Here is a 72,089-nt window from a genome sequence, read left to right as displayed (position 1 = left end):
TTTTCAATCCAGTTTTTGGTCTAGATTTCGGGTTACAGGTAAAATGTACATCCCTACAGTCGAAGGAACATGTTGCGTAGCCATAACATGAAGTTCTTGGCCCTCCTCCACTGGCCACACCAAGACCAAATTGATTAACAACTCTATGGTCATCAGCAATTGATCGGTTATCAATACTAGCATCCAATTCAGCCCAATCTTGAGGGACCAACAATATATGGACAGCCAATTCGAATTGATTTTCCTCGATTTGAAAATGACAATTTGGATGGTTGGGTTTTTCGCATTGAGTAATATCCACAATTGAATGGACTCTCTAACGATCAGATGATGCAGATGGATGTGATTCACCATATGGGTGATGCTCTTTTGTGATTTCGATGGATGAGTCGCATTGTAGGACCTATGTTTTGGGATCAGTGGATGTGACATTGTTTTGGGTGCTCGCTGACTATGTTGATTGGGTTATCACCAAATAAGGGTCCATGAATCAGATATTTCCAAAATCGTTTTTTAAATCCACGATGGTCATTATGAATTTTTAGTCATGCCCTTCGGTCTTTCTAATGCACCAGCAACTTTCCAAAGCCTTATAAATGATATCTTTCAAGCATATTTGTGTAAGTTCATGCTTGTTTTTTTTATTTTTTATAATATACTTATTTATAGAACTTCTTTGGAAGTAAACGTGCAACATTTATCATTAGTCCATGGTCTTCTACATCAACACAAATTATATGTCAAAATGTCCAAATGCTTATTTGGTCAAAATTCTATTGATTACTTGGGCCACATTACTTCAATTAATGGTGCAGTGATCAATCTAGAAAAAATTGAAGTATGGTTAATTGGCCGACTCCTCGAACGTTAAAAGGACTAAGGGGCTTCTTGGGGTAAACTGGTTATTACCTTAAAATTTTCAAAGATTATGGTAAGATTAGTGCTCTATTAACTAATCTTCTAAAAAAAATTCCTTTTTTTTTGGAATGATGAGGTCGATCGTGTCTTTTCGAGACTAAAAATTACTATGACTATTATCTAGATTCTTGCTTTACCAGATTTTTCTAAGCCACTTTGGCTTGAATGTGATGCCTCAAGTGGGGGAATTGGGGTTGTTTTAATACAAGAAGATGAATCCCTCACTTTCTTAGTAAGGCACTTTCAGGTAAGAATTTGAATTTGTTTATCTATGATAAAAAGATGTTCACTATTGTCTTCGCGGTCAATAAATGGGGACCTTATTTTTTGGGTTGACACTTCAAAATAATGATCGACCATCGTAGTTTGAATATATTTTGGAGCAACACATTACTTGTCTTGAGCAACAAAAATGGGTGACTAAACTACTTGTTTATGACTATGACATCATTTATTGCAAAGGTTATGAAAATTAAGTGGTAAATGCCTTATCTAGACTACATTCAGAGTTTAATGTTCATGTTATTTCTTCGTTGATTTTATCCAGTGTCGATGCCATTGTATGTGAGTGCCATGAAGACCCCAATTTGTCTACCATTATTCAACGCATCCGACATACTTCCACTCCCAAGCCTTTTTACTCGTATGACAATGGCATATTACGTCATAAGAGTTGGATCGTGGTCTTCCCTTCTTCTTCTTGGCGTTCTAAGATATTACATGAGTTTAACACAACCCCTCATAGAGGCCATTAGGATTTTCTACGAATTTACTACTGTGTTTCTCAAAAAATTTATTAGCTCAAACTAAAAAAAGGTTGTTAAATAATTTGTTGCTGCTTGTGATATGTGCCAAAGGAGTAAGCTGAAGCAATGGCTCTACCCAACCTTCTTCAACCCTTACTGATTGTTGATGATGTTTGGATGGATTATCCATGGACTTTATTGACGGGTTGCCTCCTTTTATCCAAAAGACCTCAATTATGTTGTTGGTGGATCAATTAACTAATTATGCGCACTTTAGTTTATTTTCCCATCCATATTCAACAGCCAGTATTGCTAAAATTTTTGTTCGGGATATTGTTCATCTTCATGGCATGCCACCTTTTATTGTTTTTAATCATGACCCCATTTTCCTCAGTTATTTTTGGGAATCATATTTTACTTTGCAAGATACTCAATTATGTTGTAATTATGCTTATCATCCACAATTCGATAGTAAAATAGAGGTCGTGAATTGTACCCTTAAAATTTATCTTCGTTGCTTTGTCAGAGATCAACCATACCATTGGGTTAATTGGCTTCCTTGGGTTGAATGGTGGTACAACCCCTCTTATCACTCTGCTATCAAGATGACATCATTTCAAGTCCTTTATAACAGGACACCACCTTCCATTCCTTCTTATCTACCGGGCACTACTAGTATTTTATGTTGTTGATAGTACTTTGCGTAATCAGAATCACATTTCAAAACTTCTCAAGGAAAGATTGCAAATTGGACAGGTCTGCATGGATTCCTATGCAAACCGCAACCGTACTGAATGTTATTTTCAAATAAACAATTGGATTTTCCTCCTACTTTAGCCCTATAAGAAACTACCCTTGGCTCCCCCAGGCTACAAAAAACTCTCTCCATGATTTTATAGACCTTTTTGTATCATCCAAAAAATTAAATCCGTTTCTTATAAATTGGATCTTCCTCCCGATTGTCAGATTCATCTAATTTTTCATGTGTCACTTTTGAAGAAGAAAATTGTGACGCTCTCGAAATGCGAACACAAATCCTCATGCCAGATCTTGAGATACTAGGTGACACCTCGAGATTTCAACATGGTTTCCTCTATTTATGTTAGCATTTCAAGGTACTCGAAAATTTAATAAACTAATATACAATAAGTCATGTATATATTTAAATATATGTTAAAAATATACAAGCAATGGAAAACTCTAAACTTCGAACAATGTAAAGATAAATTAGAGTACGGAAAGAGTAAAAATATACAAGATTACAAAAATGTCCTCTACTAATATAGTCCTAACTCTTGACCCAAAATCTATATACAACTTGACGAATTGACGCGACTAGGTATAGCCCTAGTGCTCATCAGGTAGTAGACTTTGGTCATCTATATGACCAACCAGATACTCCTCACTTGTCGACCCCATGCTCGCTTCGATAACTACAGGCTCTGAAATTAAAAAAAAAATAAGGAAATGTTGAGTAATAATGGTTATGCAGTAGGTGAATAAATAATTCCTACCAATAACCTCTCCTAGCATAGACGAGTAAGCATACTGAATCATTTCAATACATGCAAAGTTTTACAAAATAAATTACGATTAACTGATATATATAGCCAAGGATGAGCAACTAAACATTTGAAAGATTCATAACACATCAATCAATAATACTCACTATAACATGTTCTTCATATATCAATCTAATTGATAACATTGAAACAGTAAACATGTTTTTCATTTTATAATTCAAAATAGAGAAATATATACATAATACACACTGGTGGAGTAGTGGAATTAGATAATTGAGATTCTACGATTGGATCACTCATAATTGGGACATGATGTTGCAATACTTTACTTGTTATTAGATCCTGATTTTGTGGTCAGTCGATCGCTTGTTATACTTGGTTGACCATTTATCCAGTTCAAGTTGGTCGTTTGACGTGACCATAAGCAATGGGTCTCTTTTTTATATGTCAAAACATTTGACTACTCTAGATTATTAGTAATTACTATTAACCAATCATATTTGTTTATGCCTCTCAAGTGTGCATGTGATTCCTATTATACATCCCCATTCGTGTATGAATACCTTTATATTACAAGTTCGCTGGTAAAGATAGAGAAGAATAAACAGTGATTATAGTTGTAACTCCATTCTTATACGCATCTCATACCATGTATGAGCTTGGTTGTCCCTACCGTACATCCTAAGATAACACGTCACTCTGGATGATATGACGGACTATCCCTTTAGTTATTTACAAGCTCTTTAACAACTCATTATATATATATATATATACATGAAATTCTTATTTTTGAATATCTCTCTCACTTGGGGTTTTGGAGTCACCACCATTCTTTTTATAAAAGGGGTGTGAATGGTCACCTGGGTTGCATTTTTGAAAAACACTTTATTTTAGCATTTAGTGACTATCGTACAGATAAGACTCATTGGTCCACCTTGGATCTAGGTAAGGAAGCCAATAGTAAGAAGTAAAAAAGGTGTTAGGCACCCTACTCCATCCACTGTTGGTGGTAACCTCAGATTCGATCGATTTAAAATAGAAAAAGAAAAATCAAAAAAAATTTATTTGTGCCTTTGAGTGCGAAGGACTTTGATATTAGTTTAAATCGTCAATGGCTCAAACCTTTTATGGTGTGTGCATAAGTGTAGAGAAATTAGAAAAGTAAAAGAGGGAAAGTGGAAAAGAGATAAGGGGGATTATTTGTTTCTTTTCTTCCAAAGACCCACCTTGATCTTGCCTTGAACTTCTTTGACCTTCAAAAATGTGCTTCCTTGTTTTAATCTTAATATGATAAGGAGTTGGACTTTTGATTATTGAGGGTTGTTGGTATAGATATTATGAGAGGAGTTGTGAGTTGAGAGTGATTTTAAAGGGAATTGTGGGTTGAAAAAGTGTTGAGAGATAGTGAGAATAGAGAGAGTTGTGAGTAGAGAAAGTTGTGAATGAGGGGGTATTTTTTTATTGGGTGGAATTGTGTTGAGAAGAGAGGATTTTATAGGAGTTTGGATGTTCTTTTTAAGGGTATAGTTGGGTGAAAAATGAAAATGAGTAGAATGATTTTAGGTTTGTGAGAGGGGGTGTATGTGAATTAAGGGTGGTGGGAGGGTATTTATGAAAAGAAGTTTAAATGAATCATTTATAACCTAAATGGGTTGGATCATTCAACCCATTTGAGTTGTATGTTAGGTGAGGTGAAGAGGAATGGTGTTTGGTTTAAGAGAATGGAGGTGTAAGAGGGTGGTTTGTTGATTGAGTATTAGATAGAGTGAATGAAATAGTGTTTGGTTTAAGAGAATGGAGGTGTAAGAGGGTGGTTTGTTGATTGAGTATTAGGTAGGTTGAATGAAATTAGTTTAAGTTAGAAGAATGGGTTGTGTAAGGGATTAGTTGATTAGATTTTGGGATGGTGAAAGAGGTGATGACATGTGTCAACAAGGTGTGGAGATTATATATTTAGATGAGTTGATTGGAGAGAAGGTGTGTTTAATCGGAGATAAGGGGTATGGGTTTGATTTATGAAGATGGGTTTGTAAAGAATGATGAGGCTAGGTTAGAAAAAAGGTATGGGGTGAGATATGACTAGATGATTTTTTAGAGAAAAGTGATGGGGGTAGGTAATTGGATGAGGAAGGTAAGTTGAGGTAGTGACATGTGTCTCACCTTGATGATCTTGGGTGATTAGTTGTGATTTTAGGGCTTGGGTTGAGAATTGGGTTTGGGTATGTTGTTTGGATAGTCGGTTGAATAGGTATGGTGTTGGGTTTTGAAGTCAATGGGCTTAAGTGGTAGGTTGGGCTTAGGTAAAATGTTTGGGTAGTGAGTTGAATAGTTATGGATTTAGATTAAGGTTGGGATGGGTTGAGCTATGTAGAGAATTGGTAAGGAGTTTTCGATCCATGGGCCACGTGGGAATATTGGGCTTGGGTAGAATGTTTGGGTAATGAGTTGAATAGTTATGAATTTGGATTGGGTTGGGATGGGTTGAGAGATGTAGAGGAGTGGCAAGAAGTCTTCGGCCCATGGGCCACGTGGGAAAGGCCTTAAGAAATACCAGCACCGTGGTATCTTCTATCTCTGCCCAACATATCGATGATCGACATAGTCTAACGTACAAAGTTTCAAATGATGCCATGCCGATACTGGCTTGAAAACTATTATTGTAGGAGAACTCTACCAAGGGTAAGTGGCGCTTCCAACCTCCTCCAAAATCTAAAACACATGCCCATAGCATGTCCTCTAAAATCTAGATCACTCGTTTAGACTGTCCATTTGACTGTGGATGAAAAGTCATACTAAAGTTCAACTAAGTACCCATGGCTTTGTGGTAAATCTGGGATCCCTATCTGATACAATTGAAACTGGCACTCCATGTAGTCGAATTATCTCAATTATGTTTATCTGACTCAGTTTGTCTATGTCGAATGAAATTTGAATTAGAATAAAATGTGCCGACTTCGTCAGTAGATCCATAATCTCCCATATGGCGTCTGACCCATAACTAGCTCTTGGTAACCCAACTATGAAGTCCATGGTCACATACTCTCACTTCCATTCCACTATGGGTAATGGTTGGAGTAAGCCTGCTAGGTTACGGTGTTTGCCTTGACTTGTTGACATGTTAGGCATTTATTCACATATCCTACAATTACATTCTTCATACCTGAAAACTAAAAATTCCTACACAGATCTCTATACATTTTTGTACCTCTTGGGTGAATAGAATATTAAGAACGATGTGCTTTACCAGTATATCAGAACTCAATTATAATTTCTGAGGTATCCACATCATATTTTTGAATCTGAGAACCTCATCTGATCCTTTGGACCAATTTAGGTCTTAGATCCCTGGCTTTCAATTTGTATTCCTTCACATCTTCATCTGTTTTTTGAGCTTTTCTGACTCGTGTTATCAACTTATTTTCGATATTCAATGTAACCAAATAAACGTGCGGGTTATACCTTTCCCTCAGAGTCTCAAACACTATTTCTATGGCCTGCTTAAGGAACTGTCATTCTGTTACCATCATATGAGTTACAATGTTTCTGCTTAATATGTTGGTAATTACATTCACCTTTCCCAGGTGATACTCAAGGGTAAAGTCATAGTCTTTTAGATATTTCATCTAACGTCGTTGTCTCATATTCAATTCTCGCTGCGAGAATATATACTTGAGACTCTTATGGTTGGAGACTACTTCAAACTTCTCTCCATATAAGTAATGTCTCCAAATGCGTAGTGCCACACTATAACGATTAATTCAAGATCATGAACATGATATTTTTTCTCATGATTCTTTAGTTTCCTAGACGCGTACACCACTACCTTCCCAAATTGTATCAATACAGCTCCCAAACCAATCTTGAATGTATCAATAAAGATCATCAAACCCTTATCCAAAACTGAAGCTCTTATTAATATTTTCTTCAACTTCTGAAACGATTTCTCGCAATTGTCATCCCCACTCAAACCAGACATTTTTCTACGTCAGTCTCATCAACGGTGCTGCAAGAGTAGAGAATCCCTTAATAAATCTTCTATAATAGCCTGGCATCCTAAGGAAACTTTTGATATCTGTCATTGTCTTCGATTGTTTTCATGTCAGTACGACTTCAACTTTAGAAGGGTCTACTGTTATCCTTTCCCTGGACACTACGTGCCCTAGGAGTTTCACTTTTTGAAGCCAAAACTCACACTTGCTAACTTGGCATATAACTTATGCTCTCGTAAATTCTGTAGTGTGATTCTAAGGTGCTTCTCGTGATCCCTCCTTGATTTAGAGTAGATTAAGATGTCATCTATGAATACGATGACAAACTTGTCATGGTGCTCCCAAAATACCTAATGCATAAGATCCATAAATGATGTTGATGCGTTTGTCAGACCAAAAGGCATCACTAGATATTCGAAGTGTCCTAGCCTAGTCTGAAATGCAATCTTCGGAATATCCGCCTCCCAGATTCTCAACTGGTGGTATCCAGATCGTAAGTCAATCTTAGAGAAATACTGAGCACCCTGCAATTGGTCAAATAGATCTTCAATTCGCGGAAGGGGGTATTTAATTGTGATGGTCACTTGATTCAACTTTCGACAATCAATGCATAATCAAAGTGATTCATCTTTCCTTTTGATGAACAGAATCGGTGTTCCCCAAGTAAGGAACTCGATCGAATAAATCCCAAGCTCATAAGCTCATCAACCTGCACCTTCAACTATTGGGTTTCTACCGAAGCCATTTAGTATGGTGTAATAGATATAGGCCCTGTGCCTGGCATCAAGTTAATCGAGAATTTTATCTCACTATACGGCGGCAAACTTGATAATTCGTCTGGAAAAACATTCCAAAATTTCTGACTATCTCTACCATAGCCACTCCACTCACTTCCTTCATCACTTTTACTCACTCACTTTATTCACCATTACTTACTATTCTAATCAACAACTACTTGTCATAATACTTACACCCATACATTACTTTTAACAATTACTCACACAAACAAACCCACCACCGTCAATGCACTCTCATTCTCCATAATCCTAACAATAATATCACTAACAGCATTTTACCCTTATAATAATAACTCACTTACTCTCTTACATCATCCATTTCCTTTCAATCATAATTACTATATTATATTTACCTCTTCTTATGCCTTATTATACTAACACTATTTTTCTTTACGGACTCAATATTAAAAATTATCTCTCCATCCTTTATATTTTTCTTTCTAACCTTGGCCTGAGACTCAATCATCTGCCTCATGAATGACTTTAGTTATATTATCGAGTCAGTGGTCTGATTCGAAGCTTGTCTCGTCCCTACTACAGCTCGGTTTCTCCCTTGGCTTTTATCTCGTCCACTCATCTCGTTTTCATTTATCAATACCAAGGCACTGATCAGAATAAGGCCAAAATCATTCTTAAAAATATAAATTACTACATTAACTCTAAATTTAGTAGCAGACAACATTTCTATTACTAATGGAATGAACCTATGATCTTATCCTTCGCTTATTAGGCTCTACAGACTTCTAGACATGGAAGAGCCCGTAATCCCAATATAGAACTACTAATGAGCTCTGATACCACTTTGTGGCACCCCCGAAATGTTAACACAAATTTTCATGCCAGATCTTGAGGTATTAGATGGTGTTATAAGATTTCGACATAGTTTCCTCTGTTTATATTAGCATTCCAAGGCACTCAAAAACCTAATAAACTAATATACAACAAATCCTGTATATATATAAATATATGCCAAAAATATACAAGCAATAGAAGATTGTAAACTTCGAACAATATAAAGATAGATCAGAGTATGGAAGGAGTAAAACTATACAAGATTACAAAATGTCAACTCACTAACATAGTCCTAACTCTCGACCCAAAATCTATATACAATCTAACAAATTGAAGCGACTAGGTATAGTCCCAGTGCTCATCAGGTAGCAGACTCTGATCGTCTATATGACCAACCAGATACTCTTTCCTTACCAGCTCTATGTTCGTCTCGAAAATTACAAGCTCTAAAACTAAAAAATATTAAGGAAATGATGAATAATAATGGTTACCTAGTATGTAAACAAAGAATTCCCACCAATAACCTCTCTTAGCATGAATGAGTAAGCATACAGAATCATTTTAATATATGCAAAGTTTTACAAAATAAACTACGATTAACTGGTACATATAGCTAGGGATGAGTAGTTAAACATTTGAAAGATTTACAATACATCAATCAACAATACCCACTATAACATTTTCTTCATATAGCAATCTAATTGACAACATTGAAACAATAAACATATTTTTCATTTTATAATTCAAAATAGGGTAACATATACATAATAAACAATAGTGGAGTAGTGGAATTAGAGAGTTGGGATTCTACAACTGGATCGCTCTCAGTCAGGAGATGATTTTGCAATACTTTACTGGTTGTTAGTTCCTGATTTATTAGTCGATCGTTTGACTTACCACACTTGGATGACTATTTATCAACTCAGGTTAGCTGTTTGACGTGACCGTAACCAATGGGTTTCTTTTCAATGTGTCAGAATGTTCGACTACTTCAGATTATTAGTGACAGATAACCAATCATCTTCGTCTATGTCTCTCAAACGTGCATGTGATTCCCATTATACATCCCCATTCGTGTACGATCACCTTTACATTACAAGTTCACTAGTAAAGATAGAAATGAACAAACCTTGAGTCCAATTATGACTCCACTCTCATACACATCCTATACCAGATATGAACTTGGTTGTCCCTACCGTACATCCTAGGATAGCACGTCACTCCAAAATATATGACTGACTATCCCTTCAGGTATTCCAAACTCTTTAACAACTCACAAAATAGCTATATATATCATTTTTCTTTAAAAACAAAAGAGAAATTAACATTACAGGGTTGAAAATGGATATTTAATTTATTACCATACAACAGTGGCCACCAACCTAAAATAAATAACAATACGAAAATTAAACCAACAACTTGCGCCAATAGAAAGTAAATAAACATGCATCAGAAAGTAAATTATCCTGGATATCCATCCGTCAACCCACACATAGCACAACCATGTAAAATGTAAATATCACCCCTCAGGTGTGACTTTAACATTTTATAATTTCTCCTATTCTCCATAGTTTTTGATAATTGTATTTTTTGATTTTTTGAACAAATTTCTTTTTCTCAATGTTTGTCAACCCAATCTAATTTCATTCAATATCAAATCATTTATTTTTTTCAATTTTAAAATTCATTTTCATCATTTATATTGAAAAATTACGAGAATTTGATAAAATGGGGTCCTAGAAATGCATGGAAATCAAACGTCTAAAAACAACTTTTGGAGGTAGTTGGTGGCAGTAGAAGCTTGATTTTGGCGGTGGCACCGCCAAATTAGCCTAAGACAAGAGGAGGTGACACCGCCAGCTCCTACCTCCAACACTGAACAATTCCACGAAAACTGGATTTTTCTTCCAATTTTTTAGTCTTTTATCAATTCTTCGACACACCATCCCACCCACGTAGAAATTATTTAAAACACAATTAAAAGCATCAAATACACATAGTTTTCATGAATTTGAAATAACTAAAAAGAAATCTTTGTTTTGAAATATATCATAAGTTTTGATAAATCCTAAATGCAATTTTCGCAATCTACGATTATCAATAGGAATTGAGAGTTCCCTATCGATGTTCTTGGTTGTCGGAAACAATGGACTAGTATGGAACTCAAGGATTGACAGCGTAGAACTTGAGGTTGGACGGACTTGAGCGCGAAACAAATGGTGATTTTCAAAGTTTTCGATAACAACACTCCATTTTTCCTTTTACGATGAAGAACGATTCTTCTTCTAATTAGATGAAACTTCGGGTGGGATGTATCAAAACCCACTCGTTGGTTTTTTATGAGAGACAGAGAGAAAAGAATAAAAATTAGGATCATGGACGGTAGAAACATAGAATTCATCGATACCAACAACTTTTTCTTCTTCGTCGATGATTAACTAGGACTCGTTCGTGATGAATTTTGATGAGAAAGTGGTAGGAAACCCTTGGGTCTCAATTGGCTGGGTTTGGGTCATTTGGAGAGAAAAGAAATAAAATAAAAGAGTAATTTACTCTTTTATATATAAGTTGGAGGAGCATATTTGGTATTTTTAATGTGTTTCTATCGTTGGAGGTATTTTGACTTTTTGAACTGAAAAATCGATGAATTAATACTCCATTTTATATAATTTTTTGTTACGAACGTAATGGTGTGATCGAATTTTACTAATTCTTGTTTTAATGAAAATTTACCTTTTTAGGTCCCATTTGACATGGAATTCGAGGATTTTGTAACTTTTCTATCCGAATTTAAATTCAAGTATGCTTATAGGCTAAAATATATTTTTTAGCCATTTTGAAATCAATTGCAAAGTCAAATTTCATTAAAAATGAACAAAATAAAATCCAAGTATTTTACCCTAAGTCCCTATTTGATTTCCTCGAGATAAGAATTAAAAACTCGAGATATTACAAAAATAGGTGACCAAATCACTCCAGTTGCTCATCTTCCACCTATTTCAGATATTAATTTTTTTTCATGGTATCCTACAAAGATTCTTGATCATGGCATTTTTAAGAAACACAACTGTGTTGTCACTCGTTTGTTGGTTCAATGGGAAAATCATTATGCGGAGGAAGCGACTTGGGAAAAGTATTATGAGTTCCGCACCCATTCTCCAGACTTTTCAATTGGAAGACAAATCAATTTTTATGGGTGGGGGGATGTTAGGAACCCGATTCCTACTAATTATCTATAAAATTTGTTGCTTATTTGAATATTATTTAGTTAAGAGAAGTATTATTTATATTCTTATTAGGAGTGTTTATTTCCAAAGTTCAATAGTATCAGGAGTACTCTTTGCTTAAAGATGATCTATAATAGATTTTCCACCATAATTTTTCAATAACAAATTAGTTTATTACACAAGGACGATTCCCATCTAAGTGGATCGACTCTATAGGGTTTAGGCCCTATCATTATCTTTCTCCCTCTTGGGTGCAATCCCCTTTCTCTTTCTTTTCCTCTTTTTCTCTCTCATAAATGTGATTTCGAACTTGATTAAGGTTTATGTTACCCATATTTCAAAAAAAAATGTATTCATTGAATACAATTGAACTTAAACAAGATACAATCAAACTAACAATAATAAAAGTAGAAAAATGAAACCCATCTCTCACAGAATATCTTCTTTCACTTACATATGTGTTGAGCTTCCTCACAAAGCTAGAGAAGTTGTTATGCTTGAAGTATTTAGACGTCAAATCACTTAAGAATTCAAGCAAAGTCCACATGAATGAAGCCATTGCAGTCGAACTCCAAGATACAATAGAGTTTGTAGACTGATCATCCACCATCTCATATGTCTTAGTAAGAAAAATAAGTGGAGTATTCAAACCACATATCCTAAGATCCATCCATCTTAAATTCAAATCTGTTCTATTTACACTCTCTCAAATCTAATAACAAACCAAACAAAACCATATTGAGCCTCACAATCTAAATTCGATGAAACTAATTACACTCTCTCAAATCCAATAAGAAACCAAACAAAACCATATTGAACCTCACAATCTAAATTTGATGAAACTAATTTGGCTTATTTACATGGACAGTGGCAGATTTACATTGTGGTTTTAAGGGCATCTTCCCCCACAAGAATTCTAAACCTTTTTAAGAACTAGTAAAAATTTTAATATTTTTAAAAAAAAAATATACCCTTAACTGTCCCCACAAAATTCTAAAAATCTTTTTGACCTATTAAAAATTTTTAATAATCTTTTTTTTTTTAATTTACACCATATGTTTTATGTTTTGATCCCCAAATTTGAATTTTAAAAATATTCAGGTCCTATTGAAAACTTCAAAGATTTCTTACAACTATGATTTTGTAAGAAATTTTTTTTAATTTTAAAATCTACCTCTAACTGCCCCCAGAGAATTCTAAAAATCTTTAGGACATATTGAAAAGTTTAAAATTTTTTTTTTAAATCTACACCATAATTTTAGGTTTTGACCCCCAAATTTGAAGTTAAAATATTTGGGGCATATTGAAAACTTCTAAGATTTCTTACAACTGTGATTTTGTAAGAACAAATTTAAAATTATTAATGAGTTCTTAGTTGCCCCCACTTAGAAAGTTTAGGTATAAGGGGCATAGACATTACAAAAAAAAAATGATATTTACATGTAAAAGAAACTTAATGCCTACTCAATTTGAAATGGATTTTCAAATATTTAAAACTTGAACTTTTGAAACAATGAAGTGAGTTTTAGAGAATTAAAAAACTCAATCTAATTAGAAACTTGTAAACAACATCAAAATAAAAGCATATAATCTATGAGGTTCTATGTAACAATCAATATCCTTGAATGTTGCCCTTCCTCAATTGATGAAGACACTTGAGCAAGAAGTGTTCCACATAGTACTTTGGCAAAGGTTGAAAATATTTATATAGATGAAAGTAATTTTTAATTACATTTAAAGGTAGTATGATTGTTTCTAATATGATAAAGGTATTGTGATTGTAAGTATGTTTTTGATAATGCTTTTATATATATTTTTATAATAATTTCTAAAATATTGTTACAGCCATATGAATATTGAGGAAAATTGGGTGATTTGATTAAAGAATGGGATCGAAGGTGTCATATGACTGCACATATGATTTGTCTTGTGGCTGTCTATTTGCTTAAGCATTCTCAAAATATATAGATTATGTGGATCGTTATATTAGGTCAATAACTTAGAAAGAAAGAGAGTGCAACAAGAATTAATGAAGCAACTTAAGACTAATATAGAATGTGGTGATGTAATATGCTTCAAACTTCTAGTCAAATCACTGAGATTCAACAAATGATGATTGAAGAGCAGGTTTCCAACTTCTTTAGATATTTTCATATAATGTAAAAAATCGCACAATTTCATTTTTCTTCCGTAGTTCTAATGAAATTATAAGCCGTCATTTTCATCATAATCTGATAGTCTAATATCATTGGAAGAATGGATCCGAAGTTTCTCAAGAAATACTCGACAATAGTAGATTTTACTATACTTCAAGGTAAATTTCATTTGAATTTTATATTTCACATTTTCTTTACACATTTTCATAAATTACATTTATGTCAATATTATACAGGTATACTTGATGGAGTACATATTCGTGTGAAATATTTTAGTACAAATGCACCAAAATATCGTAGTAGGAAGGATTATTCAACATTAAATGTGTGGGTTGCATATTCTTTTGACTTGAAATTTACATACGTTTTCCCTGGATGGGAAAGAACGCACCGGATTCAAGGATAATTAAAAATGCATTAAATAGAAAAGATAATAAAAAAATCCCTGAAGGTAACATTTTTATCTATTAACATAAATTTATTTTATCTAATTAAAAAACACTCGTAGTAGTACTAACTCTCAATTTTAATAGATAAATATTAACTTGTTGATGTTGCATATATGCTTAAGAGTGGACTTATCACGCCTTACAAATGTGAATGTTATACTTGAAAGAATATTCTACACATGCACCAGAGATTGCTCAGTAGATATTTGATTATTGACACTTGTCCTTGTATAATACAATCGAGAGATATTTTGAAGTATTGAAGAAAAGACTTCATGCTCTAAGAAGCACGACAGAACTAACCTACCCAATTGACACGCAAATAGAGATAATTTTAACATATTTCATTCCCCATAAATTTTCAATGGATGTTGATCCCAATGAGAATCTTATCACTGAAGTAGAATGAGAACATGATCACTTTCATGACAATAATGATAAGGAGGCTAAGCAAACAAAAAATTTAAAGGATAACTAAGCAGTTGCCATATAAAATGACTGTTTATTGAATCAAATATGATTTTAATTTTTTTTCATGACACGCAAAGTTCGAGTCTAATGATTATATTGTGAGACTATACTAAAGTGTGCTTTTAAATTTTGGGAGTTGTCAACTTATTTGATGTTAAATATAATTTTTGGATGCCTTATTATATTTACACAATAAGTATTATAATTCTTTGTTTTTATATATATTAGACATGGGTAGGATCAAGGTAATCACAATAGGTAACATCATATGACATATTTGTTTAATCATGTAAGAAATGCACAAAACAGATAGATGAGGTTCTTGTTGATGCATTTGTACATCAATAAAATATAGAGAACATGGTTAATGGAACTTTCACAATCAAAACATGTGGTAATATCATGAATGAATTGAAAAAAAAAAGATTGGGTGAGAATTCAAAAAGTAACTCATAAATAATGACATGAAAAAAAATTAAATGAGTGTTATGATTTTTTAAAACGTAACATGAGTAGTTTTTCATGGAATCCAGTGACAAAGATGTGGAGTCTTGCATCTAAAGTTTGAAAGATTTTGATTGAGGTTGAATTTTACTATTAACCTAACTTATATGAATTCAATTTGTTTTTTAATAAGCAAGAATATTTTGTGAGTTTTTATTTATTGTTACAGGAAAAATCCGAAATAAATAAATGGATGAGTACATTTTTGCTTTACTATGAAATATATATATAAGAAAAAAAAAAAAGCAATACTATAGATATAAAAAATTTACATTAGCCCTTAAATTCCTTCAAAATTACAAATAATCCATTTTATTCTTTATAAAATATAAAAATAGTCCCTAAGAGCTATTAATGGGCCCTACACCTAAATTAGGCCCGTTTGTTAAAATTTTCTTTTATGACATGGACTTAGATTTTCCTATATAAAATATATATGTCCCTCATTGTCCAAGAGATAGAAATCATGTTGTGGGCCCATACACCCGTAAATCGAGTAAATCCATGATCAAACTATCAAAACCTATTAAATGGGTTTGATAAATTATTAAACAACTTGATCTTGGGCCCTATAATTATAAAAATGGGACAAACCCACTAAAAATTCTTTATTACTACCTGAATTGGGAAAAAACTCTTTTAACCTTTAAAACATTTTACAAAAGTCCTTTTAAGTTGGGGGCAAAATTGAAAAGTCTCATTATCTGATTCTATAAATATGTAAGCATTTAGAAAAGGACCTGGATCACTTTCTTTGAGAATAAAGAAGCTTTCCCTTTAGATAAAAAGAAGAAGCTCTTAAACTCTCCTCCAGAGATAATGTCTTTTCTTTTAATGATTTTGAGTAGGGAAATCAAATTTTATACACGAGTTTTTGGCTTGAGGTTGAAGATGGGAGAAAGATAAAGAAATAGATGGGAGAGAGAAAGAATGATAGGACGCTTATTACTATTAGTTATTTACTTATTTTAGTCATTGGATTGTTTTAAGTGTCTTTTAGATTAATTTTAAATTGGTAAGAGTCCTAAGTTATTTAGAAGTCTTTCTTTATAAATATAAAAATGTAGATCATTATTTTTTTACTAAATAAAATTAAGAATTTAATAATAGAATTGGAAGAATGATTTTTGATCGATTGTAGATCTTGCTAAATAAATGCAGAGATTAAGATGTGAATTAAGACTTTGGGCAAGTCGAATTCGTTCCACAGGGACAATGAAGATTCAAAGATTCATTCGGTTAGAAGTCCAAAACAGAATTGGAAAATAGATTTTTCTTAAAAACAAAACAGATTTGTTGCACAAATGAAATGGAAATTAACTTGTAATTTGAAATAAAAATAGAAAGTAGAGATTGAAGATATAAGAAAGGAGGTTTAGAGAAATCAAATCAGCTTTTGCAAACTATCCATAATGCAGATCAATTCCAAGAATAACTCAATCCATGTAGCAAGTCATTGCTCATGGATCGGAAGGTGGAGCGGTTTAATTATCAAAGGTAACCAAGAGACATTCATGAAAATTCAGATTTAATTAATATTATCCGACTTATGCTTCCATTCATCACAGAGCATGAGTGTTCTTGAACTTATCTAAGTAATACTCATCAAAGCTTGAATTAGAAACATGAGTTAGATGATCTTATCATGAAGAGATTCATAGATTTAACATTAAACACAGAAATATAGAATTGAAATAACATGAGTAGAATGAACTTGCTCCGGCATCCTTGATCTCTCTAAAGAGGATCTAGCCAATCATCGCAAGGATCATATTGCAACAATAATAAAAGTAAGAAGATGATAGATGGAGAAGAGAATGTAGAATAGTGTTGCAACTTAATTCCTTCCTTGATTATTTCCCAAAAGAGTTACAATTAAGCTAATGGATTACTCTTGATGTTCTCACTCCTCTCTCAAAAACTCACCAAAAGGAAAAATTACAGAGAATAAGAAAGAAAAATCAGAAATTAGGAAGAGAGACAGGAGAAGGCTAAGAGGGACCCAAGAGGGGACCCCTTCTTTGAAATCAACCCTCAAATTTATAATGTTCTTATTCGGGTAATCGGGATGATTTAGCGGATAATTCGATTCAAATGACCCAATCAGTTACAACCACCGAAGCTTCTAGAAGCTTCTGTAAAAATCTCGAGGATAAATTCCTCGAAATGACCGCGGCGCGGTCTTGGCTAGCCGCGGCGCGGTGACGTGGCGCCCGAATCGATCGATATTTTTCTAGAAACTTCCTTTCGGCCCGCGTATTGTAACCATAATTGTTATTTCTTTTGTTGGTTTCCGAATGTGCCCTTTTCACCTGAAATTAGTAACAAACTATTGTTAGTCACATTAATTTGGGATTTAATAAAATTTATTATTATTTTAAGGGAACTAGTATTTATATGATGGTAATCTCGGTGAAATTACGGTCCCAAAATAATATTATTGGGACCTTATCACACCCCCAAACCTCAATTTTGCTAGTCCCGAGCAAAACTTAAATCTAAACAACTCCTCTTTCGTGAGGTTCTCGACTGCATTTAGCTTATGCAGTAAGCCCTTAAACCCCTAGGTTACCCCTAGTGGACGAGTTTGACTCGTGAGGGTTTGCAGTGAAAGAATATACCCACAAAATTCTAACTTTTACAAAAATATTAAAATCAAAATCAAAGTATGTAAAGTGAACATAACGACATTTCATAAATCAGTCAAAGGTCATTTATGTTTGAACAAAGTTCTAAGTTTTTATTCCTCATTTTCAGAAAATTTGAAAGATAACTTGAGTGCTTGTGTGATTTTCTGAATTTTTTTTTTTTTTAAAAGCAATATCTTTTTAGGAACAAGATTTCACCTCCTAACTGTTAAGAATGGTCGGTTCTACCTAAGTTCTAACTCGAAACTAAGCATCTTGTCTGGGATTGTGAGAGGTGTGGATATTCACTTTAATACCTCTAAGGGGCTTTATCTGTGATATTCCAGTTTACTCACATTTTTACCATTGACGGCTTTCACCCTACTGCACTATTTGGTCTCATTAGACTCTTTTTTTCATTTTTGCAGCTCTAGCCATCTTTGACATTTTTCTCGTATTTTTTACTTTTTTTAGATTTTATCACACTTCACCATTTTCTGGTATTCTTTTTACAAAAAGCAGGTAGCCCTTTTCAAGGTACCCAGTCTAATCCTATGGTTGCTGTCTAAGTAATACTAACTTCAGTTCTGTTTTTCTTCTAACAAGCCAACCAAGGGACAAAGAAGTCATAGTTCACTAGACTAGGTTTTCCCTAACACTCTAGTCAGAAAAGATGGTCAACTTTTGTTCCATAAAATCTATCTTTCCAAATACTTAATCAGAAGTAAATTTCTAAAGTAATTCTTTCATGATTTTCTTAATGAGGAATAACCAAAAAGAACTTTTGATCAAAAGTTAGAACATGAGCCTGAGATTTGAAATTTATATGTAAAAAATATATACAAAGATTTTGACGAAAATATTTCGAAAGTGTTGAATATTTTTAAATTTTTTTTTTTTTTTTTTTTGAACATGAAATTAAACTAGCAATGAAATAAACCTGAAACTAAACTACCAATGCAATGCAATTGTGAACTAATCTAATACCCCCAAACCTAAATGACATATTGTCCTCAATATGCAATCAGTAAGAAAAATAAAAGGTTAGATCACATCTGAACGGATTGGGCATTCATGTGCAAAGTCTTGTTACAACTTACATAATCTGAAAAGAATGAAAGTTATAATAGGATAATTTCCGAAGCAGTTTTTTTTTTTTTTATTTTTTGCATAAAAGAAATCCTTTCTAAAATAGAAAAAAAACTACCTAATTAAGAAATTAAGAACATCCTAATCTAAAATTTAAACCTATCTTAATCCGAACATTCAGTAGTCTGTGCTTTTTTTCTCCTCAATATAAGTTAACATCTATCTCTGCTACTCAATCAACAATTAGTAACCAGGCTGCAGTCCTAGTGACACTCATTGATTTGGTTTGATAGTGGACTTGAAGATGAAGAGAATGAGAAAGGGATTAAGGCTAGAGGTTTTTTTTTTTTTTTTTTTTTTTTTTTTTTAAGAAAAATTTTATGTCCTAACTACACTACTTATTAAAATAAAAGCACATGGGTGCCTCCCAAGCAGCGCTAAGTTTAACGTCTTCAGCCGGACCTATCAAAAGGTCTGATATATAGGAATTTTCCTAACATTCATCTTGACGGACACAACGATCGACTTCCCACCCCAATTGATAGGTAGACAAATTTTTACCATCGTTAGGACTTGGAAATTATTTTTAAAAATGATCAACAACTCTCGTTTGTCCTCAGTTCTTAGTGTCATCACCTTTTCAAAACAAGTTTCAATCATCATATTCCCAAAGAGAATGGAGGTTGTAAGACATGAAGGGTCTTTACACTTTTGTGAAATGATGGGTTGGATGGGATACGAAATTGAATCAATAATGATCAGAATTGGTGTGACTAACAAAGTAGAATTGGTCGTTGATTCCTCCTGGACAACAGTATCCTCTAATGGCGGATCAATTTGCTTAGCCAAATTTGTACAATCACCTTGCTTATTAGGACTTTGAAACATTGGTTGGCTCTCATGGGTTTATCCATTTGAAAATTGTCCATTCTCTCTTTCTTCTGAGGGTACAATAAGCTGACCTAGTTGGACTTCCATCGTTGCTTCAGTTGGAATTGTAACCTCATTGGTTTGAATTTGAGCTTCAATTGAGACAGAGTTATCAATTGTTGATGGACAATCATCGAAATCTTCAAAAGAGTATAACTGGTCACTAAGGTTATTTTGAAAGAATGGTGGATTTTCTGGGATTGAGATATCCTCATTTTTGAATTTATCAAATTTTCCTTCTTCTAAGGATAACGCTAGGTGACTCAGTTGAGTTCCTATGTTGACTAAGGCTTGACCCATATCCCATTGTTGTTGATGATTTAACAACTGTTGTTGATGATTTACCAACATTTGTTGATGGAGCTGTTGTTGTTGGATTAATTGTTGTTGTTGAATTAAGAAGGCAGACATCATAGACTCTAATGACGACGATTGAGGAGAAGACAAACATGAGTGAGTGGATGTTGGCTCAGGCTCTGTAGCTCTGTAATCGGAGAAATGTCGAGAATCATAGGATTGTTGAGAAATTATGGTTGGATTCATCATCGAAGTGTCATGCAAATAAAAATCCTCATGGTTACCAAAATGACTACCCTGAGTGAACTCGTTCTGACACGGTATGGAATTTTTGTGGAAACAAATTATCTACGTGGTATGGTTGGTCGAACGAACTGGGTGTTGGCATCCAATACGAGTTTTGAGAATGATGCATATTGGCCTGTGTAGCATGAAGCATGGGCTGACTCGGACAATGCTCGGGAGAATGACCATAATTATCACATAAGCCGCACGAGATCAATGATTCTCTCCTAAACTCCATGACGATATAAATCTGCTCGAGGTTCTGTATTTACTGTAACATACACTATTGAATTGCACACAGAAGAGGAAGGAATTCACACGTGAAAACTGGGTTCCTAAGACTAGACAGCTCCTAACTGGTTCAAAGGATTAATCAAAGCCTCCAACCCAAATCTCTGAAATCGGAACAGCCAGTTTAATCTCCAGAGGAGAGGTGGCGCACAATGCTGAGCAAGGGCACTCTTAGATCACCTCTCGTCTTGAATAGACGTAGTCTATCCCCTGAATTCACGTAGAACTACAGGGCAAGATTGCGCTAGGCACTGTTCACGATCAAGAAGTGCAATTGGTGCAACTTTTGATTAGCTTTGCTTAATGAGCTCGATGGAACCTAGAGTCCAGTCTAATCAAATTTTAATTAATTAATTTGCTGTGAATTCAATTTTCCTAAAAGGGCAAGATATCGGTGATGAAATCCGATTCTTATCTTATGGTGCCATCCTCGTAAGGGTGCCCTTGTTACTATGTGCAATCCAATGTGTATAGATTAGTCACTCAAAAGCAATACAGAAACTCACTAGCGAGTGATGCGTGAGTGTTTCGAAATTTACCTCCCGTTCTAGACGGGGGATGATTGAGTTGAGTCGACTCGGGCCACCAACACCAAATTTGGTGTACGAACCCGAGGGGCTGAGATAGTTTCGTCCCACTATCGTCCGTCCCTAAATCTATTACAATCCGAGCCCTCTCAGATGAAATTAAAAATTAATACAAGTTCAAGTTTCTAATACAAGTTGTTTTCTAAGAAATATAAAAATGCAGAGAAAATTTGAATTTGCTGATCTTCTTGGTGATAGAATCAATTCAGTGGATAAAAATTTCACGTGTCGCCTTTCGTCAATTTCCGTTGACTTCCGTCGAGTCTTTCACCTAAACAGAACAAAATTATTCAAATCAGAATACTAAAAAAAAAAAAACCAATATGACCATTACAATGTCCATGATGTCAGAAACTTTTGCAACAAAAATCAGCAGAAAATGTTGCCACGTCACCGCGACTCACCTAGAGGTAACCGCGGCGCGGTAAAATTTTGATGAAAATTGATTTTTCAAATTGGAAATGGTTTCTGATATCCTGAGAATTGTAATGAAATTTTTTTCAATTTTTTTCTATTCGTTTGGCTTCTGTTTCAAGCAAAATACATTCGGTTCTGTTTCGGAAACTGTTTCGGATACTTTCCGAATTGGAAAATGAATCAACTCGCTATCCCCGGCAGCGGCGCCATTTTGATCGGTTGTAGATCTTGCTAAATAAATGCAGAAATAGAGATTAAAACTAAGACTTTGGGTAAGTCGAATTCGTTCCACAGGGACAGTTTGGATTCAAAGATTCAATCGGATAAAAGTCCAAAACAGAATTAGAAACAAATTGATTTTAAAACAGAATTGATTTGTTGCAAATTAGAAAATGAAAATTAACAATAGAAAAGAGAAATTGAAACTAGTGAGAAAGGGTTTAGAGAGCTCAAGCCTACCATTGCAAGTCATCAAAAATGCTAATTAATTCTAAATATGACTCAATCCACGTAGCAAGTCATTGCTCGTGGATCGGAAGATGATTCGATGTATCCATTGATTGGAATTCAAAAGTATCCATGAAGATCTCTGATTTAGGCAAGATTATCCGACTTATGCTTCCATTCATCACAGAGCATGAGTGTTCTTGAACTTATCTAAGTAATACTCATCAAAGCTTGAATTAGAAACATGAGTTAGATGATCTTATCATGAAGAGATTCATAGATTTAACATTAAACACAGAAATATAGAATTGAAATAACATGAGTAGAATGAACTTGCTCCGGCATCCTTGATCTCTCTAAAGAGGATCTAGCCAATCATCGCAAGGATCATATTGCAACAATAATAAAAGTAAGAAGATGATAGATGGAGAAGAGTGTAGACACCTCAATTTGAACGGGCCACTTCTCGAAAGGGCCCAAAAATATCGATTTTCTAAATAAATGGGCCAACGGGCCTTAAAGGCCCAAGTCATTGAAAAGTGACATTTTTACCAATCCGAGGCCCCTAAGACCTCTCAATGGTTTAGGAGGCCACCAAAAGGACTCGGCCAACCTTACGCTTTCCCAACATTCACCGCTCCGCTTCCAAAATAAAAAACGTCAAATTTTCGATAAATTTCACCAACGGGCCTAAAAAGCCCGATTCGCCAACACGTGGCATTTTTGATCAAATTAATGATTGCAAAAATCTAAAAAAATTTTAAAATTAAAAAGGTGAGACTTGAGATGCCTACCCCTCTTCTACTATCACCGCTCCGCCTCCGTATTCGTAAAAACCATTTCTAAAACCCAAGCCCAACACTACAAAGCCCACAAATCATTAACCATATCCAATTCATTATCCAACCCACAACCCTAACCCATAAACCACAACCCACATCAACCAATCACTCTTTTATCATCAAAAGATGACACATGTCATCACCCCATCTCACCTCCCTCACCCAACTACCTACCCCATTAATTTGCTTTAAATCCCATCTACCCACACATCAACCCATCACCTTTTCTCTCAAATCAAACACATCTACCCACACCCCTAACCTATACCTCCCCTAATCTACCCTCATCATTCCCTACAAAACCTACATCTACAACCTAAACCTACACCATCCTCTCAAGTCAAACACTCAACCTCTCCCATCAACCTATCCCAACCCTTCATTTTCACCCACTTTAACACATGGCATCATCTCCTTCATCCTCCCAAAATATCATCAACCACCTCTTTAAATCCTCCATTCTCTTAAACCAAACACCATTTAATCTCAACCACCATCTTAAACTTACCTCACCAAACACTCCACCCAAATGGGTTGGGTAGGATCCAAACCATTTGGGTCAAAACTCACCCATTTAACCCCCCTTCCCTAAATACCCTCCAATCTCCTCTAAATTACACCCACTTCTCTCTTAAACTCATAACCATTCTACCCATTTTCTTCACTTCACCCCATTATATCCCTAAAATAACTCCTAAACATCTATAAATACCCTCATCCTCTTCCCAAAAATGGCCCCCAACTTCTCATTACAAAACTTCTCCCCAACACTCTTTCTACTAACAACCATCACCAATTCTCACCAAGTTTACCAACTCTCTCTCACAAATCCTCTACAAGTCTCACTAAAACAAAAGAAATCCCTACTCTCTCTAATCACCTCTTCCCCTTCTCATACTCCTATATTATACTAAGGACTCAAGAAGACTCAAGCAATAAGAAGAAAAGAAGAAACAAGATACAAGGTGGGTTTGAAGCACACCTCCCTCTCTTTCTCTAACCTTCTACTCTTTCCCTCTTCTAACACCCCCTTCTTCTATTTTATTTTACCCCTTTTGATGATTGGGCCCCAAGGCTAAGGTTCATATGGGTCATTTCCATTAATGAAATGACCCTATGATCAAGCCGAAAATGAATCCCTACTTAGGGAACAAATGCACCCACGTGGCACATTTTTCACCTTCTTTTAAAAATCAAAATGATCGAATTATTTGAGGTTACCGCCACGTGGCGGGGAGGAAAGGGTGCCTAACACCTTCCCTTTTCTTCAACCGAGCCGCTTACCCAAATCTCGAGGTTTGACTACCCCTTTATCCATCGTGAGTCACTAAAATGCCAAAAATCTCATCTTTTGGAAAATGTACCCCGGGTGACCATTCACACCCACTTCCAACTTGAATGGTGGCGACTCCAAATCATTGTAGATGTAGTCATCATAATGACGAAATCACGCGTCTACAAAGAGAATGTAAAATAGTGTTGCAACTTAATTCCTTCCTTGATTATTTCCCAAAAAAGTTACAATTAAGCTAATGGATTACTCTTGATGTTCTCACTCCTCTCAAAAACTCACCAAAAGGAAAAATTACAGAGAATTAAGAAAGAAAAATCAGAAATTATGGAAGAAGAGAGCAAGGAGAAGGCTAAGAGGGACCCAAGAGGGGACCCCTTCTTTGAAATCAACCCTCAAATTTATAATGTTCTTATTCGGGTAATCGGGATGATTTAACGGATAATTCGATTCAAATGACCCAATCAGTTACAACCACCGAAGCTTCTGTAAAAATCTCGAGGATAAATTCCTCGAAATGACCGCGGCGCGGTCTTGGCTAGCCGCGGCGCGGTGACGTGGCACCCGAATCGATCGATATTTTTCTAGAAACTTCCTTTCGGCCCGCGTATTGTAACCATAATTGTTATTTCTTTTGTTGGTTTCCGAATGTGCCCTTTTCACCTGAAATTAGTAACAAACTATTGTTAGTCACATTAATTTGGGATTTAATAAAATTTATTATTATTTTAAGGGAACTAGTATTTATATGATGGTAATCTCGGTGAAATTACGGTCCCAAAATGATATTATTGGGACCTTATCAATTTTCCTCAATGAAAATAGACAACATAGGATCTAAGGATCCTATCATCTGATATCAGAGCAGTCGATCTTGGTACTAAACTCGGTGTCGACAAAAGAGGTCAGTGATTGAGTAGATCTCTTGAAACCCAAACTTAACAAGCTAACTATTGATGTGGGTAACCTACAAACGATCACGCAAAGACTTACTACACAGTTGTAATGATTGTCGAAGCAGTTACAAATACTCTTTCCCAATGAGAATCGTGAAGAACAAGGCTTACCTAGACGTCCTCAACCACTAGTATAACAAGGACTTCCCAAGCCTCATTAACCACTAGTGTATAGTACTCGTGAACTCGTGGGTGGTCACCAAAACAATTTCATAAATAACGGTGTCCTACAAAATCCATTGTTTCATGGTCGAACAATTAGGATAGATTTTCCAAAATTTGACGGCATCAATCCTAGAGGATGGTTAGATTGTAGGGAACAATATCAACATCTTCACGGCATTCACAAAAATCAGTTGGTTGCGATGACTAGTCTTCACTTATCTGGTGATGCTTCATCTTGGTTTTGATGGTTGCGTTGTTTTGCGAGTACTATAAGTTGACAAGAATTTTCACACCGTATATGTGCTCGTTTTGGCTATCGGAATCACATCAAACTAGGAGGATCTCTTTCTAAACTCACACAAACTGACACAATGCAAGAATTTATTACCGAATTCGAGCGATTTTCTAACCTCATCAGCTTACCCATACACGAATCCCATATCATATGCACTTTCATATCGGGATTATGACTAGTTATCAAACTCGATGTTCAAATGTTGCACCCAGAACTATTGATGGATGCCTTCAAGCTTGCTTTACATAGAGAAGAGATTATTACATCGGCTCGGGAGTTTTGGTCATCATCCTCCCCATCGCTCAATCACTCTCAAGTTACAACCATCATGACCTTCTACAGATGTGTTACTCATTTCACAATCCACCATACCCACAATTAAACGATTAATATGGGACAATCAATGAAAACAACGTGCTAAGGGATTATGTTTCAATTGTGATGAAACATACTTCCCAAATCATGTTTGCAAACATAGTCAATTGTTATCTATCGATAGGGGTGAAACTATTGATGACATGACGACAATTGAAAAGTGTAATGGTCTATATCTTAAGATTTTCCTATAGAAAATGCTCCATAAGTTTGAGTATGAAGAGTTTGTTCGTTGTTTGCTTGAATTTCCAATTGAAGTACAAGTTGTGTTTTTATGGTGGGGTGTTAGAAACCCTATTACGTATTAGGTATTTACTTATTTAAGTCTTTGTGTTGTTTTTGGAATCTTTAAATTAAATCTAATTTGGTGACTAGGTTATTTGGAAGTCTTTCTATAAATATCAAAATGGAGATCATTATTTTTTATCAAATAAAATTAAGAATTTAGAATAGAATTGGAGGAATGCTTTTCCTCGAAAAAAATTGGCAACCTAGGATCCAAGGATCCTATAAGAGAGAAAAAGTGGATTACCTGGATCAGTTTACCGGAAAATATCGTCATCGTGATGTTGTCTAGTCTAGAAACTCTTAAGAGAGATGACAATGAAGAGTTAGAGAGATGAGGGTGAAAATTTGAGAAACAAGGTGAAGAGTTGGGGCTTAGTCTTTTTGTTTTCTGTGCAATGTTCAAAAATTCGAAAATCAACTATACTCAAAAGTCCCATTTGCTTGATAACTCAAGTCGATCTTTTTTCTTTTTTTTTTTATGTAATGTTCAAAAACCCATTCAAAAGTTCCATCAGCTTGTTGACTCATGTAAGGAGGTAATCAAATTGGATATTTCCATATCGGATTGGCCAATATTCAAATTTGTATTCAAAATAAATCTAATACTAAATAAACATCCAAATTTGAATCCAGAGTTTTATGATAGTATCCAATTTTTTAAATACAAATTCGAATTTTGACAATCCATTAACTTACCTACTACCACACCCCCAAAATCTAACATGAATCCTCTCGATTTGCTAATAGATATTGATGCATGATAAATATTCTTATATCATGATAGTCATAACTAATTCAATAAACAAATATAACTATAATCCAATGGAAGTACATTGAAGAGGCGTTATTCAAGTTTTATGCTCAATATTACCCTCAACTATTCCCAAACTAACCCTATTGAAAAATCCAATTCAATAGACGTTTTTTTAACTTGAAAAGAATACATTCAATAAGTTTTTTTGAACCATCCAACACTTATGTACGCACCTCTCCTCTTGCCTTATCAACAACAGTCAATCAGGTAAGTTTTTTATTTTTATTCCAAATAATTATTTATTTATTTTTATTTTGAAAAACATTTTCATACTTGACTTACTAAGGGTATTTGAGCTTAAATGGATTATCACACTAGCAATCTAATACGACAACCCTCTAGATTTCATGGAAGAATTTTGATCCCCAAAAACAAAATAGATCAAAAAATAATATTTTTGGAACTTGATCTAATATTTTGAAAATGAACGGCTACCAAATTCCCAATTTTAAAATTAAAATCTAATGCTGAAAAATAATTTCTTTTTTCGACATCCCTATGGCACTAGATCATGTCTTTGGATGCGATAAAGTGAACTCAAAACTTGTCAAATAAGTAAGGATAGCCTTAATGATAGTTTTGATCTTTTTCAAAAACATTATTCATTAAGCTATTTTATTTATTTTTTAGTTAGTTATTTCTTTTTAATTGATAATTAGTTATTATTAAATAAATATCATTATAATATAATATAATATATTACAATATAATATATTCTATATATGATTATATATAAATCTTAAAAGACCAGTTGAGAAACAATTATTTATCAACAGCTAATCTTTTTTTTTTTTTAAATTGATCTAATTGAAAGAATGATTTGAATAAGATCTTTTAAACAGAATTGGAAAAAAAAAGCCACTTAGAAATGCTCTTTTGAAGGTACGTTCAAATGGGTTTCATTTTTTATTCATCTGAAAGAGAATATTCTATGATCCCCAATTAAATTTCTTTTTTAAACCTCTCATTATTTTATTTTACTATGAGGATGCAAACCTTTGAAGCCTGGATTCTATGGTCAAGGATCTTACCATTGATTGTGCTACTAATCACGAGAATAAACTCAATAGAGCACTAGTTTTAGTATTGTTGGGCTTACTAAAAAAATATCCTAAGAGGATAAGAATTTATCAAGATTTGTGTGGGTTCTGGCAGTTGATCAACTATGATGGTCCCCTAATACTATAATAATTATTTCAAGCTTGGTCATTTAGAGAAAGATTGTAGGCTTAGCAAGGAAAAAAGAAAAGGTGATTGAGGTTCAAATATGATGGGTGCTTCAAAAAAGAAAGTATAAAAGAAAAAAAAATGGTTATCAAGGACATGCCTAACCCTAAACCTCGTCTTCAGGCGGTTGAAGGTAAAAGGAAGAAGCTGATGGTGGTATAACCAATTTCGTATGAGACCCCAACGAAGATGATGATATGGATCATCTCTTAACGAGTCATGATTCGATATTCCAAGTTAAATAGCCAATATTGGCCAAGGATCTTGTTGATATGAAAAGTGTGCCAGATGTGGTACTTAAATTTTAAATTTTAAATTCTTGTGATGTAGATCTAACAAAGGATAATGGATAATCTTCTTTAATTGCAAACTTGCCAATTTTGGAATGAATAGAATAATACAAGGAAGCTTCCACATTGACTAAAGAAACAAAAAAAAAATTGAAAAAGGATAAAGATTTTGTAGAATCTTTGTCACTCCAAAGGATTACACCAAAATTTGGGTCTGTGTTTGTATTAATGGATCGTGTTCAAAGCCTACAACTTGAACTATTGTTCTTGCATTGTAAAACCCTGAGTTTTTTATTTGTATCTCGAAAAACAAATAGTAAAATTTTGAGAAAGTTCTGAAAGTGGGATTTAGGGGTAAACCTTTAGGAGGTTTCTGATCATTTTTAATGGAATCTGACCTTATCATTAGATTCAAAATAATAGAAAATATACTTTATCCTGTAAGCATACTCAAATGCGAATTTAAACACAAAAGTTGAAAAATCCTCAATTACTGAGTCGGACCAGGCTAAAATAATAACTTTTTACTAGAATAAGAATTTTTAAGATTCGATCATACCATTGGATTTGTAATGAAAAAATATTAAACATAGACTATTTATTTATCATTTTTGGAGCATAAAAAATCGAATTATCGTCAAAAATGAAAATGACATCAATTTTAGGGTCCCACAAGGCCAAAAATGTAAATTTTTGTTAAAAATAAAAATTTTAGAAATTGATCATACCATTAGATCCAGAATGAAAAATTAAATAAAATAAAATATTTATTTGTCAATTTTGGAGTTCAGATAGTCAAGTTATCATCGATCGAAACAATAAATAAAATACCAATTTCATCCCAAAATTTATATAAAAATTTTTTTTTCCTTTTTTTTTAAATTTATATTCATCGTCTTCCCCAACCAAAGCCGCGACATTTTTAATGAAATATTTTATTTTTTTATCGATCTTCAACCTCAGATTCGCGACAAACGACTCACTGTCGACAATTGACGCAGAAGGGAGAAACGCTAGCAGCCTCGTTCTCTACAAAACCTACTCCATTTTTTTTCGTTTCACTTTCTTTTTCACCCCTTATCGTAAAAAATAAGCTATATTTATATATGGGGATTTCGAAACTTCGACCTTGGATTTCGCCTATTTCGGGGTCAAACCATCATCCGTCACAGAAGGGAGAAAGGATGATGGCATCGATAACTTCAAAACCATCGAGTCAGATTCAAAAATCAGTCCCTTTGAAATCTGATCTGTCTCGATTTTTGCGCATGCGCTTTTATTTTATCACGTAGAGATTGTAAAAAACTCTCAATTTCTATTAGTAATCGTAGATTGTGAAAATTGCATTTAGGATTTTATTAAAAATTTGTGATGTGTTTTTAAAAATATAAAATTCAATTGGTTATTTCAAATTTACGCCAGAACTTGCATATTTGATATGTTTAATTGTATTTTATAACAACTTATATGTAGGTAGGATATTTCACCGGGTTATTTCCGTCAGTTGGGTTTTGTGTACCGTTCGGACCCCGTTTTGATCTAAGTTTGGTACTTTTTCAATGTTATTGATAAAAATAAATTTCATAATTAGAAAAATGATTTAATATTCAATGAACTCATATTGAGTTGATGAATATCAGAAAGTGGATATTTTATTTTAGAAATTGAAAATTGTAAAAATCGAAAAAAAGAAAAAATGGTATGAAACGGTAAAATGTTAGAGTCACACTCGAGGGATGATGTTTGCATTTTACATTGTCGTGTTGTGTATATGTTACTGGTTGCATGTTTATTTATTTTTTGTTAGCACGAGGCGCTGTGTACTTTTCTATTCTGTTATTTATTTTAGGCCGAGTGGCCACACTTGCATAGTAGAAAACTAGATATCCATTCTCAACCTTGTATTATTAATTTCTTTTTTACTTTCAAATAAAAATAATACATATATGTAACTATTTTGTGAGCTGTTAAAGAGTTTGTGAATGCGTGAAGGGATAGTGCGTCATATCATCCAAAGTGGTGATGTACGGTAGAAACCACCAAACTTATACGTGGTATAGGACGCGTATGAGAGTGAAGTCACAATTGGAATTCAGATTTATTCATCTTTATTTTTACCAGTGAACTTGTAATGTAAAGGTGGTCGTATACGAATGGATTGTATATTTGGGAATCACATGCATGTCTGATAGGCATAGACGAAGATAATTAGTCAGTGATCACTAACAATCTATAGTAATCGAACGTTCTGACACATTGAAAAGAGACCCATTGCTTACCGTCATGTCAAACAGTCAGTCTTAGTCAGATAAATGGTCAACCAAGTGTAGTAAGTGCAGCGACCGACCACAAAATCAGGAACCAAAAGTTAATAAAGAATATGAAACATCATGTCCCGACTGAGAGCGATCTAGTCGTAAATCCCAACTTTCTAATTCCAATACTCCACCATAGTGTATTATGTATCTATTTTCTTAATTCGATATATAAAATAAAATACATGTTTAATGTTTCTATTTGATCAATTATATTTGTATATAAAACAAATGCTATAGTGAGTACTATTGATTGATGTAATGTCAGTTTAAAAATGTTTAGTTGCTCATCCCTAGCTATATGTATCAGTTAATTGTAGTTTATTATGTAAAACTTTACATATGTTAAAATGATTTAGTATGTTTATTCGTTCATGCTAGAAGAGGTTATTGGCAAAAATTATTTGTTTCCCTACTGGATAACCATTGTTACTCACTCGTTCCTTCCTATTTTTTTTAGCTTCAGAGCCTGCAGTTGGCGAGGTGGGCGTAGAACCAGCGAGTGGGGGCCATCTGGTAAGTCAGATAGACGATCAAAGTCCATTACCTGGTGAGTACTGGGGTTATTACCCCTAATAGTATCAGTTATACCAAAAGTATTATAGATTTTGTTCTGAGTGTTAGGAATTTTGTTAGTGTGAGGAATTTCTGTATAATCCTGTATATAAATTTCTTCCACACTCTGATCTATCGTATGTTATTAGATGTATATAAGCTTTCGCTAGTATTCTATTTTGTATGTATATATGCAGGATTGTATGTCATTTATCAGGTGCGGGTTGAACACCTTGGAATGTTAACATGAACAAAAAAGATCATGCCGAAATTTTTAGGTGCCACCTAGTGCCTTGAGATCTGACATGGGGCTTTGTGTTAGCGTTTGGCAGGGCGTCACATGCATAATAGGTTTTAGTTATCAATCTTTCACAAAAGAAAGGAAATGACTATTCTTTCTCAATCTTTAATCCAAAAGAGTCGAATTAGAACTCCAATGTGGGTAGTGCAAGAATGAAGAAGCAAAAAGTCATCTACAAAAGGTCATGGTCAAATCTTGGGTCCTCTAAGAAGACCCAATCGAAGTAAAAACTCTAAATTTTGTTTCTCCATATCAAGATTCATTTGAATTTCTTTTCTCAATTAAGATTGAAAATATTCAAAAGGGGTTAAATCCTTCATTGTTGGCCATTCTAAAACCTATGTCGAGAAATTCTTCAATTTTTTGAAAAATCTACAACAAGTTTCATTCAAAAACTAAGTGAGATTCTCCTTTCTTTAATTTTTCTTGAACAATAAGCTTTTGTCAATGGGAGAAATATTTATGAAAATGTTATATTAACTTATGAAATCATAGATGACATAAACTTAAAAGCTAGAGAAAATAACATTGCTTTGAAGGTAGATATAAAAAAATCTTACGATACACAAGATTGGTCTTTCTTATTGGCAGTCACAAGAAATTGGATTTTTGAATTTCTAAAATTGATCAAAAGTTGTATTTAAGACGCATCCTATTCATTGTTGGTTAATAGATCTTCTCAGATTTTTTTTGTCGATTCATAGGGATTGAGATAAGAGGACCGTCTCTCCTTCTTTCTTAATCTATTTATCATTATAGAAAAGACTTTGAGTTTGGGCTTAAACTCTCTTATAAACTTGGGAAAAATGGAGAAGTTTGCACTTTCAAGAAAAAGAAAGGCTCTGAATCATTTACTGCTTGCACCAAGACTACCAAGAAGTCTTTGCAAGCAATCAAAGATTTTATCTTTGTTTATGAAAAAAAATATGTAAGCATGTTAGCGTGAAGAATAACTTTTTTTCCTTGCCAACCATATGGACAATAAAATAATCACGATTGTCAAAAACGTTTTAAGCTTCACTCATGGATCTCTTCCAAAAAACTACCTCGGTGTCCCTTTATTTTAAGTAGAGTGACTAGAGATATGTGTAGTAGCTTGTTCTAAAAAATATCAAGGAATATGAATAGGTAGAAGGAAAAAAATGATCTCGAAAGAAGGAAGACTAACTATGCTATCTCATTTCTTAAGTTCTATTCTGAGTTATTTGCTCTACATACTTCATTTTTTTTAAAGTAGTCACTTTGACGTTGGAATCCTATTTTGCTAAATTTTTTAGGGTGAAGAAGAAGGTAAAAAGAAATATCACCTAGTCTCTCATAGACAAGGTAAAATGAGAACAAACATTAAAAATCAAAATTATTGAAATTATGTGCTTGTGTATGATAGTGTATTATATGCATATGAGATTAATAATTCCCAAGATTTTAATGAATTTGCTTGATCCTTTTTTTCAGACAAGAATGGATTGGCTTGAGTAGTGCTTCTCGATCTCTAATTTGCAAGAACCTTGTTTGCAGGGCTTGGATCAATTGGATTCACATTTTCTTAGATTCAGCTTGTTGGAGTCACATTTTTTTGACTTAAACCAACTTAAACTTCCTTTCTTAAGTTCAAACTTTGTTGGAGTTTTATTTCTCATATATAACTTTTCTTGAGCTCAGATTTTTTAAATTGTGTCTCTTAGACTTCAACCAGTCTAAACCTTATTTCTCAAGCTTGATTTTGCTAAAACAATATTTTTAGATTTAACATCGTTTCTCAAACTCAAATTTATGAAGCCAATTTCTCAGACTTAAACTAGCTTGAATTTTCTTTCTTGTGTATGTGGCAATATATATTCAAGCAGCCAAGTATATTGTTCTTTGAAACATATGTATAAGGTAAACAAATTTATCGTTTAGAAAGATTAAGACATGAGCTGGGCTCGTTGTCCTTAAGGTGAGATTTCCTTGCACTCTAGATGAATATGTTGTCAGGAAAGTTGTGATCACCTCCCAAGATCTAACAACTTATCCCTCACACCAAACAACATTGTTAGGTAATAGATCTGCAAACTGTTGATGATTTGTACTCTAATAGATGATAATTTTGTGCGAAATCAAAGAGATTTGAATGAGATAAAAAGGCCCAAAGAAACTGAATCATAATTTAAAGAAATTAAAATCCCAAATTAGCTTAATCTTAATTTAACGAGCTAAGAATCCCAAATCAATAGCTACATCATTATTTGGAAGAGATAGAAATTCCAAACCAACTACTGGAATATAAACGAGATATAGAGAATTGAAAATTGTTAGATCTGGATTTTGTGTGTATGTGTTAAAAGGTTCTAGAGCCCTTTCTTTTATAGACTGTATAATCCAATGGACAGACAACATGTACATGACACATGTCCCAAGAATCTCATCATTTTCTCTTGTAATAGATATTTGAATAGACGATTATAAAATTAAATAGCAAAGCAAGTGAATCAAAAAGAAAATTTAATAAACTAAAAAAAAAAAACCTAGATTTCTTCAAGTTTACTTTGACTTTTAATTTTTCATTCACCTATGGTATGGGCCAAAAATAGTTCAAACACATGATCAAACTTAAAAAAAAAAAACTTTATATAGCTAACAAAATCAACTTGAAACCTTATTTCTTGAACTCAAATTTGTTGAAGCCACTTTTTTTAGACTTAGATTAGCTTGACCATCTATTTTTTTTTTAGGTTAAAAAATTGTTGAAACTCACATTTTTTTAAAACTTGGATTGGATTAGGCCTCCTTTATAGGGTTGATTAAGCTATCCTGGTAATTTCTTGTATTCACAATAAGTATAGATTAATGGAAGAAATCTATGAATAAGAAAACTTATAAAATCAAGTGATCGAGTTCCTACATATGATTTAAGTCATTTGTGAAGTCTAATAAAATCATTCATGTGTGAAAATATGATGTCTATAGCTGCCAAATTTTGTTAGAGATGGTTTGTAATTGAGTGGCAAAATCAAAATGACAAATAATTTGTATTCGTGTGGTATGATGACTCAAGAGTCAAAAGAAGTAGCAAATAATTTTCAAATGAATGAATCACCAACTTAATAAGTTGAGACCTTCGTTTATATGATAAAGAAATTATTTACTCTTTTATTTGAAGGAAAACATTCTCTTACCACGACTCACATTGAAAACATAAGCAAGATTATATATTTTATAGGTAAGGGAACCTCATAAAACTCAAGGTATTGCATAATGACATGTCTGGTTTTCATATGAACTTAAAAAAAAATTAACTTTATTATAGCTAGTTTCAATACAATGATTAAATGAAATTACTCTAGAACCTCACCCCAAAACTTTGGCTAACTCAATACTCTTATTGAAAAATCCCATTAGTTCAACTACTAAGATGAGTATTAAAAACACCTACAATTATTGTGGAGTTCAAAGGATATTTTAAATATCCTATCATATATTTTTTTTGGTTAATTTTTATATGATTTACCAACATAAATAGATATGAAAATAATTATCTCTTTGGTAAAGTCATTTTTTCCTTCAAACAGATAAATATATATATTTCTAGGTCATAAATGGTAAATTTTAATTCAAAACATCTATCACACACCCCTACTTTATCAACATTTTCTTAAATACACTTTCATTAGTCTCGAGGGACGTTTATTCCAATGGTTGTTCCTAAGAAGATCATAAGACAACATGATGTTTGTTTGCAATACATGTTCATAAGAAAACATCATTTTTATTTGCAAGACTTTGTATCATATATTGAAAACATAACTTCATAATTCCATTGTCTATGACTCCTCTCTCCAAAGTGCTCCTTTGGTCATTCATAAGAAATTTATCAAAATAAACCTGATTCATTATATCCTTTTGGTACTTCACATCATAATTAATTCCAAGAATATTTTTGAAAGAAATGAGATACAATCTATCTTGATTCTTTATAGATTATTTAACTGACAATCATAGTCCTACGTTGCATTTAGGAGAACTAAAAAAATGTTTTGGTTCTCCAACTTAGACCAATGAATCCAGACTCTTTCATTAAAAAATAAGTATCCCAAATATACTTTTGAATAAGTTTATTTTCTATATACCAAAATAAACATCTACGAGATTGTCATGCAATAATGATTAAACACCATCAAATTCCCAATTAATAGCAATCATTTGCTCTTTTTTTTCATTGGAAGCGTTATTGTTTCTTTTCTTGAAACTCATTTAAACTAATTTAAGCTTCTTTCCAACCTAAAGACATGGTTGCATTCTAATTTTCACATCAACTACTTGCATTCAAATTTTACCATGAACTCTTCAATTGTTAAAAACATATTAAAGACATGTTAATGAGTAACAATATAAATCAAAGAGTGATTAAAAATGCTGATACTAATCTGCCTACCAAGGGTGATTAAAAACGATGATATTAATCTGCCTACCAAGTAAAATTGCTTCTCATATAAGGTCATATTAGTAATGTACTACTTCATAATAATCATTCTATAAATAAGTGTATTTTACTATTTTGAAAGCAACACTCATGAGAAAAAAATATTGATTTTGTTGTTGTAATACCCCATATTTTCAACATGTATTTTGAGGAAATTCGTAGGTCAAATCAATAGAAATTTTTTTAGAAGTTGAGATTTGAAAATTTTGATTTCACCGTTAGATCCATATCAAAAAATTAAGAAAAATATACTATAAATTCATTTAAAATAGAATTTGGGATATAGACTTTTTAATTAAAATAAAACAAATCCAATAATAACTTTACATCCCCTAAACATTATAAATATCAGACTTAATTGAAAATTTACAAAATTCCTCCAACTCTCATGTTCTTCTAAAAATAAAATCCTAGAGAAAATCCTAACATCCTTCAACTCTCAACCTAGGTCATCATCTACATAAAATTTTTGTTGTATTTAGGTGTAGAAGAGAGAATTAGTTGGTTCGTCGCAAATTTCAAGGGAAACTAAAGAAGATGGATTTTCGACCACATCCGAGAGGGATATTCAACTCAAATTAGTCTTCTACGTTCATTGTAGATTTGTAGCTTTTGATTCAAAGTAGACAATTTCTTGACCTTACTAGGAGTTTTAGTTTTTGTGCATCGTAGTTTTCAATCTAAAACTTTATTATGTTTGTTAAAAATTAGAAAAAAAAATGATATTTTCACAAAAATCATAATCGATTTTATTGTTTGATATTTTAAGGATGAGTACATGTTTTAAAAATCTTCTTTTTATTTTTGGATTGAAAAGAAATTGAAATTCAGATTTAGAAATCGCAATTGACAGAAACCTACAATCTACAAAAGTTTCTATCGGTGCCACCGACATAAATAGATTTTTCAGTATTGTTTTTCCCTTCCAGCACATATATTTTCAGCATCTTAGCTTCATTAAAAATATTTAAGTAAATGAATTACTTTAATTTATTTAATGAAAATAAAGGAATACTCCCATTTGAAAATAATGAAAATAGTTTAAAAATTCAAATCTCAACAAATCAAAATCTAATTTTTAAATTCATGAACAAAACACAACTTTTAATATTTTTATCATATTTTTAACTCCCATCTTCTTAGACTTTTCTTTCGAATTAAACTTTAAAAATTACATTATGTTAAATCTCTTAATTAAAAGTTTCATCTCCAAAATCCGTTTTCAATTTGAAGAACTTTGAACAATCACTTTTTTGATACTTAGCCAAAATTTCACCAACTGTTCACAACTTTGACTGATCGTCGATGACCTTGCCTTGAATTGCTTACATAACTTATTTTTGATCATTTTTCTCAAATACTTTTATAAAATGAGTTTTGATACTTAAATTTTCTTGAAAAATTCACTTTTTATCTCTTCAAAGATTTGATTGAGCTTGAGAAAAAAATGAATTGAATTGTTAAAAATTTAAAAGGATCGTATTGTAGATGTAACGTCTTTGATTTTATTTCAACGAGAGTATAGACTTTTATTATTTGCATGTGGTAACGAGTGAATATCCAAATGTTAAATTTTATTTTCTTTTATCGTGAGGTAATGGTTGCAACTTTATTTATAATTTTGTTATCGTGAGGCAATGTGTACTGTTTTATTTTTACAGGTTGGATCGTTGCATGGTAGGAAATTGAATATCTATCCCACACACTTATATTCTTTATTTTTTCACATTGTTTTCAAAATAAAAATATATATAGCTATTTTGAAATTCATTAAAGAATTTGTAAATGCCTGTTAGGATAATCTGTCATGTCATTTTCAGAGTGACATACTATCCAAGGATATACAATTGGGATGGTAAACTCCTATGTAGTATGAGATACATAGGGGAGTAGTATCGCAATTGAGATTTGGGAGATTCCTCTATATTTTTATCGATAAACTATGTGATGTAACGATAGTTTGTAAAATTATAGAGATGTATTCGGGAATCATATGTTTACCTGATAGACATAGATGAAGACGACTAGTCAATGATTATTAATAGTCTAAAGTAGTTGAATGTATTGACACTTCATGAAAGGACTTGTACCTTATGATCACAGTTAATGGTCAACCTAAGCTAGATAAATAGTCATCCAATCATGATAAGTACAACAAATGACCATAGAATCCATAATTAGTCATGGGATTCCACATCAGTGAAGTTTAAAATAATTCGAATCCTGATTAGGATGTCGTATTAGAATGATTTTCTTCATATTTAGGAGACTGTTAGTTTGATATATTTGTTTCTTACTAGGTAACTCTCCTGTTATCCACCTTATCTTTTTCCATTTCAGATATGACAACTATCGAGGAATTAGTCTTTGAAGAGCTAAAATTTGAGGTTGTACTTGAGATTCACTATTAATGAGTTGTAGCCCCTGTCTGCTTGAGATGGATCTTAGGGTTTAGTTGTTTCTATTAGTATATTGAGATTATGTATTTAGTGCATTGTAAGTGGATCCTAGGTTAAAATTGATGTTTATTTCTGCATTCTAATATTTTTGAGTTATGAGTTATATATTTCTATTGTAATATTTTTATTTGATCACTTTGTCACTTATTTATGTTATTATCATTATTGGGTAATTTTTTAGTGCCTTGGATTCTATCACAGAATCATGAGATTCGTATTAGAATTTGGGGGCGCTATAGTTGTTTTCTTCTATAATAAATTCTAATTTTATTAATGTTAAATATTTACCTGAAGCATAAAATGTCTTTGCGCATCTTTATTTATCTTGACAATTTTTTTTTCTATATTTACCCTTATCGAAACTAGTTAATTACTTGCATGCCCCAATTATTTATCTTATAAAAGGATTTTGACTAAAAAAACTAGGTTTTTTTTCTTTCCTTCTTCCACTTTCGTCTCTGATCTGTTTCTTTCTCAATATTGTTGATCTATTTTGTATTTCAACCAACGTCTGACGGCATCACAAAACTTATGTATGTTTATTTTTTATCCGATTGTTTAACCCTTATTGGGCTCTTCTTGTTGCAACACAATAAGTTCCTCAATCAAAGCACTTGTTCATTTCCCATGTCCCTTGCTCATATTCTTACTAATTCTTTATTAAATATAGCCATCAAGAAAGATTTAAAAACAATTTCATTTCTCGAATGCTCTCTTCAAATCAAAGCCTATCTAGCAGTTTTTTTATCATGTGGAGTTGTCTCAAGTCTTTCTTTTATCTTATCTATATTTTATTATTGTAATTTGATATACTATCTGTATAGACCACATTATGTTTTTGAATTTCTTGCTTCTACACTCTATTTCTCAAATTGAAAGATTATTTATATGTAAATCTGTGTGTTATAAGAAAAATTGGGTGTGTTAATAGAACTTTACTTTATTTAAAAAAATTCATTTAAATTTTTTTTTCCTTGGACTAGATTAAGATTTGTTCCATTTGGAAAGTTCAACCTTTGAAAGTCGATAGTAAGAGTTAATTACAACTGTAGTGTTTGGTGGCTTGAGAAGAAAATACACAATGGAGTAACAATTACAATGATTACGATTGTTATTATCATTATCATCAAGTCTTTTTCATTAAAAAATATCAGAGTCATGGAGAGTTGAAGAGTCACAACTTTCTAAGTAGGACATTCCAAACAAACACAAATATAGCAACTTCATGAGTTGCCAAATTCTCACCCTCCCCAACTCTCAATTCCAAACAAGTCTTAACTTTTGTATTTTGATAAATAAAATGAAAATGACTAATAAACAGTAAAATATATATATTTCTTTATTAATCAAGTTACTATTGACACCCCAACTTTTACTTATTACACTCAAATTTCTTAAATTATTTATCACACCTTAATTACAGATCAAAATACACCATTCAAAATATCACAGATGTTTGCTTCAAGTTACTATTTCAACAGTTGTTTACAATTAAGATTACACCACATAAAATCCTAAACCTAACAAATAGAAATCTAAACAAGAAAAAAGAGAGGATCTCTATTGGCAACCCAACTTAGAGAGCACCCAACTTTTACTTATTTTCAATCATTGACTTTTTATTTTGAGATATTTTCCAAAATGCAAAATATACGTAATTTATGAAAAAATTCTTATTCCAGTACATTTTTCATTTTAATTCTCAAAACATATTTTTTTATTGGTGAATTCATCACTTTTATAATCAATGAATTCACTAATTAATTATCAATAATATTACAAGTTAGGATAAATTCACTTGTATTTTTTTCAGTAAATTCATTGATTATAACTATTAAAATTACGACTTCACTAGAAAAACATGTTTTGAGAATTAAAACGAACAATGTACCGAATTGGAATTTTAGCCATATTCAACGCACGAAAAGGTAACTCATCCTATTATTTTTTATTTTAATTGGGTGGAATAAGTAAAAGTTGGAGTGTCAATAGTAGCTCACTAATTACATTTTTTATATTTTTACAAACTAAAATTTCATATTTTGCGCTAAAACAAGGGAGAAAAAAACTCTCCGTGCCACAGAAAAACTTGAACAATCGTTATCTATCTCGTGTAGGGTTATTTATTTATTTATTTATTTTTGTACTTTCGGGGCTAAAAAGAAGAAGAAAAAAAAGCCTCTCTAATACACTTCACTCCCAAGGGAGCTTTCTTCCATGAATTTCCGCTCTCATGAATTCCGCAGATCTCCTCTTTTTCTTCGGAGGAAACACTAAAATTTTCTACTTCAAAGCTTCTCAACTTTCGATTTTCTTCTACTAGATTGTTTTTTCTTCTTTTATTTCTTTCCTTTATACTTGATTTAGGGTTCTTGTGGAAATCTATAGATGGAGGGATTTGATGTTAGGGGTGATATTGAAGAAACCCCTAATTCAAAAGATTTCAAAGAAATCGCAGAGAGTTCCTCAGGTTCGCTAGATTTCCAGCTCGATCTCTGCCTTTTTTTTTTTCGAATTATGTTTTTTGCTATAGAAGGTTTTCTAGATCTGGTTTCTGCTTTGCTGATTTTTTTTTTTCGATTCGGTTTTTTTATTTTTACTGTTTGATCGAGTTATGTCTTGTTCGAGCTTCGCCTGAGTTTAATTTGATGAGATTTTGTGGGGGATTTCATGGCTGCTAGAAAAATTGAGATGGTTATTGTTACATACAATTGAGTAGCTTTTGGAGCTTGTGTGGAATATATGGTTTTTATGAGTTTTGTTTGAAGATTTTAAAGTATTTTATGTACACAATTAGATTGGATCATAGTCTGTAAATTAATGAGATTTGAAGTTTTATGAATTTTGTTTGAAGTTTTTTAAGTATTTTATATCAGCAATTGGATTGTCATCCGTAAATTCAAGAGATTTGAAGTTTTTGTGTGTGTGTGTGTGTGTGTGTGTTTTTTTTTTTTTTGAAGATTTTAAATTGTTTTATGTTCGCTGTTGGATTGGAATGTAATTCTATGAACAGGCACGTGTTTTGTGTTTGTTAGAGATGATAGAAATGGAAAAAAAAAAAAAAAAAAAGATGCATCTGAGAATGGATTTTGCATGTTTCTGATGCCCTTCGATGAAGCTACAAGATTGATAGATTATGATTTATTTTTATTTAGTTATATATTGGTTTCTTTGATGTAGTGTGCAACGAAAGTGTGGAGCCTAAGAAATTATGCTTGATTTATCAATTTGATATTGATTCCTATGCTAGCATGGTTGCTAATGATCATCCACTTTCTATGATCACTTTGTCTTGTTTTTCACTGTCATGCCATAAACTTGTTTTTCACTGTCATGCAGAAAGTGCCCTCTTTGATGCATCACAATATGCATTCTTCGGCAAGGATGTTCTGGAGGAAGTTGAATTGGGGGGATTAGAAGAAGATAATGTTCCATTTGTTGGGTTGGATGATGAGGAGTATTTGTTGTCAGATAGAGAAGAGGTGATTTTTTGTTTTTTGGTTAGAAGCTATGCTTAGACAAGTTTACTAGTATCAATCCATTTACATTAATTTATGTATAAATGTATGTCCGGTTTCTGTTTAATGAAGATTTAGGTGCACTTTGTACTTAGTATCTACGTTATGGTTATCGATTCTTTTTTAGATTTACTGTTCTGATAAACATTGTGAAATATTGGTCTTATTGTTCTTCTAAATCAAAATGCTGTTGTGGTCCAACTTTATAGCTTTACCATATCCATTTTGATCTTAGACCACTTTTTTCATTTGTTTTATTGGTAGTTTTTAAATCGATTCTTTCATACATTTCCATGTTTTACTCTGGTAAAATTTTGTGAAATTAAATTACTTTGTTAGTCTGGTTTAAAAATGTTTTGGATCACTTTTAGGGCATGCTGAAACTAACATAATTTTGGTTGTTTAAGATGTAATTTGATGGCTTCAAATCAAATCACTCATTTAAGATCCCATTCTTGAATACTCTTATGAGATTACCCAAGGTAACATATAAGAAGTAAAAAATACTTCTCATGTGTACGTGTTTCCACATGACATGTATTCCTTTGTCTTTTTTATGCTAATTGATGAACTAGATTTCCTTTGTAACAATTAACAATATTCCTGTGGTAATCAAACATTTACCTATAAAAAGGAAGGAAGAAAGAAAGAGAGAGTGTGAGTTCTAGATGGACAAAAATACCCTCAACTCTTAACCTTCACCTTTTAACTTTCTCATGGACAAAAATGCTCCTTATCTACTTTGATATGAGCAAAATTGAAGTTTTTGCATCTAGTTTTGAACTATTGTTTCTGATAGCTACTTACACAGATGCTATGTATGCAAATTTTCTCCTTCATAGCATGAACTATGATTTTGAGCATTTTGACTGTTGTTTTGCATTTTCAGGGAGAAGGCTTAGGGTCTTTATCTGATATTGATGATCTTGCAAGTACATTTTCGAAGGTCAGTTTCCTTATCATTGATACGATAATGTGGACACTAAATGATGTCAAATTTTATTGTCATGCTTAAGCATTGCCTAATATTTATTGTTCATGCCAATAGGGATATTTTGTTGGTCATAGACTATAGTTAATATGACTACATTACTTGGGTGAGGCTTACACCTTGAGGCATGCCCTAGGGTGAGGCTCATTAAGAACATCTTGAGGCATAAGGATGAAACCTTAGAAGCAATTAAGATGTACGCCTTAGACCCAAAGACACCCAAAAATTGGACACCTCAATGTGAGGCGTGATTGAGGCATACACTTGTAGATTTCATGTTTATTCCTTTTTTCTTAAATTATATCTTTTTCCCTTTCTTCTTCTTTGTTGCTGCTAGCATGCATCATAATTTGAGCACTTTAAAATATATTTGAATACAAAATAGTTATATATGTTAATAAAATTGTTGAATTGATTGATTCACAAATAATTTTATTGTAATACCTAGTATTATGTAGAGGAAGTTGTTGAAACAATAATATTTAGTTAAATGTTTTGCAATAAAAATGAAATAGCTATTTATTATTGAAACTTTCAATTATTTAAATATAAAATATGTCTATTTACTGGAATATAAAATAGTAATATTTTATATTAATTTTAATGTGGAGAATTAATAGGAAGTACCACGATTATGACCTTAACAGTTCCTTCATTGCTTTGATTCCAAAGAAATTGGGAGCTGTGGACCTAACAGATTTTAGGCCAATCAGTCTAGAGGGGTCAACTTACAAGGTAGTGGCTAAGGTGTTGGCAAACATGCTGAAAACAGTGTTGGGAGCTCTGATTGGATTGGAGCAAGGCGTTTTCATGAATGGGAGACAAATCTTGGATAGGTTTCTTATCACAATCGAGTGCACAGACTCTAGGAGAAAGTTGAGGAAACTGGGATTAATATTCAAGATTGATATGCGTAAAGCCTACGACCATGTGAACTGAATTTTTTGATTTACTTGATGCAGTGCATGAACTTCGAGGAGAATTGGATAGAGTGGGGGTTATGAAGTGAGTGATCACGGCCTCATTTTCTATCTTGGTGAATGGTAGCTCGACTAGTTTTTTCAGAGGCTTTTGCAGTCTGAGAAAGGGCAACCCTTGGTGTTGAAGTCCTATACTGCTTCCTTAGAAGGGTCGTGACCTTAAGAGGCATTTCTGTAGGAATGGAAGTCTCTAATGTGTGTTCCTTTAGTTCGCCAATGACACCTTAGTTTTCTTGGATGCATGCTATAAAGTGAGGTACTTAAGGGGTGTATTGTGTTGCTTCGAGGCGGTGTCGAGATCAAGGATCAATTTTAGGTGAAACAAGATTTTCAAAATTGATGTGACATGGGAGTCTCCAGATGAGTGGTGATGTTTGGGTGCCAGAGGGAGTCACTTCCTACATCATACCTAGGATTGTCATTGGGAGCGAAGTATAGGTGCAAATCTATTTGGGACTCAGTGCTGGAGCGTATGGACAAGTGGTTTATTCTAGGAAAATGAGATACCTATCTAAGGCAGGTAAGCTTACTTTAATCAATAACTCCTTGGCAAGCATTCCGGTCTATCACCTTTCTTTGTTCACCATTCTTAGGAGTGTAGATGAGAGCTTGGAGAAAATGATTAGGGATTCCTTTGGAATGACAAAAATTGGTTCAGAAGATACATCTAGTTAATTGAAAGGTGATTTATGAATCTAGGAAGAATGGGGGTTTAGGGATAAGGGACTTCAGGGTGTCGAGCTGGACATTACTAGGCAAGTGGCTTCGGAGGATTGGTGTGGAAACTTTGACTTTGTGGACAAAAATCATTAAGTCCAAGTATGTGGAAAAGCGATTTGGTTGGAAAAGTGAGAATGTTAGAACACCTTATGGCTGTAGTATTTGGAAATTGATCTTTAAGGTTGGGGAGGACTTTAGAAGGTAGATTAGGTTCAAGGTGGGTAAAGGTGATAGGATGAGATTTTGGGAGGACTGGTGGATTGGTAACTCAGCCTTGTGCCATCAATTCCCTAGGCTTTATGAGCTCTCCTCCAAAAAAGAAATGTTGTGCTCAACTTTCTTGAATCCTGAGGGACTCGAGCCAGTGTGTGCGATAGGGGCTTCAAGAGGGGCTTTAATGACTGGGAACTTCAGGATTTGGCAGACTTGACGACTTACCTCGATCAAGCTTAATGAACTTTCACGGACGACGACAAAAGGGAATGGACTCGAATAGAAGCAATATATTCACTACTAAGTCTTTTACTTTTGGATTGCGAACGTCCAACTTTTCTTTTGACTAGTTACTCTCAAAATTCATTTGGGGTTCGAAGATCCCTTTCAAGATGCGTTTTTTTACTTGGTTAGCCGTGCTCCATAAATTATCTACTCTTGATTTTTTAATTCGAAGGGGTTTTGTGACTCTAAGCTTTTGCTTCTTTTGTAACGTTAATGGTGAATCTGTGGATCACATTTTACTTCATTGCAAGGTTTCTTCTCTTGTGTGGTCCCATTTCTTCAGTTTTTTCAAAACTTTTTGGGTGATTCCTAATTCTACTCTGTCCCTATTCTAGAGTTGGGATTTCTCCCTATTTGTAGGGAGAAATAAAATCCTCTGAAGACTTCTTCCCTTCGCTACTATTTGGGGGTTATGGATAGAGAGAAGCAGGAGGATCTTCAAAGATGCAGAAACAACGACTCAGGAGCTCATTCTTAATGTCTTATGTCTCATGTTCTTTTGGTGTAAATTATTGTCTGACTTTAAAAGCCTGCTTTCTTGAAGATTTCAGTTTTAGATAGGATTCGATGTGTAATAGTTAGTGCTTGTTTTCTTTGAGACTAGTCAGCTCGACCGCCTTCGTTCTTCTTAGTATCCTCTCTTCTTTTTAATAAATTTATACTTATAAAAAAAAAATACTTGGAATTCAATTATGTGGATTTAAGTCTTAAAATTTGGAAATATGTGATGGTTATCCTTACAAAAGATGAAGAGTCTCTTAGGTTGTTATGGTATGAAAAGGACACCACACCCATGAAGCGTGTGGTGTTGAAAAGAAGGGGTAAGAAGACTCCAAGGTTGTGACTTCTGGAATGAACATAATCATTTGTGGTGAGGCCTTACAATGCCCGAAAAAAATTCTCCTATTCTCCTGAAGGATTCGAACCTCCGAGTCGCGTGACCAAAACCCGATGCCTTCGCTTGGCCACACCCCATTTAGATTTTTATTCAACATTAATGCTAATAAACACAAATATCAATATTGGTTTTTCGTCAATTCCTGCCCCAAATATCTATGAAATAGGTTAGATTGTTGCTAGGATTTGATGCGTAAAGTTGTAGAAATAAACTGAATTTATTGATCATTACATATAATTCAATTAAGATATTGTATGAAAGTATGATTCCTTCTATTCTCATTTGAGAATTGAAAGGTTTTGGATTGGGTGAGTCAAAGAAAAATAAGGATTTTTTTTGTCTACTTTGATTTAATTTTAATTTCTTTTTCCCCTTAGATCAATACCTCAATCAAAATGCAATTATGTCCAAGAATGAAATGTTTGTTATGCTCAATATCTTTAGTTTGATTAAATGTTCCAACAAATTGCAAAATGGAGCAAGGCCCGAAGTTTTTTTCCTACAAGTGAAACCATCCATACTCTTCATAAAAGAAGAGAAAAAAGAATTTGGGATGATCCAACTAACTTCGAATAATTGCAGAAAATGAGACCAAATCTTTGCCACCAAAGAACAATGAATTAAAATATGATCAATGGACTCCTTACTAGCACAACACAAAGTACACAAGTTTGGTGTTATGAGACCTCTATTGATTAGATGATCAATGGTGAGAAGTTTACTGAAAATCGTTTGCAAAGCAAAAGAGATTTTTGAAGGGACCTTTGCCCCCCAAATGTTGGTGACTGGAAAGGAGCCAACCCCATGGGGCTTTAGGGCAGTCCTGAAAGAATTCACCAAGAAACATTTCTATTTGTTGCAAGTCCATCGCAACAATCACTTCTGGAAGGTTCAACACGCAACTGGTCCAGCTTAGAGGATAGGTTTGCTAGTTCCTGAACTTCCCAATCATTGAAGGCTCTCTTAAAACCCAAATCCCAAGAGTTCTCAATCCCTCATGATTCACAAGGGCAGAAATAGACAAGTCTTTTTTAGAGGATGATTCGTAGAGCAAGGGAAATTGAATGGTAAGGCCCTATGTGGATACACCTCTTTGCGCAAGAACTGGAGCCCAACTTCTCCCCGCAAGAGTAGGTTTTTAGACCTTCTCACCACAGAGTAAAAACCTCTCCGCGCAAGAGTAAAAACATCAAGGAGCTCTATCCAAACGTTTGCTAGCTCCCCATAGGAGTAGAAGTCGTCAGAGAACTCTATCCAAACACAGTGAAAGGAGTCTCACCATCCCACTTATCTTCACAGAACTGAACCCTTTCACCATTACCCACTCAAAACGCAATCCACTTCCTAAATTTTTGACTAACCTTAACAATACATTTCCAAACGCCACACCCAAAAGGATTCTTCACCTCCCCACTCTCCCACCCAAACCTTTTCTCCCCAAAATTTTCCTTTATTACTCTTCTCTTCAAAGTTTTTTCTTTTTCAAAACACCACAACCATTTATCGAGCAAAATCAAATTCGACAATCTAAATCCTTTGATACCCAAACTTCTGTTTTTCTTTGTTGCATAGACAACCTTCCACTTTACCAAATGATATTTTCTCTTCCCATTTCTGTCGTTCCACAAGAACTCCCTAACCATCTTTTCCAACTTTGCCTCGATACTCCTTGATAGAGATAACAAAGACAAGTGATACATTGGTATACTCTCCAAGGTGTGCCTGATCAGGGTCAACTTCCCCTTTTAGACAAGTATTTTGCTTTTCAAGGGCTTAGACTTTTACCCAATCTTTCAATCATTGGGTGCTAGATTGACTTGCTTCTATATGTTGCTCTTAAAGTTAGCCCCAAATAACTGGAGGGAATAGATTCCACCTGACAACCAAACATTGCAGCCCACCTAGAAATATCTGGCACTATAGCCACCCCAAACAACTTACTCTTCCTTAGGTTGACTCTAAGGCTTGAGATCACTTCAAATGAGGATGGCATTGATTTTGATGTTTACGACAAGTCGATGAATCCTAACTTGGACTTATGATTGCTGTCTTTTTTATATTTTGAACAATATAAACCTCATGGTTACTTGTTGTGCATGCATGGATAAAATTAATATGGGGTTTGGTGATTGATAATAATGGTTTTACATAGGATTTAATAATATAATATGAGAAAAGCACCTAGTACGAAAAATTACATGGTTCTAATCCTAGGTTCTTTTTTTCCGATGTTACTGAATTTTTTGAGTGTCCTCTCGCCAACGTATTCTCAAACTCCGACTTGGAGATTATGATCTGGATGGTTGGCAGAAGTCCACTGATTCTTCGAAAGTGGATTCTTATTTGAAGCCTGAATGGGAGATGAAGCTGCACATGGATGATTTAACCAACAAAAGAGCATGGCTAACTTTTGCTAGAATATGCATCGTGATAGATACAAGCTGTGAATTTCTGGAGTCAATCAAAATGGAGGATGATGATTGAAATGAATATGTTCAAATCATTGCTTATTAGTGGTGTCCACTAACATGCAAAAAATCGCAAATCATTTGATCACTTGTCAGAGAAGTGCGCAAAGAATAGTGTTTGTCCAAATAAGAAGAATTGGGTTGCAAAGACTGGTAAGGTAGGATTGCTAGCAAATCCAAAGGAGAAGATCAGTCCATCCATGGAGTCCAAAGAGAGTTGTAATCCTAGCCGTTCGTAAATCAGTTGGTGGTGGATCTAAGTTAGACTTTTAGCAAGAGTGATATCCCTATAATAAGAATACTTTTATGGAGAGAAATATGCAATTCCTACCATTTGTAGGAAATGGAGCTGATTTTGAGAAAGATTGATGGATCTTGTTTTAGAATATTCTATCAAAATTAATCTTCTTGAAGGAAACTAGCAATTGTTGGAAGAAGAATTTATCAAGGCAAAGTACGAAGAGAAGCCGTATGGGTGGGAGAGCAAAGGGGTGAATTTGTCTTATGGGTGTAGCGTTTGGTGGGGTATCATGAGTGTTCTAGGGGATTTCAAGAGGTGGGTGCGGTGTAGAGTTGGCAAGGGTGACGATTAGATTTTAGAAGGATTGATGGTGTGGGGAGATGGCTCTTTGTGATCTCTTCCCCTGTATCTTCAATCTTTCGACTAAGAAGAATTTGCTTTTGGCTGAATTTTTGAACCTTGAAGGAAACGAGCCCGTTTGGGATATGACATTCAAGAGGTTTCAATGATTGGGAAATCCGAGGCCTTGTTGACTTAATGACTAATCTTGACAGAGCTACCTAGAATGTTAATGAAGATGATAGGGTGGAGTGGACCTGTACCAACTTCACTGTTAACTCTCTCGCACATACTCTCACGAACTTCGATCACCTTCCTAATCAATACCCTTTGGATACCATTTGGGGTTCGAAAGTCGTTTCTAAGGTTCGTTTCTTCACTTGCCTAGCCACTTTGAATAAACTTCCCACTCTTGATCTTCTTATCTCTCGAGGTTTTGTGACGCCCAATTATTGCGCTCTTTGTCTAGCTAATGGTGATCCATTGATCATATTCTTTTACATTGTGAGCTTTCCCATGCTTTATGGAGACACTGCTTCAGTCTTTTTGGGATTTCGTGGGTCATCCTGAGCACAACTCTTTCGCTTTTTCAATGGTGGGATTTGTCTTGTTTCTCAAGGAGATCGAACATTTTGTGGAAGCTTCTTCCTTTTGCCATTTGTTGAGGATTATGGCTGGAAAGGAATGGTAGGCTTTTTAAGGGGCAGATCGCAAACTTTCAAGAGATCTTCATAAACTTTTTGGGTTTATATATTTTTGGTGTAAGCAATACCCTAATTTTAAGGGCGTCTTCTTTGAGAATTTTGTTTTTTGGTGGGAGACTATTGTAGATTGTTAGGGGCTGTTGGGTTGGTCACCTCGACTGCCTTGCTAGCCTTTTTTATATTCTGCCCTTTCAGTCATAAATATATACTTGTCAAAAAATTTGTTGGAAGAAGAGGTTATAGAAGTTGTTCCATATCAAGGACCCGTATTGGAGGAGATTGAGAACCATCCTCATAAAAATGGATCCAAGCCACTTCGATCATCCCTAACCAAGTAGATCTAAACCCATATCAAGCATCTAGATGAAGAACCTAAATTGATTGAAGGGCAAGAATTGCGGAGGAATCAAAAAGCAATCTCGTTATGCTTTGAAGAAGTAGATGAATAGGGCATCTAGTCTAAATCAGAAGTAAGGAATCAAAAAGCGATCTAGTTAGTACATATGTTGGATGTCCTCTATTTGGGAATCCAATTGTTTTCTTAGCGGGTATGCTCCTGTATATGTTATCTCCATTATTATTTTTTTTTATTCGACTTCGCTTGCTTAGCAAAAAAGGAGAAGTATAACACTCCCACAAGCTAATTCTTATGCTACATGAATATATATATTTATTAGTATAAATTTTATTAAAGAGGAAGAGTTGGAGAATGAGAAATCCCCCAAAATACAAAGAAAAAACCAACAACTGAAAACAAAAACAAGAACAAAACAACATGAGAAAGACCACTACAAAGAACAAAGCTCAATCCATCGAAATACAAAGTCCTCGAAGAAGACCCTTTCAAACTTCAAAAGAAGAGAAGACCCAAAATCTCCAAAATCACTTCTCTTATCGAGCGCTCCTTTCCTTGGAAGATCCGCCTATTCTTCTCCTTCCAAATACCCCAACCAATGGAGAAGGGAATAATGGTCCAAAGAAATCTCTTTCTATTTGGAAAGATATTATGATTCCACCCAACAAAAAGAGACAAAATAGACGATGGGAAAATCCAATCTATTTGAAAAAGAGAAAATAAATCCAAATTTCGAAAGTGAAAACACAATGGATAAAAATGTGATTGTTCAATTTTCCACTAACCTTGCAAAGATGACAAAGATTAGGACCATAGAACCCTTTTTTCACTAAATTATCCCAGGTAAGGATCTTATTCAAAGAGGCCAACCCAATGCAAAAAAGAAGTAACCTTGGAAGGAACCAGAGACGACCAAATGGATGATTCTGGGAAGACTTGAGCATGATGAGGCAAAAGAGCTTTGTGAAAAGCTTTAACATAAAACTTTTTATCCTTACTACCACCCCACTCTCTCATCTTCCTCATTGACCACTAGATGGAAAGAATTGAGCAACCCAAGGAGAGTTGCCACCTCATTAATCTTCTATGCGATGTGTTGGTGAATAAATAATTGAAATGGTCTCGACCGAAACATTTCGAAATGGCACAAAACTTAGAATCAAGATCCCATCTAGCGACAGAATCGTTGGAGAACCCTTGTACTCTTCCAGTAGTTTGGGTCAATAAAACAACATTGTTTTAGTTTTTATATTTGAATTGTTCACATCTTCCCTTGCCTTGAGAGCTCTAGCATTCCACTCCCTACAAATACACTAGCAAGTTGCAAAAGGAGGAAAATTTTAGTTAAGTTTGCCTTTAGTTTTAAATTTAAAAGATGTCCATTTTGCGAACAAGTTTTTAACAGAGCAAGGGGCAACCAAAACATGTGGAATAGCCAACTTGAAGTAATTCTAGGGAAATGCAAAAGAAGGTGGTTAACAATTTCCCCACTCTCCTTGCACATAATACAGAAATCCACAGTGATACTTTTATGAATAATGAAATGATCAATAATTAAGATTTTATTGAGGTAATTGCTGAAACAAAAAGGCCACTATATGGGAAAATTTCAATCCCTAAATGAAATGGATAGACAGCAGAATGAGAGAAATCAATAAAATATTTTGTTCAAAAACTTCCTGTCCCAACTCTAACCATTTGCATTTGTCATCTGTCCTGGTGGAGTTTTGAAGGAAGCAATCCAATCCATTAGCTTGGCAATTGATGCCATCTCTTAGTCATGTAAATTCTGCCCTTGAGCCCCACATTCATGGTCAAAACAAAAAGACTCTTAGAAGATAAGAGAGATCAAGATGAGGAATGAAGATCCAAGCAAGGAAGCATCGCACTACTTGTCTTACCTTATTCCCTTTCTCAACCTTAAATTTCATCCCATTGTTAAAAGACTTCACTTTCGTTTAGAATACCTTCAAACCACACACCAATAGGAATATCTAGCCCAATCGTTCTCCCAATTCATCACACTTGAACTTCTCGACAATAATTATTCTCAAATATTAGAATGCTCCTCTCCAAATCTGTACAACCAATTGTCTGAAAATGTTTGATTCATAATCTTCTACCCCCCAAGCTACTATTGTTTTTGGGGGGTGCATACGTTCTCCCACTTCATTAGGTGGTCCTTTTCAGAGTCTGCCCTACCATTCTAGAACGTGCTTCACCCTGCAAACGAATGGTCCCTTTGATCTCAAAACCTAAAAATTTGTAAAACTCATTTTAAACTCGTACTTTACCCCATATTTAGCAAGTTCTTTCTATATTCATCATAACACCACCTGAGAATCATGTCTGAGTTGTGTACCTTTAGTTTGTTGGGTAGTTTACGCAATAAGCTGTCCAAAGTATCAGAATGGAGGTACTGGACTCTTTTTCCGATTGGTAACTATGCACTCAACTATAGTTTTGTGGGGTATAGAGATTGAGACAAAGGAGTGGGGTCCACACAACCCCACTTTATTGGATTTCCTCTTCTCCCCCCTTCAACTTTATTGTCTTTCCTCTCCGCCTCCCCTTTTTCAATAATTCCCCTCTAACTTTACTATCTTTCCTTCTTTGACCCCTTTAAACCCAAAGACGGCACCAGGCAAACTCTAGTAGTCATATATAACCTGCCAAGATTGGACTGCATCCTTCTCTCGTGATACCCTGTCAAATTATCTTTCTTGTGTTGTGGTGTAGGAAATTTCTAAGTTCCTCACCCCCCTCCCTTTTTTTTAATGCATCAATTTTTATTATATTCTGTAGCAGGTAGGTAATTGAGCAAATTGATACTGCACAAATCAAAATCTTGCTGTGCTTTTTTTTTTTTCCTGTTACTATTTATTTGGAGCATTCATTGTATAATTACTGCTTTTCCTACTCATATTGCTTTGGTTCTTTCCCCATAGTTAGATCTCCCAAAGTATTTGTAATGAATATTTGAAATATGTTGTTTGTTGACCTAAAACTATGTATTCTGCCTTATAGCTGAACAAGGTCGTCAGCGGACCGAGAAGCGCAGGAGTTATTGGCGATAGGGGATCTTTTTCTAGAGAAAGTAAGGCTATCTTGTTTCTTCTCTTACTAATGCATAATAAAACTTTTATCCTTTTTTTTTCTTCTGATCAATCTGTAATTATGTACTCTCTCTGTCTGTCACACACACACACACACACAAACAAACACACTTTTTTTTTTTTTTTTGTCTCATAAACAACATATATTGCAAGTTGGAACTATTTATGAAATTCTTCTTGGCTTTCAATCATCATCGGTGAAGCCTTATCCCAAATTTTTTGGGCCAGTTAAATGAATCTTGTCTATCCATTCAATATGATTATACAAATTGTTTCTTATTTGTTTGTTTTGGGTGTAACACACAATGATGCCAAATGACAGTAGTGGGAACTGCTGATAGTGATTGAGAATAGGCTAATGGTGAATAGATACAGTTGCAAGGTTTCCGTATAACAAGAGCTGCCTTTATACTAAATTTGAAGTCATAATATTTTTATCTTTTGCAGAATAATGGCATCAGTTTTTCAAAAAAAAATAAAAGAAATCAATGTTAAAAGCATGTCAATATTGACATTGATGGTTGATATTTTGAATGACAGCATAATGGCATCAGTTTTTAGTTCTTTTCAATGTAAAAAAATGACAATATTAATATTGATTATTGATACTTAAGTTCGTAACTAACACCTTTTCTCTATCATTGTTCTAAACCTCAAAATCGGAGTTTGCTTGTCTATCACCGAGACCTAGTCGCTCTTTTAAGACCTTCAACTTGAATATTTCTTCTAACTAAGGCTTTAATCGATCTTTCTTGAACATACTCAAACCATCTCAGTAGAGTTTCTCTTTGTTTATTGCCTATTGGAGCTAGTCCTACATTTTAACGAATGTGTCTATTTCTAATTTTATCTTTCACAGTTTTTTCACTCATCCATCTTAACATCCTTATGTTTTATCTACTATACTCAGTTTCTTAACATGATACTTCTTGACTGCCTAACATTCAGCTCTATAAAACAAAGCTTTTTTTTTTTTAATAAGTAAAGAAATTTTATTGAGAAGAAAAGGGCAATCAAGGAGACCAGCCCAACATAGAAATACAAACAAAGCAACCTCTAAGGCTAGGAAATATTGCAAGCCCTATCCCATCTAACTTAAAAGTCCTCATAGAACACCCCTTTGAATTCCTTGAAAAGTTTGCCCCTAAAGAATGGAACCTGAGGATTGACATGATTATTTCTTGTAGCATACAATCGTTCCACTCCTTCCAAAGCCCTAACAAACCACAAATGGAGGAAGGCTCCACAGAATCCTTTTTTCAAGCCAAAAATGAAAATTTCCAACCCAGTCATGACTGAAACAAGGATCTTGCTGAAAGAAGAAAGCACCTAACCATTATGTATAAATGATAAGAAATGCGACCAAATGCTTCGAGCAATGGGGACATAGCTGGTCTTATTACCATCTTATAAAATTTTCTTTTTAATTTGGTTGGTACACATTTATCTCATAACACTCAAGAAGACCACGTCAACTTTGACCATTCAACTTTATTCTTTGGCAGCATATTCTTCAATCCTTCCATCCTTGTGTATAATAGACCTGAGTTAATGGAAAGGCTCGCTTTTGGGTTTTTTTTTTTTTTTTTTTTTAATGGTTTTCATTGGACTTTCTTCCTCCTGGGTGTTAGTACTAAATTTATACTCCACGTATTTTGTCTTGGTTGATTATTCTAAAGCCCCTTAGACTTCAACAATTCTCCATACTTCTAGTTTTGAGTTGACTTTCTTTTAGTCTCATTAGCTAATATCACATATTCTGCAACTAACATTCCAAGTTATGTGCTATTGAATATGAGTTGTTACTTCGAGCAAACAAGTACAGATTCATAATGTAGACCAATTATAATTGGGAACTCATTATTTCCTTTCCATTTGCCCTTAAGGGTATTTTAGAAATACCCCCTGTACAATTGGTGGTATTAGGTTTCCCCCCTTGCAAAATGCAAGATTAGGCTTACCCCCCTTGACCGTAAGTCAACATTGCTTTTTCTTGATGATTTAACGGTGAAATTTTGATCTTTTCCATATTTTGATTTAGTAATTTAAGTATTTAAAGAGCATTTTGAAAAGAAAAGAAAAAATCACTGTTAAATCATCAAGAAAAAGTAACGTTGACTAATGGTTATCGGGGGTAAGCCAAATATCACCAATTTTACTGGGGGTGTTTTTAAAATACCCTTTTTTAATCAGTTTAGCGTGGCTCTATTTTATTTGGTCGTTATTGTTATAGTTTTTTACTTGTGCATGTGGTTATTGTGGTTTGTTGTCTATTTATGGATATTGAAGTGTTGAATACTTAATTTGTTTATTAAACCAATATTTATACATGATATAATTGTAAAAAAATTTTATATAATTTTATTGTGCCTCGCTTTGCACTTTGTGCCTCAGGCGCCAAGATGCTTTTGTGCCTTTCGCCCTTTACTAGATTGATCCTTGGTGTAAAAATGATTTGATTGGATGGTTGTAATGGCTTACTATGTTTCTCTTGTATATTGTTTACTGTATTTTTTTCTTCAAGCCATCTAAAATTTCTATAGAATGGAGTAGCCAGTCATGCCAGATGGGACCATGTGGAACCCCCATCTTCACATGCGCTTGTGCCATAGATAGACTGGTCTTATTGTCGTACTTGATGGGAATGCTACTTTCCTCTTTCGCAACTTTACTCTCATATTTTGGGGGTTTTTGTCCCACATGTTTTCAAATGAAGTGTTCTACTTAAAAGAGTTTTCCATCTATTCAGGTTCATCTGCAGCAGAATGGACACAGGAGGCGGATTACACTAACTGGTTAGATCAGCAAATATTTGAAGCTGAAAATGTTCAGGAGGGCAAAAGATGGTCATCACAGCCACATCCTTCCACCCGTCTCTCGGAATCAAAACCTTTATACAGAACATCGACATACCCTCAACAGCCACAACAGCATCAACAATTCTCAAGTGAACCAATTCTAGTACCCTCATCTTTCACTTCCTATCCTCCTCCCGGTGGTCGTTCTCATCCGGGTTCGCCAAACCACCATACTCGTCACTTGAATGCTTCTCTCACTGGAGGACCACCACACATACCATTCTCTGCACCAAACATCTCATTGTTCTCTAATCAACAGCTTCATTTGGCCGGGTTACCTCATGGATTACATTATCCTGGAAATATACCTCATGTTGCTTCTCCCGGCCTCTCCATTAATAGCAGGCCACAGAATCAGTGGGACCATTCCACTCTTTTGAACAATTTGTTACAACAACAACAATTACCTCATCATCCAAATGGGTTAATGCCTCCACAGCTATTGCCACAGCAGCAGAGATTGCATCATCCAACTCAACCATCTTTGGCCCATTTTCAAGCTCTGCAGTCCCAACTATTTAATGCTCATCCTTCACTCAGTAGGTACGACACAATGCTTGGCATGGCCGATATGCGAGATCAAAGACCAAAATCTTCCCAAAGAGGTAGGCCGAACCTGCGTTTTCCTCAACATGGGTCTGATACCAGTAATCAGAAGAGCGACAACGGATGGCCCCAATTTAGATCCAAGTATATGACTGCTGATGAGATAGAAAGCATTCTGAGAATGCAACATGCCGCAACGCATAGCAATGATCCGTATGTAGATGATTACTATCATCAGGCTTGTCTAGCAAAGAAGTCTGCCGGGTCGAGGTTGAGGCACCATTTTTGTCCTACTCATCTTAGGGATCTTCCCTCTCGAGCCCGTTCTAATACCGAGCCGCATGCGTATCTCCAGGTCGATGCTCTTGGAAGGGTTCCGTTCTCTTCCATACGAAGGCCTCGCCCACTCCTTGAAGTTGATCCTCCATCCTCTGATTCCACTGATGGTAGCATTGAACAGAAAGCTTCTGAGAAGCCCCTTGAACAAGAGCCAATGCTCGCGGCCAGAATCACTATCGAGGATGGCCTTTATCTTCTTCTCGACGTTGACGACATCGACAGGTTCCTTCAATTCAGTCAACCCCAAGATGGAGGGACTCAGCTGAGACGTCGTAGGCAGGTCCTGCTTGAGGGTCTTGCAGCCTCACTTCAGCTAGTTGACCCACTCGGCAACGGTGGCCACACAGTTGGACCGGCTCCCAAGGATGACCTAATTTTCTTACGGTTAGTCTCTCTTCCAAAGGGACGAAAACTCCTTTCAAGGTACCTTCAACTCCTCTTCCCTGGCAGTGAGCTTACCCGGATAGTGTGTATGGCCATTTTCCGTCACTTAAGGTTCTTGTTTGGTGGCCTTCCCTCGGATCCAGGGGCCACCGAGACAACGACTAATCTAGCGAGGACAGTTTCTGCATGTGTGTGTAACATGGATCTTAGTGCTCTTAGTGCTTGTCTTGCCGCAGTGGTATGCTCCTCGGAACAGCCTCCTCTCCGTCCACTTGGAAGCTCAGCTGGAGATGGGGCCTCTGTAATCTTAAAATCTGTTCTCGAGAGGGCAACCGACCTCTTAACAGATCCTCATGCTGCAAGCAGCTATAGCAGATCTAATCGGGTGTTATGGCAGGCATCGTTCAATGCGTTCTTTGGCCTCCTCACCAAGTACTGTATGAATAAATACGACAGTATCATGCAATCGTTGCTCATGCAGGCCCCACCAAACACAGCAGTTATTGGGTCGGAGGCAGCCAAAGCTATAAGTAGGGAGATGCCCGTAGAGCTTGTTCGTGCAACTCTTCCTCACACTGATGAGCAGCAACGTAAGGTATTATTGGATTTCGCTCAGCGTTCTATGCCTGTTACAGGATTTAATAGCCATGGTGGGGGCAGTGGAGGACATCTAAATTCTGAATCAGTGCGGGGTTGAAGGACCAATTTGAAACAAAATATTAGAAACACCAATGTTGTTTGATTTAATTGGGTTCTCTGCAAGCCCTTCTTTGGATTCTCTCAGACTGCTGTTGGACTGTAGGCCTGATCGGGAACAGAATGTGGCAGTGCTTGCGAAAGAAACATGTGGTTCGGGAGCACCTACTGTTGGTTGCAGACAATTTTTTCTGCTCCAAACTCTAGTTTTTTTTAGAAATATTTCTTTGGTGAAATAACCTAGTAGTTATGCCTGTGTATTATGTTGAACTTCTTTGTAGTCTGTCCTCAATTTCAATTTGGTGCTATGTTAGGAGTCAAACAAAGGTTTAAGTGTACTTGGTATAAGGATGTACAGTTCCCTTGCCATTTCTGACTTTTATTTCAAGTTTGGGGAGGGTATTTTTTTTTTTTTTTTCGTTTTTTAATTAAATCATACTCTTGGATAGATCTTGGAATTAAGCAGTGGACCTTTCATGTTATACATTGCAGCTTTAAAACAGGTTGAAATTCTTTGGCTGAGCTCTGCTTGGTGCCACTGCCCATGGTGTCATAAAACAGTGAAACAAAATTTTCCAGGTGTGCTTGGTAGACTTGGTTGTGTATTGTTGCACGTTTTTGTCTGAGTGCTTGGCTGTCCTCTACACAAATCTTTTACTGCAAAAATGCTTTGAGGTGGAACTTCACACACAGAAGTCATGAAGAAAGGTATTACTCAAAAAAGGTGAAAAAGAAAATGAAATTTGCCAAAAAGTTCTGCTAAATCCATTGAAGCATGTTTTTGGGACCTACTGGAAGTTCAAGAGAATTGATTAGCTGCTTTAAATCAGGCTCCATACAGGTGGATCAATGGGTGTATTGACTCCAATGAAAAATGGCTCATGGATTTCATGAATATGGCAATGTTATATTTGCCTTCCAATTTTATTTTTTTTTAGGATGTATTTGACACATGCCTCTAATGCTTCATTAAAAAATAAATAATGCCATTGGTATGCTTTGGATTGTAATTTGGTAAAAAGAATAATCCAAAATATAAATTTTTTTTTTTTGACATAAAAGTCATTTTAACAATTTCTGAGATATTCTAAATGCAATATCAAATAAATTCTTGGAGATGCTCTAAGATATTGCCTGGATCAAATGCATTTGCATTTGCATTCCATCATGTTCTAAAGGCCTTCATTCTAATTGCTAACGTGATCTTGGATCACACGAGATTGAGTCAAAAATGCAAAAGGAAGACATTTCTAAGATGAAAAGCAAGATCAATGGGCTTGGCATTGGTGCGGCGATCAAGGACCAGATATGGTAGAGCTACTAGGCCCATTAATTTATTGGGCTGTTCTGGGAAAGGCCCTATTTATGTTTGAAGATGGGATTGGTCTTGAGAGCAAGGCCTACTTGGTAGCTTTTATACTCTCCTTTCAACTTTATTATCTTTACTCTTCTCCTCTGTACTCCCTCTATTTTTCAATAATATCCTTTTAACTTTACTATCTTTCATCTTTTACCCCTTCAACCCCAAATAATTATTTAAATAATTTCCCTCAAATTTTTTTTTTCTCTTTTACCCCCTTAATTCTTTAGTAATATAATACAAGTGCATCTTTATTTGGTTCGGCCAAACCATTAGATGGGTTTGGATTGAGCTAAGGAAATTAAGACTTGATTCAAAAGTCTAATATGTAGGCAATATGTGGTCCATATTACAAAAGAAGATGATGATGATAATGATAATGGTATTGACCTCATAAAGCAACCTTGCATTGAGTAATAATGCATGTATATTCATTATATGTTTTATCATAATCATTGGATTGGGTGTCAATCTAATAGTGGATTTTTTGAGATAATGAACAATTTTTCTTGTGAAAGTCTCTTTCTAGGTATATTAGGATAGTGGTAACCAACCACTATAACATTAGGTTTAGAACTCCAGTCCACCTCTAATTTGAATCCTAGTTGATCTTTAGTCTTCTCTCTCATATATTTGGGTATTGGGTTGTCTTATATACCAAGTAAATTCTTCTAGGGTTTGAGAGAGAAAGAGGGAGGGGTGTACAAAGGTTTCAAGATTTGGGTTTGGATTAAAACCTTGAGTGATAATTTGTTATATTGTTCTCCTTTGATTTCTTAATGAAGAAGATTGGATGTGTCTGTGGACGTAGGCGTCGTTGTTGAATCATATAAATCTTGGTGTTCTTTGGTTTGCTTATTAATTTTCTTTGTAATCGTATTAAATAGAAATCTCTAAATTCACAACAATTAGTTTAAGAGCAATCAAGTTCATACGAAGTGATCAGTTGTATTTTAGAGATTATTTTTTTCTCTTTCTCTTATTTTTTGTGGATGAACATGCCACAAAACTAAAGTTTAATACAATAGTAATGAAGAGTTTGAGCATGAAGTTTGAGGTTGAGAGATTTGACAAGAGTAGTAGTTTCAATCTAAGGCAAAGAAGGGTGAATGATATATTGGTTCAATAAGACCTGACTAAGGGGTTGAAAAGGAAGTTCAGTAAACCAAAGAAGATGACAGATGCAGATTGGGAAGACATCGAGGTGAGAACAGTTAATACCATTCGACTCTGTCTTGCAAATAACGTTTTGTTTAACATTATTAAGAAAGAATCGACACCAATGAAAAAAGTTAGAAAATCTCTATATGGGTAAGAGCTTGACCAACAAGTTATTTCTAAAAAGGCAATTATATGTCTTGAAGATGGTAGAAGGTACGAATCTCCTGGAACACATGAATGTGTTCAATCAAATCTTTTATCAATGGTACAAAGTTGATGTTAAGTTAAAGGAAGAAGACAAATGCCTTATGTTTCTTATCTTGCTTACAAATTCTTATGATAATCTCGTGACAACGCTTTTTTATGGAAAAAATATAGCTTATATCTAATGATATTAGAAGGAGGCCCAATCTTGAAGGTATTGGTGAAAGATTGATTGTTCGTGGAGGGAATCAACGATGAATGACTTCAGATATGAGATTTGAAAATAGTAGGAGTAGATCCAAATCGAAGGAAAAGGAGAACATACAGTGTTACTACTACAAGGAATATTGTCACATCAAGAAGAATTGTCCAGTTCGTGTAGAAAATATACAAATAGAAACCAGGAATATTTTTGGTAGTGCAAATGTTGTAGTGGAAAGTGAAGATGAACATGAAGATTATTGTTGAGATGTTCTCACAGTCTCTAAAACTAACCACACACTTTCTTTAATGATGAGTAGATATTAACTTCAGGTTGTTTTGTTCACATATGTTAGATGAAAGATTATTTTAATACATTCCAAGAAAAGAAGATAAGTGTGATCTCCTTGTGTGATGGATCGATTTGTGATGTCATGAGAGTTGGTACAATAAAAATCAAAATATTTGATAGAATGATACGTACTTTGGGCGATGTTTATATACTACCAAAGATGCGGAAGAATCTAATATCACTTGGCAAATTGGACTCCATGGGTTGTAGGTATTCAACTAGAAGTGGACTTATGAAAATCACACGTGGTTGTATTGTCCTAATGAAGGGAGAAGAGTATGATGAATTGAATCATCTGATAGAAAATATAGTAATACATGGTATTTCCAAGACCTCAATAAGTGGTTGGAAACGGGGTATACAAAATAATAAACGTCTACAAAAAGTCTCTTTCGTTGATAGGGTAGAGAAAATTTTGAATTTCCAAATTGTAAATGATTGTGAGGAAGTTCCTACGATTCCAAATGACAAGTCAAAGTCCCTTTCTGGATTGACTAGGCAGTTGACTCGGGGTAGCTACACATGTGTATAAGCTGTGTGATCAAGTCAGATGGACCAGGATGATTGATAATGCGTACTTGGTGGTTCTTAAAGGGTTAATGGTTGTTTGTGATGTTAACAAACAGATGACTAATTCGGATCAATTTAGGTTTGAGGTGGAGTTGCATCCTAGGCATAGGTGATGGAAAGTTCATCATGGGAGACATGTGCGGCTTATCTCCAAGGTGGCTATGGTATTTAGGCCAAGATAGAGTAGTGGGTATATGTGATAGGTTATTATCCTATGTGATCTTCGATGTGGTTATAATAAAAGCCAATGTTGAGATTGTTATATTTATGTGTCTTTTATCATAGTCATTGGATTGGGTTTTAATCTAACAATTAGGATAAGTTTGGGATTTTTTAAATTAGGATTGGATTTTCGTGTGGAAGTGGTTTTCTAGTTATATTAGGATAGTGGTAACCAAACACCATCCCATTGGGTTTAGAACTTCACCTCTAATTTGAATCCTAGTTGATCTTTAGTCTTTCCCCTTATATATTTGGGTATTGGGTTGTATTATGTACCAAGTCAATTTTTCTAAGGTTTGAGAGAAAAAGGGAGAGGGGTGTATAAGAGTTTTAGGGCTTGGGTTTGGGATTAAAACCTTGAGTGATTATTTCTTGTATTGTCCTCCTTTAATTTCTTCGTAAAAAATATTAGATCTATCCATAGACGTAGGCATTACTACCAAACCACGAAAATATTGATATTCTTTGGTATGCTTGTTAATATTCATCGTAATTGTATTGCATATGAATCTCCCAATTCACAATATTATCTATATTATTAGTATTATTTTGAATTGGGAAAAATGATATATTAAAAAGAAAGAATGATAACAAGGTCCTGGGCATCTACCATTACCAAAAATGAACAACCATATAATTGTTATTTATGACAAGAAGGAGCATTTACTATATATATATGGAATCCTAAAATCTAAGATCTCATGAGAATGTTAGCATTCTCTACCACATTCATTTTCCAACAAGTCTTTGTCTTTGAAAATCATGTCTAGCATCTCTTCTCCAATTATACCTAGTGGTTTGTTTAATTTTCACTTTGTATTGGTCGCCTTCATCCTCTCTGAGGAGACAATTCCCCCCCCCCCCCCCCCCCCCTCTTTCTCTTAAGGAAGGTTTGGACCTTGATGACATTGCTCTAGCATGGCCCTTACCACTTAGCTAAGTGGTCCTTCTTATGAATTCTTCCACTTAATGTCTTATAAGTTATCTAATCTTTCCATTACATCTTCTAGCCTCTTTTGCGTATGTATTTTTCGTTGCAGCAAATCCACCAACTACTTTTGAATCTCTTCTTGTAGGTTGCCACACTACTCCAGTGGGCCACCCTGTTGTTTAGGTTGGACATCACCTTGTTGTAATGGTTAAGCGTTGCCTTACTACTATGGCTCTATGTGGTTCGGTTGCTATTATCAATTGGTTTCTCTTGTCCTCCTTTTTTTTTTTTTGGTCTGAACTATAACCACACCATGAATTCTTTATTAAATTTTGAAATGAAAAGGTTTAACCCTTTTAACTATTCCTACAGACGACGCCAAAGATGCAGTGGAAAGATCTCATCTCCACATCAAAATTCACAATACCACCAGATCAAACCTCTAAGTAGTACTTGTCGAAGCCTCGGTATGGTACTTGTCAAAGTCAGACTCGCAACAATAATTGTCCTAGAATCAATTATCCTCAAACAAATAAATTTACATTTTATTTATACATATGGCTTTCCTTCACATTTCTTTGATTTTTCTCTTTATTATGATTCATTCACAATCTTTTCTTTCTTTATTGGGCTCAATCACGATTTCTTTCCCACCCTTTAAAACTCAAATTTCGATGATTGGACCAAAAATTTTGTCCAATCGATTCGACCATGTTTCAATTTGTTTGGATGGATTTAAAAAAAAAAAAATTTATCTATTATATTTTTTCCCTTAAACTACTTTCTTTTGTTTTTCCAATAGAAAACATTAACGGAAGCGATTTTATTATAAAATCCGGCTGGGTTACTCTGATTTTTAAAACATTGATTATATATAAAAATAAACAAGCTTTGAAGGAAAGGAATGGGTGAAGTATAGAGGAAAAATAGGACTTATTTTGGCTTTTAGTAGTGTGGTCTGCTGCTTTGGCAAGTCAAAACTCATGACAGGCTCATATTTGCTTTCTTGCTTTTAGAAGGCAAAGGTACAAAAATCAAGGAATCTGTAGTTACAATAGCTAAATCTTCTAATAATTTTTTTAAAACTGAAATGTAATCATGGTTGGGAAATTACTGAGGGTTTGATCATGGTTTATTGGACCAATATTTGTCACTCAAGTCCCCATGCTTAGTCTCATAGGGTGCAAATGATTGGTTAAAAAAAATTTGAAAATTTTGAGGATGTTTAGATATTAGGGGAAAAAAATGAGTCGGAATATTCTTTTTGAAGAACCCTTCTTTCAGCATGACACATAATTTTTTGTGTTTATTTCAAACCTTTACATTTTCATTAACATTTGGGATACCTCCTTAGATACACCGCGTGTCATCTAATGGAGGGAGTTTCTTCAAACTTTTGAAGTGATCTGTCTGCTTCAAAGATTTTTACAAAAAAAAAAAAATTGCTCACGATACAATCCCGATCTACCAATCACTATGAGTTAAAAATCACTCATTCAAAATGGATGAGTCAAAAGATTGGAAATTGTAAAATTGAGAAACAAAGACATTTAAGAACATCTTCAATGGTGTCTTAAATTTTGGTGTTAATTTCAAATTATCTTCCATAAATGCTCTCCAATGCATTTAATAGAATTTCATAAAAATAATGGATTAACATGCATTTTGGAAGATGATATCATCCTAATAGAACTCAATTCTATTTATGAGACGTTGAAATTTGCTAGACAACGTGATATCCCGCAAATACTAATCTTATCGTATTCATTTTATTCGATTAAATGCATCCAACATGAGTTTGAACCATCGTGGAGATATTTGAAAATCACAAACGAGATTTAGCTGTTGCATAGTGCGTTTGCCACTTGTGGTTTTGAGCTCTTTTGGTGCAAAGTTAAGTGCTTTTGGTGATCATTTCTATGTAATTGAGGATGCTACACTTATCCCTCAAGAGCTTCAGAGTATTTTAGAGGATGATCTTACCTGTAATTACACTTGCTAGTAGTGTATGTTTGGCAATTGACATTGCTTTGTCAAAATTTGTTAAAATATCTTTTGTGTTGGGAAAAGTGTATTTTGAATTTTTTTTTTTTTTCAAATTATCATCTAAAACATAAAAATAAAAATTATTTTAAATTATCTATTTTACCAAATTGTCATCCAAAACAAAATAATGACATTTTTTAAGATGGAACATTAGAGGGGCATGTGTTAAGTATGATGTGTTTTTTTTCATTTTATTATTTTGAAAAATTTGTAAAGAGTAACTCTAATACATAATAAAAATTCGAAAATGTCAAACTAAAAACAGCCTCATATTTGCTTTCTAAGTTAAGCTAACGTAACCTTGAAAGTGGGTAACTTATATTAGTTTTAGAAGCAAGAGACAGCTAACTTTCTTGTATTTGCAAGGCAAAATACAAAATGAACGAATCTAGACTTGCCTACATTTACACAGCAAAGTCTTTTATTATTTTTTTAATTGAAATGTGAATGTTAGACAAATAATGATTATAAAATTACTAGCCCAGATCCTATTACTAAGACTTTTAAAGGGTGGATAATAACTTTCAAAAACAATTTTTACCTTGAAAAGTTTATTTTTTTGAAGGAGAAAGGAAATGGTTTCTTGGAAATATAAATGACCACGGCCAAAGTTTTATGAAACTAAATGTTGTGAATAAAATGAGCTTATTTGAGATTAGGATGTTGAGATTAATGAGGGAAAAGATTGGACAATATAAAATTTAATAAAAAAGTCACATTTAAAACAATATGTGTAAATAGCTCTAATAAACAATAAAATAATAAGAGAGAGTCCAAGATGGTTTGGGCGTGGTAAATGATGGTTGATTATGGTCCGGATTAAATGAGATAAGTTCTAAAAGAGAAAGAGGAAGTCCTAAAAGGACATAGATGGAGATAATAAAAACGAATTTGAATGAAGTTAAGGGGTACTAGTTTGAAAATACACGAGGTATCTCAAATTTTCTTTTGGATCCTAATAATGGTGGGTCCCCCCCCCCCCCCCCCCACCTCTTTTTTGAGTGCTATAAAGTTATAATATACTAGAGTTTGTATGTGCCTATCGTCATCGGCATCCTTTTTAGGGTTAAGTGGGTAGAAGAGGAAAGACAATAAGATTAGAGAGGTATCATTGGAAAAAGGTATTAGAGAAAAAATAATAAAGTTGGATGGGTATTTTTGAAAATGAGGTAGAAGAGGGAAGATAATAAAGTTAGACAAGCATTTCTAGAAAGGAAGAGAAGATGAAAGACAATAAAGTTAAAAATTGTCACAAAGATTCGTATCAAGGTTAAATCTGTTGAAAAATAAATAGAAAATAGTAATGGAAGTAATGATTGAGGCATGATGAATCACTGTCCTTAAGAGTGTGTCGCACTCCACAAAGATTATATTTTGATGTAGTGGGTAATAGCAAAATAATCTCCAAGGTACATCAATTGAAATCTAAACCAAGAGTGCACTTGCAATGGATGAGAAAAATGAATAGTTCAGATTGCTCCCTATAAAAACTAGTAAGAGAAAAAAAATTAGGGCAAAACTTGAATAGAATAAAAGAAAGGAAGAGAGGAAAACCCCTTTATATAGACCCCAGGTTTTGACTGATTCATTAAATCTATTAAAACGGTATGGCAACGGATCAATTAAAACGTTCTAACGTTTTTATTAAGCACAACAGTTGGAATAAAATTGTTTGATTTTAATTAAAACAAACGGGCAATGGTTTAGGTTCAAAATATTTTTTATTCAATAAAAAACGGGTTCACATAACTCTTTAATTAGCAACAAAAAAAAAAGGCCAATCTTGTGCCCACGCATGAGGTTAGAAAGCGAGGATTTGTACCCCCTCGATGCATGATTTGCATACATCATGCCTGGTTAATTCGCTTCTAAGCCTCCTTATTGGATTCAATAGGTTTTTTGTTTGGGCTTTGTGTGCAAGTGGGACTCCATTTAATCTTTCTAACTTTTATTATATATGTAAAACATAATGTTATATAAAGATAAAGCAAGTGTTTCTATTAGTCGACGTGGGACTAAAGCTTTTAAAGAACAAAACAACCCTTGTATTTTGAAATCCCAAAAAACTTCTAAAATTATAACAAGGTCCAACCCCTATTTATTTTCGGGATAAAGGGAATGGGTCCACTGTTCTATTTTATTATATAGATTAGAGTGCTAGTTTAACCAAGGTTCTTGACAGGTCGGGTTTTTGCCTAACCTAACCCTGTGTGGACCATGCTTGTATAGTGCATCTAAGCCCTTTTAATTATTGCACCGAGCTAGCTTCAATCTAATTATGTTTAGGGTTAGGCGACTTGAGAGCAAGGCCTCTCAGGCCACCTAGCCCAATAACTTTATATTATATATATACAATACATCAGGATCTTGGACTTTTTACAAACATACAATTCCAATCTTTAAAACATGAAATCCATCAAGATAACGTATGTATCACAAAGATTTCACATGAATCGTTGGATATATCTTGGCCATTAGATTTTGGGTTTTAGTTATGGGGATTGCATGTTTATATATGAATCTCTTTTCATGAGTGAATGAATCTCGACCCATTTAAATTTTTTATATTCGATTATATATGAAATTTATTGGTTGACAGAACACATTTAAGTTGGACCGGACTTGGACATAGAGGTTTTGTTATTTGGCCAAGTACAACCATTAGACAGGTTGGATTTGTGCTAGAATTTTTAGGACCAATTAAGCCCGACCGACCCATTAACAGTCCTATACATATACTAGAAGGTGTCATGTGCAAATGCACATGTATTTGAAAGGCTTATTCGTAGTTAAAATATTAATTAAAAGGTGTTTCTGAAAATTACATAGTAAAAAAAAAAGGATATTTTTCTAATTTTGAAAATTAACTAATGTGATTTTCTTCTTTTTTTTTTTTTAATACCAAAATGATCTTGATTATATATTAAGTTTAAATATAAAGGTGGGGGCATTTCTAGAATCCAAATTTTTGCGTCGAACAACTTTTAGAGTTCAACTCAGCCTTCTCTCATTATAATAGTAAATATATTCTCTCACTTCCCTAAAGGGTGGAGATGAACTTGAGATAATGTGTGGAGAAAGATAGTTTATAAAAAATAAAACTAAAAAAAGGAAGTCAACACACTCTTAGAACTGCCTAAGAATCCATTCTATCTAACCATGATACCTCATTAAAATAAAATTCTTTTAATTATATTCATGTAAGATTTCAATATCATTGATTTTTTTAAGAAAAAAAAATTCATTATCTTTTATAAGTTATAACTTAAGAACCCATTAATAAATAGCTTTTTATTCTGCAGTTCCCACAAAGATATTTATATACATAATCTTCTTAAAAAATTTTCTTTACCACAAATTGAATAACTTGTTCACATGCTTTGTGAAGGTGATTGATGTACAATAATATTAAACACAAAAACATCCAAAACCACTAAATATGATTGTTAAATCCCATTTGTTGGATTCAAGCACTTCTAAGTATGGGCTTCTATGAGAAGGCCAACACATGGGTTCTAGGTAGGGTTCTCAATTGGACCTGTTAACCCAACTTGGGCCAAAGAAAAGAATTTTGAGCATGCAAAGATAGAGTTGGGCTTAAAACTTTCCAAGCCATAAAATAAGGGCAGGTTTGGGGCCTAACAATGCCCAACCCATCCACATTTGTTACTTTATCGTTTGTATTAATTTTTAAAAAAGATGCATGAATTTTATATTTTTACAAAGTCAAACTAACTCAAATCCCCCATGAGCCCATTAAAGATGGGCTTGGGCTCAGCCATCCTAAGGCAGGGTTAGGGCTCAACAAGATTGCCCCGAACCCATGACAATCCTAGTTCTGAACCCATAAAAGATTCTAAGTTGTAATGTGCTTGTCTTCCAAAAGATGGAAGATGTCATATGGGATGAAAAGGAGATTAGTCCAACAATTCTTGAATGCTATAATGAATCTTGGGTTTTTTGTATTTTATCTTAAGGATCAAATGCACAAGCAATTAAATCTCTCATTTTTGAGTGACAATGTAAGAGCAGCTCCATTAGCTATACTTATGGAGTTAAATGTTTGGCGGTGAAGAAGCACCGTGTTGATAGATTGAGCTTAATTGGGGATGTTGCGATGGATAAGTGGAAAGACTAGGAAAGAAAAAATAGAGACGAATGCAATGAAAAAAAAGATGTAGAGATAACTCTAATAGATGATAAACTAGGAGAAAGTTGAGTAAGTTGATTTGGAACATTTAATAAAGGCTTATTACAACCTAAGTTAAGAAATATTCAAGTTGAAGGTCTTAACAGAATGAGAAGAAGACCCGAAAGAGTAAAAGTATAGTTAAAGCAAGTACGAACTCACTCCACCACAACATCCTCTACCCATGCCCATAAATGAGTCTTTTAGGTATTGTGGATAACAATTGTGGGTATCCATGTGATATGCACTCCAATTGTACTACCCTTAAATTGTTAAATAACTTTATTAATTCAATCTAGATTTAAAACATTTTGAAATTAACTTTTTTTCAACATAACTGTCTGAATTTTTCTCGTCCAAAAAAGATGAGTAACCAAGTGGGAATACGTTTTTTTGGTATCGAAATTTTCTAGACTCAAAAAATGGTGAGTGATGGGCCCTACATTGGAGTCAAAATTTTAAGACTCAATTACCCATATCAACAGTCAGGAGCTGATGGGTAGAGAGAAGAGTATTGCGTTGGAATTGCTCCAAAGAGGTAAGTTGAAATTTTTTAAGCTTAGCCCTACCTTAAGGGGGCTCAAGATCAAAGCCTTAAACTTTATATTTTAAAGCACTTTACGATCTTACAATTGACTTTTCTTTGGAGAGTGAGATGAAGATGATTTATTTAGCCGGCCCTAAATCATTTAGGTAGGACTTTGTTTTAGTTTGTGTCTCTTTCGAAGATAAATATCATTGTGGGGCCACTTGAAGAAAGAATTTGTACTATACCAAAAAAGTTTTGGTTGAAGAATTTTTTCTAAAAAAAAATTTATGGTACAGTATATAAATAATGAGAGTTACTATTGCCACACCAACCATTCATATAGGAATGGGTGTGATATTAGTAAAAGTTGGTGTGACAATAGCAACTCTCATAAATAATATCAAAATCGTAGAATAATGAATATGTTGAAATTAAGGAAGTGTCTTCTGAAAGTTAATAAAAGATTTTGAAAATAAATTGAGGAGAGATTTTGTCAAGAAGTTGGGCATAGATTAAGGGCTAAAAGACGTTCTCGTAACTCAAATTGATTGGTGAAGTTAGGTTTGTGATTCTTGGTTGTGCACCGGACTTTGAAATTGACACCCAACAATGTTGTGAAATTCAATAGCCCCACAACATAAAGATGCCATGTGGCACATAATGCCACACCAACCATCATATAAGAATTGGTGTGGTATTAGTAAAAGTTGGTGGGACAATAGCAACTCTCATAAATAATATCAAAATCGTAGAATAATGAATATGTTGAAATTGGAGATTTTGTCCATAAGTTGGGCATAGATTTGGGGCTAAAAGACGTTCCTGTAATAAAAATTGATTGGTGGAGTTAGGTTTGTGATTCTTGCTCGTGCACCTGATTAAAATTGATTGGTGGAGTTAGGTTTGTGATTCTTGCTAGTGTACCTGACTGTGAAACTGACAACCGACAATGTTGTGAAATTCAATAGCCCTACAACATAAAGATGCCATGTGGCACACAATTTCACACTGACAAATAAGATGTTGACCCAAACTAGTTGTAGTTAACTCTACAGGTCCACTTATTGTTCTTTTGCCAAACTTTAAAAAAATATATATCTAATGAACCCTGACCTAGGGATTTCTTTTTAAATACCCTTAAATTTTATATAATATCTCAATAGTCCTGTTATTAAACTTCTACTTTATTAAGATCCATCTTTGAACCAATTGTCAAGATTGACCTTTAAGAACTGTCAAGATTAATGATTATGAATTATTGATCTCGATGTTTGAACATGAATTACTAAGATCAATTATTCAAGTAGTCGAGGTCAATTTTTTATAATCATCGATCTTGATATCTTAATATGGATCAATGATTTAAATAATTGTGATAAATGCAATTCCATGTTTTATGAGGGTGAGGGGTTATTAAGAAAGAAAGATTTACTTACTAGGTTGTTGAAAAATTACTCAAAATGTCAAGGAGCATTTAGAAAGACATCTCTATCATA

General features: G+C 34.1%; 1 protein-coding gene across 1 annotated transcript; it reads left to right on the top strand.

The window, feature by feature from the left end:
• Window positions 1–41,329: 41,329 nt before the first annotated feature.
• On the top strand, window positions 41,330–59,254 carry LOC147410850 (protein PAT1 homolog). The gene is made up of 5 exons (XM_086440882.1): window positions 41,330–41,647; window positions 42,517–42,659; window positions 43,585–43,641; window positions 53,917–53,986; window positions 56,755–59,254. Exons 1-5 carry the CDS (start codon window positions 41,566–41,568, stop codon window positions 58,827–58,829), a joined length of 2,427 nt encoding a protein of 808 aa, XP_086297008.1. The 5' UTR covers window positions 41,330–41,565; the 3' UTR covers window positions 58,830–59,254.
• Window positions 59,255–72,089: the final 12,835 nt, after the last annotated feature.

Source organism: Akebia trifoliata, chromosome 1 (assembly GCF_017979445.1).
Source record: "Akebia trifoliata isolate Shusen 1 chromosome 1, ASM1797944v1, whole genome shotgun sequence".
Taxonomy (NCBI): domain Eukaryota; kingdom Viridiplantae; phylum Streptophyta; class Magnoliopsida; order Ranunculales; family Lardizabalaceae; genus Akebia; species Akebia trifoliata.
The sequence above is the reverse complement of the archived record's forward strand: the minus strand, read 5'-3'. Positions and strand labels throughout refer to the sequence as shown.

Bases quoted from the DNA above. Each gene is read 5' to 3' on its own strand.
- LOC147410850 (XM_086440882.1), top strand. From the start codon at position 41,566: ATGGAGGGATTTGATGTTAGGGGTGATATTGAAGAAACCCCTAATTCA. The intron at 42,660-43,584 runs GTGATTTTTTGT...TTGCATTTTCAG, and splicing joins TGTTGTCAGATAGAGAAGAG to GGAGAAGGCTTAGGGTCTTT. The intron at 53,987-56,754 runs GTAAGGCTATCT...CCATCTATTCAG, and splicing joins GGGATCTTTTTCTAGAGAAA to GTTCATCTGCAGCAGAATGG.